The sequence below is a fragment of the Dendrobates tinctorius genome, unplaced genomic scaffold (genome assembly GCF_039654945.1).
Source record: "Dendrobates tinctorius isolate UK_male_01 unplaced genomic scaffold, ASM3965494v1 ptg000021l, whole genome shotgun sequence".
Taxonomy (NCBI): domain Eukaryota; kingdom Metazoa; phylum Chordata; class Amphibia; order Anura; family Dendrobatidae; genus Dendrobates; species Dendrobates tinctorius.
The window spans coordinates 27,078,897-27,150,985 of NW_027361689.1; the positions used below are offsets into that span (position 1 = coordinate 27,078,897).

Sequence of the window (72,089 nt, forward strand, 5' to 3'; positions counted from 1 at the left end):
GCCTTATTAGTAAATATGGAGGAGAAACCTCAGCAGCAATATCGATGAGGCAGGCTGCCAATCACTGTGCCGAGGAGTGATTACAGCATGCCCACTGTATAGTTAGTGATACGAGCAGGCTGCCAATCACTGTGCCGAGGAATGATTACAGCGTGCCCACTGTATAGTGAGTGATATGAGCAGGCTGCCAATCACTGTGCCGAGGAGTGATTACAGCATGCCCACTGTATAGTGAGTGATACGAGCAGGCTGCCAATCACTGTGCCGAGGAGTGATTACAGCATGCCCACTGTATAGTAAGTGGTGGGAGCAGGATGCCAATCACTGTGCCGAGGAGTGATTACAGCGTGCCCACTGTATAGTGAGTGATACGAGCAGGCTGCCAATCACTGTGCCGAGGAGTGATTACAGCGTGCCCACTGTATAGTGAGTGGTGTGAGGAGGCTGTCAATCAGTATGCCGAGGAGTGATTACAGCATGCCCACTGTATAGCTAGTGGTGCCTGTTACCGATCCCTGCACTAGCCCGAAGGAAGCAAATGGCTACAGGGAGAATACGTCTTCTTTTTCTCCCTGCAGCCACCCTTTTACTAAATGCTATTTAACTTGCAGATTGCACCTATCTTTGCAGGTAGATACCATTGTAAATGCCATCATGAAAAAAATGTCACTATGGGAATCTTGATCAGACACCACTGATCATCTAAGCCATGGGATGACAGAGCCTGCTCATGCATTAGCCCATCACTTAGCCTGGATTCGATGCACAAACTGTACAAGTAACACCGGCAAAAGCTGTGTGAATGCAGTGTCATGCTAGATAAAGTGAAGGGTCACCAGACCCCAACAGATCACACTACTGCAGAGGGAATACTATATATATATATATAAATATATATATATATATTATACCTATTATACTGTTTCTCCAGAGCACATTAAGACCTGACTAGTTTTCCTCATGGAAGGTCTCACTTAGTGCATCATGAAATTACTGCACACTGTGCCAATGGGCGAACTCAGCTCTGCTATATCTACAATCATCATCAATTACCCAATCACTTTAACACCTACTACTATGGGTTGCCTGTTACTATTTGTAGCATACGTGTGACCTGACCATAGCTGGAGGAGGTGGAAATGTTGGGGTGACAGCAGTGTCAGCGGCTTTTATCACAATGCTTCCTAGTCTAATCACAGTCATTAAGGCAGCATGAAGCATTTCCACCTAAGGATATTTGTAAAACTTCACCATGTAATTACATGGAAAGCTAGAAAAAAAAACTATCAATCCATAGCGACCTCAAAGAAATAGTGATTGATAGTGATAAGGGCATTTCCTCTGAGATAATAACTGGTTGCGGTAGCTACAACTCCTCCGGGATGAAGCTTACTTTCTACTAATGGTCAGTAATGATGTACAAACCAGTGACAACTGGAAAGCAAAGAACAACATAGATAGAAAGACGATGACGGCTCTGCACACGCGCGACATTCACAATGCACAACGCCAAGAAGAAAACTCCAGCCCTTCCCTGTATACGGAGCAGTGACACCTTGCTTTACTTTACTTTCTAATACCAATATGTTCTACTGAAGGGCAGCATGGTGGCTCAGTGGTTAGCAGAGCAACGCTGGAGTCCTGGGTTGAAATCCTACTAAGGACAACATCTGCAAGGAGTTTGTATGTTCTCCCCGTATTTGCGTGGGTTTCCTCTGTGTTATACGGTTTCCTCCCACATTCCAAAAACATATTGATAGGGAATTTAGATTGTGAGCCCCATCGGGGACAGCGATGATAATGTGTGCAAACTGTAAAGCGCTGCGGAATATGTTAGCGTTATATAAAAATAAAGATTATTATTATTATTAAAGAATATTACTGACACCAGCAATAGGATGTCACATAGCATCATCCCACAATTCTATCTGAAAGGGGTGGTTCAGGCCTACGACACTGATGACCTATCCTAAGGACGCAATACGTCATCAATATCAGATCATTGGGGATCCGACATAGGCATCACTACCGACTGGTTGCTAGCAGGTCCCACGACAAGTATGCAGTGCACAGAGCCGAAACGGCACCATGCACTTTATAGAGCACATACAAGGAATGCCGCAATTCCTATTGAAGTTGAATAGCAGCTGAGCTGCAGCACTCGAGATTGGCCACTGTAAAGTGTCCAGAGCTGTGCTGTTGCGTGTACTTTCGATGGCAGCCTGCTTAGCGCCTGATCGATGGGTTTCCCAGGTGTTGGATCTCCACTGATCGGATATAGCTGTTCTATTGTGAGAATAAGTCACCACTATTATAATCCTGGTGTTACACACCTGTCCCTAGTCTGGACTTTGCTCCACCTGCCCAGTATCGTTCAACTTTCCTGTGCTCCACATCAGGCTTCGCAGGTTGCCTGGTGTGCTTCCATGTGGTGTTCTGCCTGTGCCTATGTAAGGGTTTCTAGGTCACACACCGGGACCTTGGTGTTGAATCTGAGACTAGTATTTCAGTTTGTGTGCGCAGCCGTTTCGCTAATGCTTCTTCTATGACCACGCCCCCATAGAAGAAGCAGTAGCGAAACGGCGCTGTCGGGGTAGGAACATGTGGCAGCTGGCTCCTCTGCACTTTGCCACTTTATAGGTAATGTTTTCATCATTCACTTTACTTTTGTGATTTATTTAATCAGAAAACAGTCATTGCCTTCCTTTTTATTTTGGAGACATATATCACTCTCTTCTTGGTTATACTGCACTTGCACTTTTTATATATCTTATACACTTGCATATTATTCATAGCTTTTATGGCATTTTTTTGCTACTGATATACTTTGGTCATTTTGGTTGAACATATGTTTTGGACATTATTATTATTTTAAGTTTGCACTATGCACTTTCATTGTATACCTACCTTTAGTGTCCTGCCTTAGGTGTATTATATGTTATACTTTTGTCAAAACAGTGCTCAGTTTACCTAGTATTTAAATTAATTGCTCCCGTGTTCCACTGTTGTTCCTGTTGCTTGATCATGCAAAAATTTTAATATAATTCATGTGTTTACACCTCAATAAAGATTTTTTTAATCTTTATACATTTTGAATTTTTCGTCTAAATTTCTCAATAATTTTTTGAGGACGTGTATATGATCTTATGAATAGACGACTTTTCTATATAAATAAATCCTATGAGACTGTGCTAAAATATATATATATATATGAAAAGATCAGCGCTCATTAGTTCAAGGTTAGAGGTTTATTGTATCTACACAGGAGACCTATTATATGATTTTATTCAGAAAAAAAACCCATAGTAGAGTACATCAATACATTAATAGCCGCATGAATGGGGGCCATGAAATCTAAACTCAGATCTCACTAGAACTTAATAACCCATCAAAAATAGTTATTCACATACAATTTCAATATTCAAATTGTAACACCAAAAATTGTGGAATCATGGAAATCACACGATGCTGCTGAGATGCAAATGATGAAAAAGTGGAAACAAATATTTCAAAATCTCTCGATTTATTCAGCATGGTGTATGTCCGCAGAAATCCAGATACTTACAGTCTTGGCTGCTATCAATAAGGCTAATGGTTGTCGGAGGAATGTTTGGCTCCGCTGAATGCACTTGGGGAAAATCATCATGATCCACTGCTGGCAGCTCCTTTGTAATCACGGACCCATGATATCCCAAGTCCTGAAACGCTGCAGGCCACGGTAGCACAATTAGGCCACACAGGTTGCTTACAGTAGAAGTAACATGCGGCCTCGGGTTGTAGAATTGAAATACTGCTCCTGGGTCACTTTGGAGAAATAACCTTCTAGTTTTTCCGTGTAATGACTTAGGTACAGATAGCACTGTCTCCCTGTCTTTCTGTGTAAAGATCTAGTCAGTGAGCTACACCTCCCTGTAATAAAACAGGTACAGATAGTACTGCCTTCCTTTCTCTCAATGTGATGATATAGGGAAAGATAGGGCCGCCTGCCTGTCTCTCCATATAATGATGGCACAGATAGCACTGTCTCTTTGTCTCGCTAAGTAATGATGAAGGCACGAATAGCACTATCTCCTTGGCTATCTATGTAATGCTGTAGATACAGACAGTACTGCCGTCCATGTCTCTACATGTAAGGAATTGATGAATGCACAGATAGTAAGGCCTCTGTCTTTACATGTAATGATGCAGGTACAGATAGTACTGCTTCCCTGTTTCTTCATGTAATGATGCAGGGGTACAGATAGTACTGCCTCTCCATGGAATGATCTAAGCACTAACTGTCAGATAAACATGTAAACATACTTATAGCCAGCATTACTAATTTCCAGTCTTAAAAATAAAGAAATGCTTTGTATAGCGAGGCATCAGTGCTAAACTAGACCCCAGCAGATCAGAACGTGATGACATTTTCTAACCACCAAGTCCCAGTGGATTTCGTTCTGTATATAGGTGCAATTGTCTGTGAATTTTACTCTTTACCTCGTAATAAAAAAAATGTGTAAAATACGCTGCTGTAAATCAATGCCCCCTTCACATATATGACTTAATACTTTGCTATCGATTTTAGTGCCTGATTCTGCAACAAATACGTGATGTGTGAACCCGGCTGATCATACACATTGCAAAGCTGTTTGCCAAACTATATGGTTCGGACGGCTTTTATCTCATTTGTGTGGGTTGTTTTGGGGCTCCCTGTCTGCCTGCTATTCTATCCCTTCATAGATGCGAAACTCCAGCATCATGGTGTAAGAAGATGAGCCGAGACAGAGTCAGCTGTTTCCGGTGCACTTTGGGGCCGGAACTATCGGGACTGTCACCACTTTTGCCAGGGGATGGTTCTTCTGGGAGGGGAGGACCTTTTTTCCACTGGACAGCAGGGTGCGTGGGGGAGATAAAAGGGTCTGAGCGCGGGAACGAGGGGAATTTGGCGGGAAGGCGACAGGAGAACAAGGAGAAGGTTGACTCCCTTCCCACTGCTCCGAATGCTAACTCCACATCTTCTGTCCCCCAGCGCTCTAACTGGCAAACTGACTGTGTCCGTACTGAGTTGTCTTCGGACCCTTCCTTGCTGGATGGCTCCATCTCGCTCTCAGGGAGAGACAACCTGACTTGCTCTGTTCCTATCGACCACTTCAGAGGTTCGCACGCGGCTGCGACCTGCGAGCGTGCATGCGGTTCGTGCTCGGCACCATTCCAGAGGAATCCACAAAAGAGACTGTATCTACGTTCCAGCGCACACAAGCCAAGCGGGACCGGATACATTGGCACGGTCGGGAGATGGTGCATTTTGTTCCTCCGTAACAGAGCCAGAGACATTGTCCACGATTTACGACGCAGGCGGGAGATATTCCAGCCTTTTCCCAACAAGAACTGCAAGCGATAAGTTATCTTTTTCATACACCTTTTTCTCAAGTATTGTGTTTGTGTTCAAAACCTGTTCTTGTCGTTTCTGATCTCGTATTCCTTGTATGATAATAACCTGTTCAAGTAAATCCTGTTAACCCCTTCTCTGCCTCCGGTCCTTCACTGCATTCAACGAATATTACTTCCAGTAGCCCTTACAATGGCAGGAATCCGCTCAGTACATTTTTTTTATGGAGGGTGGGGAGTTCACTAGGTGTTTGCTGCTTTTTCATGCAAATTTTCAGCTGGGTTTTACAGTACCAGCAAAACCTATGCAATTTCAGAAATCTCATGCACATTGGGTTTTTTTGTCAGCAGTATTTTGTGCTTTGCTTTATTTTTTTGGCACAATGGAGTACGTCACTTCTTTCAGCGTTTTTCACCCACTGACTTGAGTAGGTGGTGAAAAAAGGCTAAAAAAAAGCACCAAAAGCGCAGGTATCAGGTTTTGCTGCATTTTTTTTGTGCCAAAGCCTGATTCTATGGAATAGGACATTTTTCTTAACAATATATTTTATCAGCATGAACAAGAGACAAGTCTAGCATGCCAAAACTCCCGCAAAAAAAGCTGCAAAAAACTCAAGAAAAAACAAGGAAAACATGTCACTGAAAAAACGCCTAGTGTTTACTTACCCATAATGCGGCTGAAAATCAAAACTGGAATATAATGGTGCATTCACACATGTACTAAGCAGGAAAACTGCAGCATTAAATACTTTGCACTGGTTAACTTGCACTTCGGACTTTCTCTTCAGCATGTGGCCGAAATTTCTCATCTCAATTCACAAAGCTGGTGCTATATATAAGGCACCGAGGATTTTCTGCATGCAAATCTGACGCCAAAAATCCATTACATATTCGTCCTGTGGGAAAGTACTCTAAAACACATCGCAAACAATGCATTAACAGCAATGTAAAAAAAAATGCTAAATACACCACTCACACCAAAAAAATAATACAGAAATATTTTTAGCAGAAAATTTGGGGCTGAATGAGAATATTTTATATACAAAAAATGAAAAAAAAATACATGCTGCAGAAAATAATACTGTGTACAGTACATATTGGGTTTACTATTTCCATTTCAACTCCCATCAAATATTTGCTCTCGGCCTTTTTTTACCACTTTAAAAAAAAATGCTGTGTGTAGGCACCCAAAAGACGATTGATTAATCTTGATGTCATTGTCATGTCTGTGATTTTCCGTGGGCTGATCGATGCATGCAGAATCGCATGTTCAATTTTGATCCGAGTGTTAGATCAAAATTGTCAATGCAAGTCTAAGGGTAAGTGAAAAAAATTGTGGAACACTCAAAATGTTAGATAGGAGAAAACTGATGATACTCGGACCAAACGATGAAAATCATTGATGAAACTGGGTCCATTTTTCTCGTACATGAAAAAAAACTGACATGAGAATGAGGCCTAAGGCTAAGTTCCCACGATGAGTTTTTGATGTTGCAGATTTTTCACAGCATTTCAGAATCTGTTAGGTCATGTTCACATTTTTGCTGCATTTTTTTTCTGCAGACAAAACCTGCTAAAAGCGCAGCGTTTACTGCGCTTTTTGCTGCGCATTTTCTGCATTTTTGCTGCGTTTTTATTGCCTCCTGTGCATGCTGATAAAGTTTAGCCCCCCCCCCCCCCGAAAAAATCATGATGCAACCTCCTTAAGGCTTTTGCACCAAAAATGCAGCAAAAATTAATCCCTCCGTTCTTTTGCTGCGATTCTGCACTTACCTATTGTTTCCTATGTTTGAAAAAATGCTGCAAATACGCAGAAAAACACTGAAAGAAGTGACATGCTGCAGTTTTCAAAAACGAAGCAGTTTTCCAAATCAGTCAGGAAAATAAAAGCAATGTGTCTGCCAGGGCCGGCATTAGCGGCAGGCAGATCCCCCAGGAGCCCCTGCTAATAGCGGCACACCACACGGCCGCTATGGGGCCCGTGAGTCAGGGGGCCTGCCTGGTGCCACTGCCGACCCCAAAACCCCCGCCGCCCACCCCGTTCAACTGTATCGGCATCACAGACGCTGATACAGTTGAAAGCAATGATGGAGGAGAGAGTGTCAGATGAGTCGCTTTCTCTCCCACCATTCCCCTCTGCCTCTGACGCTGCAGGTGCGCCATGACGTCACTTTGTCGAGTACCCGCTGTGTGCCAGGCAGTGCGGAGCAGAGCCTGGAGCAGCGCGGGAAACAACAAGGAGAGGTGAGTATTGTTTTTTTTTAAATTTATTAGTGAATGAGTACTGAACTGTGGGGCTGGATTATATTCTAAGAAGGGGAGGGTGGGGGACTACATTATATCCTATGAGAGGGCTGCATTATATTCTATGAGGGAGCTACATTATATTCTATAGGGGGCTGCATTATACTATATGAGGGGGGCTACATTATATTCCATGGGGGATGCATTTTGCTCTGTGAGAAGGCTACATTATATTCAATGAGGGGTCTACATTAAATTCTGTGGGGGGCTGCATTATATTCTATGGGGGATACATTATATTCTAAGGGGGGCTGCGTTATATTCTATGGGGTGGCTGCATTATGCTATATTGGGTGACTCCATTTTACTCTATGAGGGGGCTACATTATATTCTGTGGGGTGGCTGCATTATACTATATGGGGCTGCATTATACTCTAGCGGACTATGGGCAGTGCATTATACTATATGTAATACATGGAACCTGCGTTATACAGTATCAAGGACTATGAGGAATACATTATACTACGTGAAGAAACTTGGGGTGCATTATACTATGGGAAGTGAATTGTACAACAAGGAGGTCTATCGGGCGTGCAATATGCATTAACAGTGGACTGAGGAGTGTATTTCAATATATAGAATCATAGAATCGTAGAGTTGGAAGGGACCTCCTGGGCCATCTGGTCTAACCCCCTGCTCAAAAGCAGGATTCGCTAAATCATCCCAGACAGATGTCTGTCCAGCCTCTGTTTGAAGACTTCTATTGAAGGAGAACTCAGCCTGTTCCAATCATTGATCCCTCTGTCAAAAAGTTTTTTCTAATATCTAATCAGTGTCTCATCCCATTCAGTTTCATCCCATTGCTTCTAGTCTTTCCTTGTGCAAATGAGAATAAAGATGATCCTTCTACAATGTGACAGCCCTTGAGATATTTGTAGACAGCTATTAAGTCTCCTCTCAGTCTTCTCTTCTGCAAGCTAAACATTCCCAAATCCTGTAACCTTTCCTCATAAGACAGGGTTTGCAGACTGGTCACCATTCTGGTCGCTCTTTTCTGAACTTGCTCCAGTTTGTTGATGTCTTTTTTAAAAAATGTGGTGCCCAAAACTGGACACAGTATTCCAGATGAGGTCTGACCAAAGAGGAGTAGAGGGCAATAAAGACTTCACGTGATCTAGACTGTATGCTTCTGTTAATACATCCTAGAATTGCATTTGCCTTTTTTGCTGCTGCATCACACTGTTGACTCATATTCAGTCTGTGATCTATTAGTATACCCAAGTCTTTTTCACATGTGCTGTTGCTTAGCCCTATATCTCCCATTCTGTATATGCTTTTTTCATTTTTATTGCCTAGATATAGTACTTTGCATTTTTCCCTGTTAAAAACCATTCTGTTAGTTGCTGCCCACTGCTCCAGTTTATTTATATCTTTTTGAATCCTCTCTCTCTCTTCTCTAGTATTAGCTATCCCTCCTAGCTTTGTGTCATCAGCAAATTTAATCAGTTTACCCTCAATTCCTTCATCTAAATCGTTGATAAAGATGTTGAACAATACAGGGCCCAGGACAAAGCCCTGTGGTACCCCACTTGAGACATTCTTCCAACTGGATGTGCAGCCATTTACGACCACTCTTTGGGTCCGATCACCAAGCCAGTTATGAATCCACCTAACAGTTGCCTTGTCCATTCCATACTTAGCCATTTTTTCAATAAGGTTTGTGTGAGATACTTTGTCAAATGCTTTGCTGAAGTCAAGATATACTATATCTACAGCATTTCCCTGATCCACCCAATCAGTGATTCTGTCATAGAAGGAAATTAAGTTAGTCTGACATGACTTCTTAGTTACAAACCCATGCTGACTCTGTTTAATCACTTCATTCTTATCCAGGTACTTACATACATGTTGTTTAATAATTTGTTCAAAGATCTTTCCTGGTATGGAAGTCAGACTCACTGGCCTATAGTTGCCTGGGTCCACCTTCTTCCCCTTTTTAAAGATAGGAACAACATTTGCTCTTCTCCAGTCTTCTGGGACTTCTCCGGTTCTCCAAGAATTTTCAAAGATTATGGAGAGGGGTTCAAAAATTTCTTCTGCTATCTCCTTCAGTACTCTGGGGTGTAATTCATCTGGACCTGGAGACTTGAATTCATTTAGGTTAGCTAAGTGTTTCCTCACTATATTTGTTTATAGATATCCTGGATTCTTCTATTCCCTTAATAGGATAGTGAAGAACAGTTGATGTTACATTTCCTTTCTGAGAGAACACAGATGCAAAATAGGAATTTAAAAGTTCGGATTTCTCAACATCCTGTCTTACCATTTCATTATTTTCGTCCTGTAAAAATCCTATAGGATCTTTGACTTTTCTTTTATTTTTGGCATATCCTCAAAATCCTTTATTATTGCTTTTGACATCTCTTGCAAGCCTCAATTCATTGTCAGCTTTAGTAATCTGATTCATGCCCTGCAGGTTCTGCAGACAGCATTATATTCTTCTTTAGATATGCCTCCCTCTTTCCATTTTGTAGACATTTTCTTCCTTTTTAGCATGTGCTTAAGTTCTGTGTTCATCCATCCTGGTTTCCTTAAAGGCTTTCTATTCTTCCCTCTTTTCGGAATTGTTAACAATTGTGCTGTGAGAATTTCATTTTTCAAGATTTCCCATCCTTCCTGGACATTTTTGTCCTTAAGGATATCCAGCCATTGGATTCCTCCAATTCTCTTTCTGAATCCCTTAAGATCTGCCTTTCTGAAATCTAACCTTGACGTCTGAGTCTTCACAGGTCTTCCTCCTCTAGTTATCCAAAATTCTAAAATAGCATGGTCGCTACCTCCTAGGGTCCCAGCCACTTTTACCTCCTCAACCATTTCCTCCCTGTTTATAAGGATTAGATCCAAGATAGCAGTTCCCCATGTTTTCTCCCCTACCTTTTGGAAGATAAAGTTGTCAGCAAGAGAGGATTAGAATTTCCTTGACCTGTAAGTTTTTCCTGAGCGAGATTCCCAACAAATGTCAGGATAGTTGAAATCTCCCATGACAACTATGGAGGACTATGAGGAGTTTATCATACTATATGGAGGACTATGGGGCACATTATATTATATGGAGGACTATGCAGTGTGCATTATACAATATGGAGGACTGTGGTGCACATTATACTATATGGAGGACTATGGGATGTGCATTATGCTATGTGGTGGACTATGGGGTATATTACACTAAACAAGCAAAATGCTGCCTATTCATCGAGTGATTGGATTCTTTATGCCGGAACAAAAATCATTGTTCTCAGCGCACATCGCCCCCGTGAAAACTGCAGATAGGCTGCTGATAACATGATACTGCATGGGGACAGATTGATCTATAGTGATTGTTCTATCTCCATCATTGTTCCTCAGCCGGTGTAAAAAGGCCGGGAAACAAGTGTCAAATGACTTCAATATTGTCGATCACACTCGTTTAGCGGCCTGAACTCAGCGTATGTAACTACAACTGAAATGTTTCTGTGTGATGTGCAATAAGTCAGCATTTGGGACCCCATTTTAACATTTTTCCCAGGGCTCCACTTTGCCTTAAACCGGCTCTGGTGTCTGCATGATATTTCTGAAATCTCATAGACTTTGCTGGTACTGTAAAACGCAGCTTAAAATCTTACTGATACAGTCATGTGCAGAATACATGCATTCATTACCTCCAGATTTTCAGGATCTAATTCAAGTCTATGGGAAAAATCTGCGCATAAAACTCTGCGAACCCACAAGAGAAACCCACAATTTCTATAAACCCCATCCACTCTGCTGGGAACTGTAAGATGCTGAGTTTTCTGAGCAGCTAAAATACACAGCGTGAAAAACTCATTGCGGAAATGTAACCTAAGGCTTTGTTCAGACATCGGTAAGCAAAAAAACTGTATGAGTGTCACCTGTGTCTTTCATCCGCGTTTAACCAGTATTTCCTCCGTAGTCAGTCTTGATGGTTGGGTATTCAAGATTCCTGTTGGCTTGTGTTCTCTGTGATATGGGAACCTAAAATGGTTGCCCTAAAAAATGCCTACCCCCTTTTATTGTATTCCCCTTAACCCCTCCCATAACCCCCCATACTACCCCTCAGCCCTATCAGATATCCACATTCAAATTCCTTAACCCTTACTAGCCTGTCCCTCTTAACAAGTATCCTACCCTATAGTCCCTCTCAACCCCGTCATGCTGTCCTACCTTTTATGGCCTGTGGCCCCCCGGTACGGCCTCACTTGATGGTTGGGTATTCGAGATTCCTGTTGGGTTTACCCCCCTTTTTCCCAAAACTACCCTCAGCCCGTACTTCCCCCCCATCTAAATACCATAGTCCGCCACAAAATGACAACACCGTATTTGGATAAATTGGCCACAGCAGCCATTTATTAAAATATTTAACATAACAATTTCTTTAATCATTATTCAAAAAGGGGGGCGGTGCTCAAGGCACCAAATTGTAACCACCTCAGGTTAAAGTCCCATAATAATAAACTTGGCCTCCAGGTCAAGTCCTGCCTCTAGCCGCTAGGCACCAGCTCAAAATCACTAAGAGACTCGCCCGGCCACTATCAGTCATGAATTCCCAGTGATCCAATATTTCCACGTAATCCACCCAAGGGGGAGTCCAGTACTTTAGAGATCCCCCCCTCCAAGCCGCCAATTACCATCACCACCAACCTCGAGGACCACCTCCCCCATGCCACCCACACAAATGTTCTGAACCCTCAAACATTTGTGTCCCGCCACACCGTCAAGCCTTTTTCGATGCCTTCTTGTACCGCCAAACACCACAAGTCCAAACCGATCACGTTCAGATGAACACCATCCTTTCTCCAAAAATTTCCTTCTCCGGATTCTAAATCGATGTGACGCACCACAATTGCCCCATTCCTCACCATAAAACTGGCCACTGCCCTATTTAATTTGATCCTGGTTTTATTAACACCGCGTGTTGACTTTGCCCCAAACCACACTTTCCTAGGAACAATGTCCGGCCAAATTACAAGCAGTTTGGGAAACATGGCCCAAAGCCTCAACATATCAAATTTAATGTCATTAATTAAATCCCTGCACGGTTGTTTTCCCAGATCGTTCCCTCCAAAATGTATCACTAATAAGTCAGGCGTCCGGTCAAGACGGGCAAATTTGTGAAATTCCGGTAACAATTGACGCCACACCATTCCCCCTTTACCAATCCACCTCAGGATTGCCAAAGTCCTCGGCACGCCCAGCTGCCTCCCTTCAGGAAGAACATCTGCCCTCAACGCAGCCCAAAAGACAAAGGAGTGACTCATAATCCACGTAAGCAGCTGTCCCGACTCTGAAACAAAAATTGAAATATCACAACCAAACAAGCTTAATCCATGTAAACAAGCTCACAAATCATATCATAGATGGGCGAATATATGAGCAAAATCTGACTGACTTCCAACACCCAATCCTCTTAACCATGTCATCCTCTAGCCCTCTCCTAGCAGCTTCAGTAGCTGCCCCGATCCGAAACGAATGTCCACTATAATCCTTCGCTGGAATACCCCCTCGTTCCAGACAGTGCCTAAATATCGCTATAAATTGGAAACACCGAGCCATCCTCGTGCACTAACAACGGTTCTATTCCTAACTGCCTTCCCCGTAAAAATTGCAACATACAGCGCAAGAGGAACAGGGGGGAACTATGCACTTCAAAAAGCACCACCTTACAACCCTTTCCTTCCACATCTGTTTTAGAAGATCTCAGAAATATCTCCAGCCTATCGCCATATACGTCGACGTCCTGTCTAAGCAAACCCCCTGCACAGGATCTGGAAGAACTGACCAGCTCACCCAACCGAAAAGCCCCAAAAAAGGTTAGTGAAAAAGCCACTTTAAACAGGACTACCTCGCTCTGAGAATAGCAAACATCTACCAATTGCTAGCCCAGTACCAATAGCACCTCGTAAGACACAGGACGTCTCCCATCAGACACCTTCCACCCTTTACGCCAACCTTTTAACCAGGGCTGTGGAGTCGGAGTCGGAGTCGTGGAGTCGGAGTCGGAGTTAGTTTTGGTTGGAGTCGGAAGAAATGTACCGACTCCAGCTTTAAAAAAAATGTATTAATATTTCATAATTGAACTTTCATATGAATTTTATAAATGTTACTCAAATATATATGTTCTATCAAACTATGAACAACAGTGATAAGCAGTTCTGCTGGAGATAGAGACATTTCTTACTTCTTGTGTGTCACTGTTCTCCACTGCCCTTATCTAATCTTATACTTGGTTAACCTCATGCTGCCCCAACCCCCCTACTTACAATGTATGAAACTGAAAGTGAAAATGTGTTGCAAATTCTTAGTAGTAAAGCTCCTCCTCTAGACTAGATCATACTAGGTGTGCGCCTTCCAAGCATCTCACAGCTGCCTGCTACTCAGAAGAGGAAGACTGTAAGAAGTATTATCCTTTCAACAAACTTTGCATCAGTTAACTGTGAGTACATGAGGAATAATAACAGTATTACTGACCACTATATCAGTTGTACGACCTGGCAATAATTTTGTACAATTGTTTTTAGGAAAAACAATTGTTATTTGGATTGTGAATGCAGAATTAAAAACCTGAGAATGTCAAAGAAGCATCACATTAAATCAGCTGTATTTGAACATTTCACCATCACTCAAGATAGAAAACATTATGTCTGTCAGGGTATGACAAATGATCCAGATGAAAACAAATGCTGTGAAGCCAAGATGAGTGCATATTCAGGCAAGGATAAAAATGCTCCTACCAGAGCTTCTAATCTAAAGAGACATTTACAGCGCTTTCATCCAGAAGTACTGAAAGCAGTGGATGAGAAAGACTGCATTCAAACCAATGAACCAGTGCCCAGCTCTTCCAGCCAAACAAAGGAGCAGAGAACTTTGCAGCCATCAGTTGCAAGATATTTTGTCAGTGACAAACTTACTGTGACAATGACAGTAGATACATTTAAAAAACAGATCATAGAGCTTGTTGTAAAGGATAGTGTGCCTATTTCATTATTTTCACGAACAGCTTTTATGTGTCTGAATGGGGAAATGACCCGCAAGCTTGGTGTTTCTCTGGAGAGAGAGAGTATTAGAAAATTAGTAATCGAAGAAGCTTTTAAACAAAATGAAGAACTTAAAAAAACTCTCAAGGGACGCTTTCTGTTTCTTAAAATGGATGCCTGCACACGTCACAGAGTGAACTATTTTGCCATCAATGTCCGATTTGTTTGTGACAAAAATGAAATAGTTACCAAGACATTGGCAGTAAAAGACACCAAAGCTCATCACACCAGTGAGTTTCTCCAGGTCTTGGTGGAAAAGGTTCTGCAAGACTATGAACTTAAAAAAGAGCAAGTTCTTTCTGTCGTAACTGACAATGCTTCAAATATGATAAGTACTATTAAGCTAATGAATGAGAGTAATGATGGTGACCAGCAGCTAGAAGAACATTCTGGGTCCACAGACACAGAAATGTTTGAAATAGAGGAACACAGTATTGTAACTGAGGAGCAAACTGAAGTTGCTTCAGATGAACAGCAACATGATAGTTTAGATGATCTTGTTGAAACTGTGTCAATATGTTCTTTCATTCATCACATGCGCTGTGTTGTGCATACGCTACAGCTTGCTATAAGAGACAGTCTGCAAGAAGGACATGCTGCTGCACTGATTGGCAAGGTGAGAAAATTGGCTACTGTTGCCAGAACCCCTAAAGTTGACTCAATTTTGAAGAGAAGTGCTGGAAAAGGGGCAATTATTGATCAAGCCACATGATGGGGCAGTACTTACTTAATGATTCAGCGCTTGGTTGAACTGAAAACCTTTCTTGTAGACATGGCTAACCCTCAACTGACGCTAAATGAAAGTCAGTGGAATCAGGTGACTGAGCTGGAAAAATTGCTAGAGCACCCATTTACAGTGACTAAAAAATTACAAGCAGAGGACTTAACTCCAGGTATTTTCTTAAAGGAGTGGAAGAACCTGATGTTTCGCCTGTCCCAAAGAGGAGGGTTAATTGCAAGTGGCATTGCTACATCAATGAAACGGAGAGAGGAGCAAAATAACATTCTTTTGGCAGCTGTTTATGTAGACCCAATGCATCAGATTCTTCTAGATGATCAACAGCTAAGTAAAGGAAAAGAAGCTCTGTTTGAAATAGCAGTAAGGATGAAAGGGTTGCAGAACAGTCAGGAGGTACAAGAAGAATTTGGTCGTCCTGCCACATCTTCACCCTCATCATCAACTGATGAAGAATTTAATTTCGAAAAATATTTGGATCACAAGGACCGTGCAAAGCGTTCCCGCATAGAAGAGTCATCCCCATCAAGGAACACAGCCAGTATATTTCAGCAGAATTTTTCATGTGCACTAAAAGAAATTGAGAAATTTGACCGTTCATCAAAAATAACAGTGCAACAAGCGATTCCTCTGTATCCTGACATTGTCAGAGATGTTGCCCGAGTGGTTACTGCTTTGCCACCAACACAAGTTAGTGTAGAGAGGTTGTTCTTTGCTCTCAAAATAATTAGATCAGATTTGAGGGCATCCATGAAGGAGGATCTGACAGAGACAATACTTTTTCTGAGGACAAATTTATAGATTTCTTCTTATTAACTGCATAAAAGTGTTTATTGCATATTTACTTACAGTTTAGAAAAGTTTATAAAAGTTATTTGCTATATTCTAATTGTATTCTAATAAATGTAGTTTTTGCTCTAAGTGGTCTGATTACTTATATGATGGTGAGAAACTGAATAAGCACGATGTTTAATATTTTACAACAGTAAATTTGTTGTTATGAATTGGCCATTTATGAAGGAGTCAGAGCCGGAGTCGGAGCCTGATAAAATCCAGGAGTCGGAGTCGGAGTCGCAACTGTGGCTTACCGACTCCACAGCCCTGCTTTTAACCTTTTACCACCTGAAGTACCAAAAAGGACTTCGTCAAGTCCCGTAATCCACGGAACTTAAAGCCAAAGGCCAACCCTGACATGAAATTATTTAATTTTGGCACAGACCAACCCGATGATTCCCAATTGTGTCCTAATAACAACAGCAATTTGCTCTCATCTTCTAAGTCCACCCCTAGTCGAGACTTCCACTCCTCCCATATACCCCAAGACCTCGAATAGTGAGCCCACGTTCCAGCTGCCAAAGATCTGGATAACAAATCTCTTACTGCCCCAACAGAAGGTTCCATAATTCCTCTGGACACGCCAGCCCTGTGGATTCCGCCAGAGGCGCCAACTCCCAAACTCGGTCCCACTGCGAACAAGAAAGAGCTTCAAGAATGGGGTAAATCTCTTTAGGCCTAACCTCTGCCATTTCCCATAAATTGAAACTCAGGCCCACCCATACTATATGCTGAAGAACTCTCAACAAAACTTGATCAGGTGACGACAGCGAATTTATGGCTCTCATCGCCCCTAATGACTCACAACCAAAGCAAATCTTCCTATTCTCAACACTCCGTCCCCACAACGATAGCGCCACAGTGATTGGGAAAACGTCACACAGAACCTGATTGGCCGACCAACCATTTTCAACCTAACTCGCTGGCCATTGCTCCACCAACAACATGCCTTGAAAAACAAACTGAAACCCCTCTCTCCCGCTGTACCAACAAAAATGCCCAAAGATTCCGCAGACACCACTGATGCAATCCAGATCAACTTCCCATTGTACGACTCCAGGAAAAGTGACCAAACTTTTAAATCGTCCTTCAACTACTTCTTCAGCCTGATAAAGTGTGAAGGAACCGTAACACCCATTGCAGCTAGAGACAACCTCCTGCAAAACGGTCTACCCATCGGCATAATCCGACAAGCAAAGTTTAATTTGCCTAATAGAGATTGAACATCTCTCAAAGATACTTTCTTCAGACCGCAAACCTGACTCACTACAGCTCTCTTGTCCAGCAATTTATCCTCCGGAATTCTGCATTCCATTGCGACCGTGTCAGTTTCAATACCAAGAAAACTCAGTGATGTAACAGGGCCTACCGTTTCTCAGACGCCAAAGGTACCCCGAATTTTTGGCCACACCCTCTATTGTATGGAGTAAAACAGAACAATCAGGAGACCACGCAGAACCAACGAACAGAAAATTATCTAAGTAGTGAATACACAAATTAAGTCCAGGCACATCCTTGACCGTCCACTCCAGAAACGTGCTGAACGTTTCAAAATAAGCACATGACAACGAACACCCCATCAGCAAACAACGATCAACATAAAAACCCCCATTACAAAAACACCCCAACAAATGAATGCTGTCTGGATTAACCGGTAACAGGCGGAACGCCGCCTCAATGTCTGTCTTTGCTAACAGCGCCCCCTGACCACACTCCCTAACCAAAACCATAGCCGCATCAAAAGACGTGCACAAGACCGAACACAACTGGGGATCAATCCCATCTTTAACTGACAAACCTTTTGGAAATGAGAGGTGATGTATCAGCCTGAATTTATTTGGCTCTTTTTTCGGTACTACACCCAAAGGTGAAACCCTGAGATTATCCATAGGGGCCGATAAAAATGGTCCAGCTATTCTGCCTAAAGCCACCTATTTATTCAATTTTTCGTTGACCACATCTGGAAACTGTTTAGCTGATTTCAAATTTTTGTTTGACAATCTAACCTCGACATCTACAAAAGAAATCCTGAAACCATCCTTAAAACCGTCCCGTAAAAGATGAGCTGCTTCCCTATCCGGGTACCTATTTAGAAATCGCTCCATCTCTGCTAGCCGAATTGGCGTCACCCCTTTTTTCAGTTCCGTCTGCACCTTTCTGTTTCCCTGCTCTATAACATTTTGAGGACCCTTGATTGCCACTACAGGAGGCATATTCATGTTTGAATTTGCATTTTGCCCCAAATTTACATTGAATGAAAAACACAGTCCCTTTTGTAATGCCACCAAGTGCCTTGACTGTCCCGAGTACCCGATGCCCCCGGAAAAAAGCTGGGATCCCTGCCCTGATCTGCCCGGAGCCGTTACTCTCATCCACAAAGCAATATCTTTATGATCCCAGCAAATGCTAGGTCTAACAGCTTTCCGTTGACGAAATTGCTCATCATACCTAAGCCATCCCTGACCCCCATAAACTCTATATGCTTCACCAATTGCATCCATGTAGCAAAAAAGGGATCAACAATGCTCTGGTGACTTCCTGCCAATAACACTTGCTAATATAGCAAATGCTTGCAACCGATTAGAGAACGTGTGGGGGAGCAATTGATACCGTCACCTATCCTCATCTTCCGTTCTAGACTCACCTCTCCGTACCCTATCCAAATTAAAGCGATCCAGCGGGAGCAGTGAAAAAATTTCAACATACTCCCCTTTCCATATCCTATCTCTCACATCCTGCTTTAAATGTGCACACAGAGGCCCCTCAAAACAGACGTACACTTCGCCTTTTGCGGCATCATTCAACTTTGCAGCCTCATCCCTGTCTTTTTCTCCCATGTCCTCCAAAGACCCTTGTCCAACTGCCTCACCCGTCAACACCGAGTCCCCCAAATTCGTTGTGCTCCCAGCCGCTGCGCTCGGTACCACACCTGCTGGACCCGCTGCCAAAAATCTCCTATCCCTAGCATTCCCTAACCATGCTGACAATGGCGACATATCGCCTTGACTATTCCCAGCTTCCCACAACCGAACAAACTCCTTCAAACTCTGCAACACGCCTCCCATGCCGACAACTCCCCTCTCACATTAACATTAGGAGCTAGTGACGTTTGAAAGTAAGGTATAGTGGTTCTCTCACCTGGCTGCCCGGGTGCTGTGTTCCCCGCAGCAGTCGATCCTGATGTTGTCGGTCTGTGCCTGGGTCACTGATGCTTTGCCGGCTTGAATCTCTTGCTTCTCCAAACAGTTGGCCGGAATTGACCGCTGCGTTGCTTTCATGTGCGCTACTCCTTGATGCTGAGTTTTGCCCTTCTGGCCTTGCAGAAGGTGCTGGCCAGCGACCCGAATCCAATGGTTCACTCTCCCCCCGCCCCTCCGTGCCCTCCCTATCCCCGAGGAAGCGGGTGTACCGCGAAACGTGCGTTGATGACTCTCTGGACTGTGGCTTGCCAGTGGATGACATGATGGGTATGTTATAACTTTATCTCATTACTAGTGTATCGGGCAAATGTGCAATTATGTGATTAAGCCGCTTACCTTCTATCACTCCTATTATGTAGGAGTATTAATATCTCCACATGAATTTACTATTTGGAGTCTTAGAGAGTGCTATTACTATGTCATAGTTTTGCTATCTTTATAATTGAATGATATTTAGGCAATTTGTCCTCATGTGCCATTGGCCCCACTGTTCAGGGTTCTTTTTTGTACCCGGATACTGATTACATTGTTTCTCTTCATCGGATTTTACTAGTGCCTTTACATGTCCTGCTCCCTTTAGTGTCTTTTTGTATTTAATAAGGTTGTTATTTTTTCTGTAGCTTTGGACTCTGTTTCTATTTTCTTTTTCAAGTCTCTTGTGAGTCGTTCCTACTCCATTTACTATTGGGGCATCATTGTGCACTTGCACATTATGAATTAAAATGTTTCTTGGGAGTTTCTCTCTGAGGCTGGGGTCACACTAACCTGCGTAAAATACGGTCAGTATTTTACATGCGTAATACGGATGACAGACCCCTAAACAGTGCTCCGTATGTCATCCGTAATCAAGGTGTGGTCGCGTATTTTGCGCATGTCAGCATCCGTATGTAATCCGTATGGCATCCGTATGGTGAGATTTTCTCGCAGGCTTGCAAAATGGACATATAATGGAGCCCTATGACAGTTTTAATAAAGAAATGAAAGAATAGATATACACACATAGAATGCATATATATATATATATATATATATGTATTCTATGTGTGTATATCTATTCTTTCATTTCTTTATTAAAACAGTCAGTGTGAGTTTACTGTATAGCGCACTGAATTGCCGGCTTTGCTAAAAGACACCTGGTGCGTATTTCTCGCAGGTCACATGTGTGCTCCGTGTGTAATCCGTATTTTTTGCGCACCCATAGACTTGCATTGGCGTACTACGGGAGTAGTACGCTGACAATCGCAGCATGCTGCGAGTGGCACGGAGCGTAGAATACGGAGGAGAAATATACGGCTGGTGCGAGGGACCCCATAGAGAATCATTTGTCCGTGTCTAATGCGTGCTTTTTGCGCCTCTCACGCACCCGTATTCCTCGCCAGTGTGACTCCGGCCTTATGAAAAAAAACCTGAAGTTTCTCGTTCCCATTTCAATGTTAATCACGGACGAGGCACTAATGCTGTCTGTGTGTAGCCCCTGGCCATTCTGACGGACCCATTGACCTACATGGGTAACTTTAATCAGCGGTTCAGATCAAAGATGGAAATTGCCGTGATTTTTCTTTTTACGGATGCAGTCCGTACAACGACATGGACATGTGAACAGCTCCATAGATTATAACGAAAAAACACAATGCGAAAACGGAAGTCTAGATGAGGCGTTAGGGTGTGTAAATACCAAGCTGTTTTGGTGCCATTATTAGAACAGAAACTCTCCCAAATCCTCCACACAATCTCAAAGCTTGTAGTTTCCGCTTCAAAAACTCAGCAAAAAGACTGAGGCTATGTGTACACGCTGCGGATTCATCTGCAGATTTTTCCGTGCGGATCCGCAGGTAAAACCCGCAGGTAAATTGACCTCCGGATTGGCCAGCAGTTTTCCTCTGCGGTTTGACACCTGGACAATGGAATAGGTGGCAAACCGCAGCGGAATCCGCAGAAAGAATTGACATGTCATTTATTTCTGCGGATTCCAAACCGCAGCTTTTCCGCAGTGAAAAAAACCGCAGCATGTGCACAGCAGATTGTAAATCCCATAGACTTACATTGTACTGTACACTGTCTGCAGAACTGCTGCGGATCCGCAGCGTGTGCACATAGCCTAAGGGTATGTGAACACGTTGCAGATTCGTGTGCGGAATTTTCTGCGCAGAATCTGCTATTTTTGGCAGAATCCGCAAGTCAAAATCCACGTGGATTTCCTGTGGATTTCCTTCGGATGTCCTGTGGATTTGGCATGTGTTTTTACACCTGTGGATTCCTATAATCGAATGGGTGTAAAACGCTGTGGAATCCGCACAAAGAATTGACATGCTGCAGAAAATAAACCGCTGCGTTTCCGCACGGATTTTTCCACAGAATGTGCACAGCTGTTTTTATTTCCCATAGATTTACATTGTACTGTAAATCACTAGGAAATCTGCAGCCGATCAGCAGCAAATCCGCAAATTGTGCACATACCCTTAGGCTATGTTTACATGTTGCGTTTTTTTCAGTGTTTTTTTTTTTTACCCAAATTTTCTGCTGCGTTTTACAGTACAAGCAAAATCTATGAGATTTCAGAAATCTCATGCACACAGGTTTTTTTTTTGTCCTCTGTATTTTGTGCAATACCGTGGTTTTTGCCTAGTGCAGCATGTCACGTATTTTTTTTCTGCGTTTTTAACCCATTGGTGGCGCAAAAAAATGCTGAAAAAACTCTGCAAAAATGAAGGTATCAGGTTTTGCTGATTTTTTTCGGTGCCAAAACCTGATGAAGTAGAATCAGATTTTTGTTTTAAGCGCTAAACTTTATCGGCATGCACAAGAGACAAATGTACCTAGACAAAAACACCGCAAAAAACGCACGAAAAATGAGGCAAAAACGCAACAAAAACTAAGAAAAGTCTACTTTTTTTTTAGCTTCTTACTGCCAAGAGAGCAGGTTTTGCCTTAGGAAAAAAAAAAACAAAGCAAAAACGCAGTTTTCTTGCATAATAATCAGTCATCAGTGGGGTTTTTTAGCAGTTTGATCAGTTTTTACTGTCAGAATTTAGTCAGATTTTCATCAAAAAAACAGGTGAAAAAACAAAACAAAACACGAGGCCGTTTCTAAAGTTTCTCTTATCAGTCTGTGGAAAGCGGACAGCACACAGAGGGCAGATGATGATCACACATCCATTGTCTTGCATTGGCGCTGGTGAGCCAACACTTGGATCAATATCAGACAATTCTCCATGATTTTTGTGCTGACCGCCCGGTCCGAGGAAACAACTGGAGGAGTGAACAGCCCCATAGACCATCACAGACACGAGTGCTATCCGAGAACAACACCGAGCACTCGTTCCAGAAAATCGGACGGCCGAAAAAGCCTTTAGGCCAAGTTCCCACTTTGAACTTTCGGTGCGTTTTTTGTTTGCAGAGGAAAACACGCAGCGTGGATGGGATATATAGAAATTGTATGACCACTGCGCTTTTTGTTTTTACTCCGTGATCTGCTTCTCTTGCTGTAAATATGTGTTTTATTTGTGGATTTTACCCATATAGACTTGAATGAGACATTATTACATATTCCGCAGCGCTTTACAGTTTTAAAATGCGAGAAAACACATTAAGAAAAAAAACCACAATCACGGGTATGTGCGCACATTAAGCATTTTGTCCTTTTCTGCATCTCTAGACAGGAAAAATACTGCGTAAAATAAGTGCGTTTTATATGTGTTTTTACCTGCATTTTTTTGTACAGATTTTTCCCCAATCATTAGGCTAAGTTCACACGTTGCATTTTTTAGCTTTTTTTTTCAGGCTATGTGCACACGTATGCAGAAAATTCCTGACTGAAAACCGGACTCCTTCCCAGAAAATGCGCGGAAAAAAACGCGTTTTTTTTGTGCGATTTTTGCACGTTTTTTATGCGTTTTTTTTCCGGAGTGTCCCCAGTCTCATAGAAAAGTTAGAATTGCATATTTTCCCGCAAAATTAATGAGCAAGCTGCGTTTTTTACCGCAATGCGTTTTTTTCGCGGAAAAAAAACGCATCAATATGCACAAAAAGTGCAGAATTCATTAAAATGAATGGGATGCTTCTTGAAGCGTTTTTTAAGTGTTTTTGCCGGTAAAAACGCTTGCGTGTGCACACAGCCTTATGCTGATTTTTAGCTGCGTTTTTCAGTACCAGCAAAGTCTGAGATTTCAGAAATCTCATGCACACATCTTGGTTTTTTTGTCTTCAGTATTTAGTGCAAGACCTTGGTTTTTGCCAAATGCAGCATGTCACTTCTTTCAGGATTGCTGTGCAGATCCGCAAGAGATTACCGTACAATGTTTTCCTATGGAAGTAAAAAAACGCTGTGCACACATGCTGCGGAAAAATCCGCAGCATGTCAATTCTTTGTGCAGATTCCGCAGCGTTTTTACACTCATTCCATTATAGGAATCAGCAGGTGTACAAACGCAGGCCTAATACACACAAAAATCTGCAGGTAAAACGCGCTGATTTTTACCTGCGGATTCTGCCAAAATTAGCAGATTCTGCGCGGAAAATTCCAAACACGAATCCGCAACGTGTGTATATACCCTCAACATTTTTCACCCGCTGAAAGCGATGGGTGGTGCAAAAAATGATGCAAAAACAGGTGTTAGGTTTTGCTGCGTTTTTGGTGCCATAACCTGATGAAGTAGAATCAGATTTTTTTTTATGCACTAAACTTCATCAGCGTGCACAAGGGACAAATGTACCCTGACAAAAACAAAGCAAAAAATGCAGCAAAAAAACCCCATAAAAACTAAGCAAAATCTACTTTTTTGAGGCAAGATTCTTACTGCCTAGAGAGCAAGCAAAAAACGCAGCAAGAAAACGCAATGTGTGCACGTAGCCTTAGTATGAGTGAAATCTGCTGAAAGAATCAACATGATTTAAATCTGCAAGGAAAAAATAAGCAACATGTGCATGAGACTTCAGGAATCTCATTCACTGTGCTGGTATCAGGAAACCCTTCAGGTTTTATGACAACTCTGCGTAGAAAAAACAAAAATGCTGCAAAAATGAGACAAATCTGCAACGTGTGCACAGGTCCTAACGGGTGCAGAAAATCTGCACTATCCAAAACTCACCAAATACTCAATGTTGGAGCATAGCCGTAGGGCCTGGGCACACTACTCATTTTCAGAGAGAAGCGCTTACAAAAAGCTGCTAAAGAGTGAACATAACGGACCGCAAGAGCGCCCTCTTCCGCTCCCCATAGGCCGCTTCAGGCTTCGAAAGTCGCGACGTGTGAACACCTCCGTAGATTATAATGGATGCAAATTAGATCCGTGAAAAACGGACGTCTGAATGAGGCCTTAGGCCACGGTCAGTATTTGGTGAGATTTTTACCTCAGTAGTTGTGTGAGCCAAAACCAGGAGTGGGTGATAAATCCAGAAGTGGTGACGTGTCTCTATTATACTCTTCCTCTGATTGTTCCACTCCTGGTTTTGGCTTACAAATACTGAGGTAAAATACTGACCGTGTGACCTTGGCCTTAGGGTGTGCTCACATTGGGACTTTTAGCTGCCCAAAATTCTCCTCAAAAAATCCTCAAAATTGGAGTTTGTGCTTAGTTTCTGGTTAAAAAAAAAAGACAGAAAAAAAACACTAAGGGCTCATTCAGGTGGAGATTTTTCACCATCGCACATTGTTCAGGCGGCTCACTAGTGTATATATATATATCATTCCTCAACCACGTAAACACTAGTGCATGCTCTCATCATCTCCTGCCTCGACTACTGCAACCTCCTACTCTCTGGCCTCCCCTCTAGCACTCTGGCTCCGCTCCAGTCCATCCTACACTCTGCTGCCCGACTAAGCCACCTGTCTCCCCGCTATTCCCTATGCCAGGCCCTTCACTGGCTTCCTATTGCCCAGAGGATCCAATTCAAAACCCTAACCATGACATACAAAGCCATCCACACCCTGTCTCCTCCATACATCTGTGACATGGTCTCTAGGTACCTACCCGCACGCAACCTTCGATCATCTCAAGATCTCCTTCTCTACTCCCCTCTTATCTCTTCTTCCCACAACCGCATACAAGACTTCTCCCGTGCTTCCCCCATACTCTGGAACTCTCTACCACAACACATCAGACTCTCACCATCAATGGAAACCTTTAAGAACAGGCTGAAGACCCACCTGTTCCGACAAGCCAACAGCCTGCAGTGATCCTCGGTCTACTGAACCACCGCACGACCTGCTCTACCCTCTCCTACTGTATCCTCACCCATCCCTGTAGACTGTGAGCCCTCGCGGGCAGGGTCCTCTCTCCTTATGTACTTGTGTGTCCCTTGTCTTACACGTTTATTATACTTGTCTATATTTCCCCTTTTCACATGTAAAGCGCCATGGAATAAATGGCGCTATATAAATGCATAATAATAATATGTAAAAAGTATAATAAAAACAACCAGAGACTGAGGGTGTGTGCACACGCTGCGGATTTCACCCTGCGGATCCGCAGCAGTTCGGCAGACAGTGTACAGTACAATGCAAGTCAATGGGTTTTCTAAACCGCAGTGCCCACGGTGCGTTTTTTTCCAAGCAGATTTGCTGCGGTTTTAAAACTGCAGCATGTCAATTCTTTCTGCGGACTCCGCAGCGGTTTGCCAACTGTTCCACTGTCCAGGTGTCAAACTGCAAAGGAAACCCGCAGGTCACTAATGTATACCTGCGGATGTGCCGGAGAATTCCGCAGCGTGTGCACATAACCTGACGCCTCTTTAAAAAAAAAATACTCAGGAGCGGTTTCTGTTGGATTTATAGGAAGCCTATTCAAAGAGCATTTGAAGCGGATTTTGGAGCAGACTGTAGTGTGAACATAATTTAGATAGCGTCAGGAAAAATGTAGCTTTTTTTTCCACAGAAAACCGCTGAATGTGAGTGAAGCCAGCCTGGCGGCACGGTATGTTGTGGCGTCCACCCTGGCTGTGTGCAGTGCAGCCGCACGTCTCCTTGGCACCGGGTGTGAGCGCAGAGTCCACTAGGTGGCGCCCCCCGCACTGCACAGGACCTGTTTCCTCGGCGGTTGAGGGCAGCAGCAGACAGTGCGGCTCTCCAGGAACACGGAGGGCTCCTACCATCAGCCCACACGCACCCAGGAGGCTGGACGGACGCAAAACCCACCGGCTGCCAAGTAGGACGAGAACGGAGCCACTTGTTGCCTTATGTATTATCTGCATGGGAGCATTCGGCCACCCAGTACACAGAGCGGCAAATGCAGCGCTGGCGGTTGTAGTCCCACCACAGCCGGTGTATATAGGAACACAGATGCTTAGCAGCATGCACATGTCACTAGCGAGCGTGCATGGGTTAATTTGCAGGCGATGGGGCATCCATATACAACTAACGAGCGTGCATGGGTTAATTTGCAGGCGATGGAGCATCCATATACAACTAACGAGCGTGCATGGGTTAATTTGCAGGCGATGGAGCATCCATATACAACTAACGAGCGTGCATGGGTTAATTTGCAGGCGATGGAGCATCCATATACAACTAACGAGCGTGCATGGGTTAATTTGCAGGCGATGGAGCATCCATATACAAATAACGAGCGTGCATGGGTTAATTTGCAGGTGATGGAGCATCCATATACAAATAACGAGCGTGCATGGGTTAGTTTGCAGATAGCGGAACATGCATGTGCAAGCCCGAGCTCTGACTGTTGTATACCGGAGCAGCCTGTAGCGGTGCCGCACGCCATACGCAGCTGTGTGACTGTGCCGCTACCCTGGCTCCTGTGATTGTGGAGGAGACACTGATCTCCTGAGCCCCCTCCCCTGATGCCAGGCTGTGTGGCCAGCACCCTCCTCCTCCCATGTGGGTGATAGCAGCAGGCTCACATTACCAGCAGAGGGGGGAGGGAGAAGCATTTTGGCGCTAAATATTTAGCACCTCCCAAGTAGGAGGCTTCATGAATGAGGGGAGGGTGGCTTCGGGGTCCTTCTCCCTCCTTTCTCTCGGGTGTGTCATTATTTTTTTTTTTTGTAAAGTTAATAATATCCCACAGCTTGGAAGTGCATGTAGTGACAGAGGGCAGTGTGCAGGCGGAGGGTGCAGTGCGCACTCAGGTGAGGCTGGCTCTGGGGGCAGCGGCTCCTGCATGCTGCAGGGCTGATGGTGGATTTTGGGGGCACTGTCTGTGTGATGCATGCCAGGATTATTGGGGTAGTGCCCATTTTTTTGGTTGTAGAATTGAGCGGACCCTTTGCCGCACTGGTAAGTTGTGCCCAGATGCATTGCTGGAGGGTGGAAGCAGCAGTTGGGGTCTACCTATCCACGGCACACACAAAAGCCAAGTGTTTGCCCATCCATCCATTGAGGAGTGCGGTGGGAGTAGCTCTGGAGTGGCGCAGAGTCCTCCTGGCAGTCAGTCCAGCCCTCTCTCTGTGCATCTCTCGCCTGCATCTCTCTCCAGAAACACCCCCTGAGCTGCATGGACCATTGGCAGCGTCACCTTCTCATATGGCCACCGTGTGATTATCATTCTGACTGCGTTTTTTTCTCTTCTAGATAGTGGCCGGCTCTGGATCTGTGGATAACTCGTCTCTGGTGGCTCGTTTTTTGTTTTTTTTTGTATTGAGTGGTGCCTGCTGAGAAGATGCCCGGGGTGGTGAGCAAGAACCCGGACCTGGAGTTTGACTCCTTGCAGCCTTGTTTCTACCCGGACGAGGATGATTTTTATCTGTGTGGCCCGGACTGTGCCCCCCCAGGAGAAGACATCTGGAAGAAGTTTGAATTGCTCCCCACGCCTCCTCTGTCTCCAAGCCGAGCGGGGCTACAGAGTGACCCTCTGTCTCCCGGGCAAGGGCCCCTACTAGATTATGGTTTAACGGGCGAAGAGGACGCCTTAGACTGGGCGTCGGAGTTGTTGCTGTTGCCCCCTGAAGCCGACTTGCTGGGGGGATCCGGCTGGGGCACAGATCTGGGTTTGTCCCCCTGCAACCTCAAGTCCATCATTATCCAGGACTGTATGTGGAGTGGCTTTTCTGCCAGGGAAAAGCTTGAAAGGGCAGTCAACGAGAAGCTGGGAAAATCCGCGGAGAGCGTGGTAGAACCTGGAACCCAGAACCAAACTGTCGCCCCTTCTGCCAGCAGCGTACCTGGGCAAGGAGAGGAAATAAACAACCCGGCTTCCCACTGCGTGGACCCAGCGGTGGTTTTCCCATTTCCCATCAACAAGGGAGAAAGCTGTAGAATTGGGCAAGCTGCTCCTCCCAGCAGTGCCATATCGCCCACCGTGCCCTCCAACGCACCAGCCAGAATCTGCAGCCAGCCGAGCCGGACCAGTGCCAGCTCCGGTGACGACAGCCACAGCGAATCTGGTAAATACGTTCTTCATGTCCTCCCCTGGTCGGTGGGCGTCAGTATATGTCTTGTGTTACTAGATATTTGCTGCATTACGTGTGCCCGTTCCATGGAGGACCCCTTGGCGAAACCAATATAAAGGGGTACCCTTTGGCATCGGGGGACTATGAACATGCCCTGCGGCTATTGCTAGACATCTGACAGGGTGTGTACCCTCGTGTCTGTGAGCGTGCATGTAAGGTGACTTTCGGATGAGTTGTAAACTGAGCAGATCATGTTAACACTTGTTGTGATTCCCGGACTGACGCGTTTTGAGCCCCAGCCAATTGGGTCCAAATTAATGGTGGTTATTCATGAAATTCATTCGATGGGAGAAATGATTGAACCTTCATTCTCTATTTGTGTGGCCATTTCTTTTTTTCATTTCAGTCCATTGACTCTAATATTCCCATTATTAGATTTCATCCCGCGGGGTCACGATGGGCACATGTCCTTGCCAAATCAAATTTGCACCCTACACGGTTGTTGATGAGCATCGCATCAAATTTTTTTTTTTATTTATCCCAGCAAATTCGAGATGAAATAAGACATTGAGTTAGGGATCAAGGGCACGTTCTCCCCTTCGCCATCATCCACGGATGAGGAAACGAGGAGCGATGCCCGTTTTCGTAAAATATAAGCTCTGGAAACAGCTGACACGGGAACTTCAGCTCACTGTTGTGTTTTTTTTAATTTGACCTCACTCCTACAACCAACATTGAGTAAGCGCCAATCAGCGGTGGCCTATTGAGCGCCGAGGCCACCAGATGGCGATGTTTTAATTCTTGAAAGGGTTCATTGAATTAAGACTTTTTTTTTTTTTTTTTCAGGCAGCAGATTGGGGGGGGGGGGGGAGGGGGGGTTGTTGTATATCTGAAAGGTAATCCTATCATGTTAGTTACTAGTAACAGATGCTTGGCAACTTAAAAAGCAGCTTCTCGGGCAGAATTACAACACCAGTGAGCCACCGGGCCCCCCTTCAGTTGCAGCAATGGTCATTTATCCTATTGGTCCTCTAATTGTACCCAGTTACAGACCATGCAAAAACTGTGGACCCTTGCCGGTCCAATACTGCCTTGATAATGGTGAAATTTGAGGCTATAGCCAAGACTGATAGGACTATATTGAATAAACTTGTTCTTTTAAAAACATTTTTTTTTTTTTTTTTTTTTACATTTTCATCGAATTTGTGCTTAACTTTTTTATTAAATCAATTTCAGAACGCGTAAAACAAAACCATATCAATGGTTATCAATGGATCAAGCTCTAAATTCTGATTCTCAGTAGAGCCCCCTTATGGTCAGATTATTATAAAAAAAAAAAAAAAAAAAAGGGAAAAATATTTTCTTAAAGTCATAGTTTCATTATTAGTACAACTGTTTATATTATAATTTAGTCATTTTTCATTTTTTTTTTTTTTAAATATAATTTTAAATATGTAGATTTTTCATGTAAAACAATATTGAGTGGTCAGCAATGGGTCAGTGATTCTCAGTAGAGCCCCCTTATGGCCAGATTAGTATAAAAGAAAAATGGAAAAAAAATTTGAAAGTCTTCTTATTATTAAACTTTCCCATTATAGTTTTAGTAATTTTTAAAATATATTTTTAAAATGTGTAGATTTTTCATGTAAAACAACGTGAAAGGGTCATCAATGGATCACTTTCTAAATTCTGAGTCTCAGTAGAGCCCCCTTATGGCCAAATTATTTGAGAAAAATACTTTATTAATGTAATTTTTTTTTTAAAGTGGTTCCATTATTTTTTATTTATTTTTAAATGTCTAGATTTTTCATGACATGACAGTATTTCCCACTCTCCATTTTAAAAAAAAAAAAATATCTAAATTTTTAATTTTTTTAATTATTAATAATTTTGGATCACATAAAGCAAAACAACGTTGAAGAAGGCCCAGCAATAGATCAGCTTCTAACGTGTGATTCTCAGTGGAGCCCCCTTATGGCCAGATTAATATTTATATACAAAAAAAAAAAAAAATGGGAGGCTGGAGAGGGGGATGGAATTGTCCTTGAAAAAAATCTGCACATTGAAAGTAAAACAAAATGGATTAAAAAAAATTACTAAATTGAAACAGATTTACTAAAAACAATTAATAAATAAGTATTTTTCTCTTTCCATTATAATTCAGTATTTTTTTTTTTTTTTAAATGTGTAGATTTTTCATGGAAATTTTCCTTTGTTTAAAAAAGAAAAAAAAAAAAAAAAAAAATAGCACTGAATAATATAAACTGGTTAAACCCCTTTCTTATTTGTGCCTTGACAGCTCCGAGGAAGCACTTCCTCACAACAGCTGTCTTATTGGCTAGAAACCAAATCCCTGGCTTAAAGGGGCCTACAGATGACCAACAGCACATTATGTCTCGAAACAAACCCAGCGATTGTGTCTGGCTTTCCCTGTCACGGAGGCAGACAATTTGTTGAATCATTTTTTTTTTTTTTTTTTCTCCCTCCAAGTACAGCAAATCTCCAGTTTGCTCTTTTCAAGGAGCCTTTACTTAACTGTATGATTTGTTCCCTTGTGCTTAGTACGGCGCCAGCTGCTCCATGGAATTATGTATCTAACTTTCTGCCAAAATTTTGCCAAAAATTTGTGTAAATCTGTTGTAGATTTCTCAAGTGTGATTTTTGGTTAGTAGGCGTTCGGGTTGCCTTGATGATCTCCTTTGATGGAGATTTTATCATCTCAAGTTGTTTTCGTTACCCATGTTAACGGCTTTTTTTTTTTTTTGGTTTCTCAGATGACGAAGAAGAAGATGATGAAGACGAAGATGAAGAGGAAGAGATTGATGTTGTCACAGTGGAGAAAAGGCGTACATTGTCCAACAGGCCAGTTACTTGCCCGGCAGTACTGCGCTCGAAATCCGCCACCAACCTCGCCTCTGGAAAGAACCTTCCCACCGAACTTATCCTTAAGCGGTGCGCCCCGGTCCACCAACAACACAACTACGCAGCCCCGTCTCCTTACGTAGAGACAGAAGAGGTTGCCCCGCCTCAAAAGAAGCAGAAGAGCGAGGCTCCCCGCGCGGTAAAGAATGCGGTTCAGCCAAAGGCAAAAAGCTCCAGCCCTCGAAACTACGACTCAGAAGACAGCGAGAGGCGACGCAACCACAACATCCTAGAGCGCCAACGTCGCAACGACCTGAGATCCAGCTTTCTCACTTTAAGGGACCACGTGCCCGAACTGGTTAAAAACGACAAGGCCGCTAAAGTCGTCATCCTCAAAAAAGCCACTGAATACATTCATTCCCTTCAGGACGACGAACAAAGATTGTTACAGGAGAAAGAAAAACTTCAACTCCGACAGCAGCAGCTCCTCAAGAAAATCGAGAACGCGCGGACTTGCTAGGCTTTGTCCCTTTTTTTTTTTTTTTTTGTCTATCTCCTCTTTCTTAAAACTCACTGCCACTTTGCACAATTTTTTGATTCTTCAAAGCAAAACTAGAGGGAAAACAAAACGAGAAGTTTTTGTTGTGTTTTTTTTTTTTTTTTTTTTGTTGACAATACGAATGTTGGTTTCATTTCCGATTCAGTCCGCTCCGCAGTTGAAAATACAATTTTTGGGAATTTTCTTTTTTTATATCTACATGTTTTTTGTTTCGTCATCATTTCGAAGCAACTGGTTGACTTTTTATTTCTAAGTTGAGTAGACTGCCAAATGATTACTTGTTTTATTATCTGTTTTAATGTTTTGTTTTGTTTTTTTTCTTTTCTATGAACTCTGTAGGGTTTCTTATTGTTTTGAGCTGCTGATCACATTTATTTTATTTTTTTTATTTTTTTTGTAAGGTTCATTCAATTTTTTTGTGGTTTATGGTGCTTATTGTAACTGAAGTTACTGTTCTGGGGTTCGCACTTGTACCTCTGGAGGAATCTCTGTATATACCATTAATTCTTGCCTTTTTTATTTTCGTGCAACTTTCTGGGGCTATTCTGGGTAGCTCTCACTACCAACACTTAGACTGGAAGTTCAGACCCAAGTACTGTAACACCTCAATGTTTGAGGAGCATGTTTTGTATACAAATATATTGTTAATCTCTTGTTATGTACTGGACTAATTCTTACACTGCCTGTATACTTTAGTATGATTCTGATACATAACTAAATTTGATACTTATATTTTCGTATGAAAATGAGTTGTGAAAGTTTTGAGTAGATATTTACTTTATCACCTTTTTGAACGGAGAACTTTTGTAAAGAAAAGTATTATATATGCCTTTTTTCTTAGCCCGTTTTGTTGGTCCTTTTACCTGTTTTTTATTATTGTATTTGTTCATGTCTTGTTTGGCGCATAGAACCGGAACGTTTCAGAGTTCTGCGTATGTTTCTGTTTGTTTGTTTTTTTTTTACTCATTCTTTTTTTTTTTTTTTTTTCCCCAACCAATGTACATTTTTTTTATTTTTATTTTTTTTTAGTGCTTTTTTTCTTCTAGCACTTTGAAATACCTCATGTTTATGAAAATAAATAGCAAATGTTAATATCTGTGTTTATTGCTCAATTGGGTGACATGGGGGAGGGTGATGTCGGAGGATGGATTTTATTTTTTGTAAGTAATTTGTAACATATACGTAATTTTTTTTTATATGAAACTTATCACTAACCTATCAAGGGCAGATTTCTTTTTGGAAAAGTCTTTTGTCTTTCAATGAAGCAATGTCGCCATTGATTGTCACCCTGTTGGTCACATTTTACATAAACATACTAAAATTGTATAAAATATAACTTAAAAGTTTCTTTACTTTTATAACTTGTTCGGACGGTGGTGGTGGCCGTCGCCTCTGTCCATCGAGGACGGGGGTGGTGGCCGTCGCCTCTGTCGAATTCTTCGCATCACCTCCGATGGTGTTCCGCAATCATAATTCTGTACATTTAGTTACGATACTTTGCTTGGTATTCCAGCTTCATCCCATTGATTTGAGTCAAAAGTCGGACCACCATCAATCTCTCATTGCCTAACCTAAGTGGCTGTGTTGGGTATTGCAACTTTGTCTGATTCACTAAGGCTAGTTTCACACTAGCGTTTATTCGACGCAGCGCACGGCGCTGCTAAGCCCCGCCACTTGCCGGCTCCCTGCCCGCCCCATCCGGTCATCGCCGCCTACTATCGCACATGGACGCTTGTGATCTGCGCACCCTATCTTTAGCATAGGGTGCGCAGATCGTGCGCAGCGCACGCCAAAATCCTACTAGCGCACGGCCAGCGCACGATCTGTGCACCCTATGCTAAAGATAGGGTGCGCAGATCACAAGCGTCCATGTGCGATAGTAGGCGGGCAGGGGGTGGGGCTTAGTGGCTCCGTGCGCTGCGTCGAATAAACGCTAGTGTGAAACTAGCCCAAGTCGTTGATAGGTGGGGTGCTAAGAGACTTTTCACCGTTCCCCCACTGATATAATATTGCTAGTCAATCCTATATCCTTCCTAAATCCAATCCTATATCCTTTTTTATTTTTTTTACTTTCCTGTTTTATCCATTTTTCTCAAAGCGCACTTTCACATGGCTATATAAATTGACCTGTGAGCGGATTGCAATGCACAGTCTATCCGTAGGTCTCCTGACCTGAGTGACGCCTTCATATATTTCTATGAAGCTGTGACGCTCGAGTTGGGAGACCTGCGTCCAGTCCGTGCATTGCAGTCCAGTCTCGGACAGATTCTATATGGACGCCTGATGAGCCCTTAGCGCACATGCCCAATATAGTCGACGGGGCTATTGAAGTGTTTGGGTTTTTTTCCTGCCTGTTCTAATCTACAAAAAAAATTTTAAAAAGTCAAACTTCCAAAGAGCAAAACTACACATTCACGCCTATAGGTCCGTACAGGAGCTCGGACACCGAACAACTGCTGTCCGTCTTGCATCCAAGCGCAAATTATTTTTTTCCATCTTTTATTGTTTAAATGGGTAGAGGGGGTTCGGAAATCTTTTTGGCTTTGTATATGAAAAAAAATGTATGCCACGCCGATCATAACACCCAAAAAGATGAAAAACATGAAAGCACTCCTCTAAATCTGTTCATTTGTCATACAAAAAAAAAAAAAAAAACGGATGAAATTTTGCATGTGAATGTTAATTTTCCACCTGATGCTAGATTTCATTTTCAAGACTTGATGCTCATGTTAACATTGAAGACTTATCATATCTGTATGTATACATGATTTATCATGTGTGTGTGTGTGTATATATAATATCGTGTCTGTGTTAGCTACATACATGCAGTGCATATACTAATACAGTACTCTATGGTGATGGCTGTTTCATTATAGCTCAGCACCTGTCCAATGCCAGCAGATGAACAGTCCTGACTGACCATCCCTGTAGTTCATCCAATGGTCAAGGCGGCAGCAGCACTACATATTAAGATTTTAAATGGCACCATAGTCATACAGATGTGTTCACCCTTACCCTTTCTTGTCTAAGTTTTACAGTTTGTCATGATACCAATTCAATATTTTTCATCTGTAAAAAAAATGCATACTGTAAATGTGTATACCATCCATCATCTAACCATATAAGCCTTTTTAAAATTGGAAGCCTAAGGGTGACAGTTGGATCACTAATAGTGTCCATTGAATATACTAATATGTTCATCTCAGTATATGTCTGGTTTAAAGTGGACGTGTCTCTTGATCAAAAACAAATTGAGTTAAAAACATCGTAAAAATCCCTGAGCTCCTCTGATTCTGCCGCTCTTTTCCGTTTTGCTCTATGTTGATCCATTGTAGAAATACTCACATTTGTTGCTTTTGCACAACGGGCACAATATGTGAAATCTCTGCTTTGCAGTTCATCTTGGTGCTCCTTCAGAGTCTTCTCTGGGGGCGTGCACTTTCATCCCTTTGGACACACTGCCAATCACAGCTCGGCGGCGTCTTGAGACTGCTAGATCAGCTGTTGAGCTGTGATTAGCAGCATCTAGGAGGGCTGAAAGCGCACAATGTCAGAGAAGACTCTGAAGAAACGACCAGTTGGTCTACAAGCAGAGATTTCAAGTACTGCACTCCAAAAGCAACAAATGTGAAAATTTCTGCCGTGCAGCGACGCAGCACAAAATTGAAAAGAACCACAGAATCAGTGGCGCTCAGGGATTTAACTCCATTTTCTTTAGAAAAAGTGCCAGGTCCTCTTTAAAGACAAGATAAAAGGATATTCACACAGTTGAAAGTTATCATCCAGATTAACCAGTGGGACTCCCAAAGAGCCTGAAAATGAGACCTCTAAAGCCCAATCAATCTCTGCTCCATGTATTGTATAGGAGTCTGCCAAATAAAGCAGAGCTTGGCGCTCGGTTATTTCTGCCAGTCCCACAGACGATGGATGAGGGGAAGTTGAGATTGCGCACCTCTGCAGAGCCCTATTCTAGTAATCACTGGAAATCCCAATGGTCGGACCTCCAACATCAATTGATATGTATCGGGGATAGATGATAGACTTCCACCGGTCCATAAGCTATCTCCTAGGACCCACTACGATTGGCAGATAAGGGTATTTTTATCCCCGTTATAAAATGGAGAATCAGGCCTCCGCCCTTTGCCATTGTATTCCTTTAGTGGGGCACATGGGAGCCAATGTATTTCAGTTAAACATGAGATAAGCAATTTTCTTTTGATATGTATTTTCCTATTAAAATCTTCCAGTTACTAGAGTAAAGTAATTTTTTACTTTTTCTTTACCAATTTTCTTTTTTGGCATAGAGAAACTCATGGAGGAAAATTCCATACGTAGAATAGTCTGGCCTATCCGAAGTACGGTCTGTAACCCAAAGAAGGCTACAAAAATGGCAAAAACTAAAATGCTGTCTATGTATAGACTTTAAAGTGGACCCACCACTTGCCAGCAATATGTAATAGTTTTATCCGGTATAAATGCCGCTGTTCTCCTGAATCCGGCATTATTTTTCTTTTCTCTCAGTGCCACTCTATTCCTGAGATACGGCTCTCTCTCTTGTATATAAAATGTAGTTTTGTTAGCTAAGTAGGCGTTATCCTTAAGAAGACGCCCACAAGAGAGTTAAGGATAGAAGATGCCCACAAGAGAGTTAAGGATAGAAGATTCCCACTTGGTTACAACACTAGATCTATATACAGGGAAGAGGAGGTCATCTCTGGAATGGAGATGAGCAGGAAGAAAAGAAAAACTGCGCCTGGACTCAGGAGAACAGCGGCATTTACTGCTGAAATTTCTTTCTACAGTTCGATGAATTCTCAAGTGTAACCTACAGTAGTGATCTCAAATGGGTCAGGAGGACACTTTGGGCCTTCTCAGGGTTTAACGCAACCTTCACTGTCTGTTACTGTGTTTACACCCTTGGCCCTGAGCATGCTGCTACAGTGATAAATTGATTTCTCCCCCACATTATACTATGCGGCATTGACACCAGGCTGTAGGATCCCATCATATTGCACCACGTGGCACAGTGCTGCTCTGTCATTCACATTGCCACGTAGCTCCATCCTTGTTCAGATCTCCGGAATATTATAGAATCAATTCAGTGGCCAAGTGTTTTATACCTCTGTGTAATTTATTTAAGCAGTGTGCTCGAAAAAGGGATAATATAGCTTATGTATGTTATTATATGGTGACCCCTCCTAGTTCTCAAACCGGACAATAAGGGCCATGTACTGAAACAGTTTGGCTTCTCTAGCGCATCAGTGGGGCAAGTTATGGCATTAGTGGAGTTAGGGAATGCGTATAACAACTGCTTTAAAGAGAACCTGCCCCGTGTCAGAATTTTTTTTTTACTTGGTTTAAATGCCACTGTTCTCCTGATTCTGGAATTGTTTTTCTTTTCTTCCTGCGCTTCTCTGAACCTGAGATATGACCTCCTCTTTCTTTTATATAATCATAGTATTTTTAGTCAAGTGGGTGTGGCCTTCATCTCTTTTGCATATGAGTCTTGAGAACCATGCCTAGTTGGCTAACGACTAAATTTATATATAGGAAAGATAGGGCCATATCTCAGAAACGGAAAGGCGTAGGAACCAGGAAAAGACCACGCCAAGTTCAGTAGAACGGCGGCATTTACACCACGTAAAAAATATACATATTAAAGACAAATAGTAAAGTCCTCTTTTAAGTCTACGTATACGGCCTTTTTTTAATTTTTGGAACCTATTGTGAGAGATCCTCTTTATTGGTGGCCATATTTGTTGTCATCGTCCTTCGCAGATTTTTCTTTTAGACGACCAGTATATAGTATTACAGCAGTAGTTATTTTAATAAAACCTGCCAGCAAAAAAAATGAAAGCCACCTTACAGTACGTAGTAAAGTCTAGCTACAGAAATGCTCCATCGAGTTCTGGGAAGCAAGAAATTCAAGGTCTGTTAACGTTTACACAGGAGCTAAATGTCAGAGCTGTAGAGCATAATTATCAGTGCGCTTTTTATGTGCCTGAAATGCGATGAACATGAGCAGATCTGTTAGCAAACAATAAAAGGGGGGATCTCTATTATACTTATATTATATTATAAAACGATTAAGCACTACTTATTGCCTTGTAGTATGATATGTCAATATCCGCAAGGATCAGATGTCCTCAACCGGTCAGGCGTGAAGAGATTTCCTCTACATGTGAAGAAAACTAATAAACCGTTTGAAGTTCGGCTTCACTCAAGTGACTCAGATCAATCTTACAAAATCTGGAGAAATTTGTTTTATTTCGCTCTTAACCACATTGTCTGTCCCAGGAACTTTGTTCTGTGGATCGAATGTCACAGGGTTTTACAACACCGTTAAGCTATCTGGTTCCAAGTCGTGATAAAGGCCAATTTGGTGTAGGTTCCTTGTGAAATTTTTCTATTTACTTTCAAGTGAGACCTAACTCCAAATCGAGATTTAGGGCCAGAAACGTATAACTTTCCCACAATTTAAAAAAAAAACAAAAACAGTTTTGTCCCATTGAAACAAAAGCCCTAATACTAAAATAAAACTTTTTAAAAAGCTCCCATGAAATTTGGATAATCTCAGGCAATTTGGATTTGTAGGACCTTGACCTTCAGAGAGCACAATGTAAAGCTACAGAACATGTGCATGTCCACCACTGATGAGATTGTAAACTCTTATCATTGACCATCAGTAAAGACCAAGAAGTTGGACTCTATGGGCAATTTTGGCTGTGGACAAGGTTGTCATTTTTTAAACTCGTGAACCTGACAGGTTTTTCTAAGAGGAACAAGCTTCAAGACACGTTTCTCCTGAATCGTCTATTTTTTTGTGTTTTTTTTCCGGGTCGTTTTCTAAGCTCTGGCTTCGTTGTTCTAGACCATCATTTTTTTTTTTTAGTATTTTGCCATCATTTTTTGGTCGTCTTTTTTACTGGTCTTTTCCAGCTGTTTTATTTTCTCCCTTCAACAGTAAAGAAACCCCTAGTAATTTTTGAAGTGCTGAAAATGCTGAAAAAAACTACTTGAAGTCTTTTAAAACCTGAAGCGGATAAAAGACGCTCAATAGAAGTCATTTTCACATCAAAATCCATATGTTCATTCTTTTGAGCATTTTTTGAGCACCTTTTCAAGTGGATTTCAGGCAGAATCTGCCTTAAAAAGACATCATGTTCCTTAACCCTTACTGTGGATCTCATAAGACCCGTTGTGATAGTGTTGGATTAGGGTGTGTGCACACGCTGCGGATTCTGCTGCGGTTCCGCAGCGGATTTGTACAGTACCATTATTCCCTATGGGAATTGTAAACCGCTGTGCACATGCGGAATTTTCCGCGCTGATTTTCTGTGGTTTCTAAACCGCAGAAAGAATTGACATGTCAATTCTTTCTACAGATTCCGCAGCGGTTTACCATCTCCTCCATTGTGGAGATGGTAAAACCGCAGGATAATCCGCAGCATTGTGGAGATGGTAAAACCGCAGGATAATCTGCAGGTCTTTTGACCTGAGGATTTATCTGCGGATTTTGAAAATCCGCACGGATCAATCCGCAGCAGATTCCACAGCCTTAGGGTTCCACCCACAGGACTCCCAGGTTGGGTTCACATTGCATTTTACTCAATGTTCTGTGACTCCGTCATGGCTTACAGTCATGCTTTATCGGACATCATCTTCGACTGTAAACGTCTATTTGAGGCGGCTCCAAGACTTAGACGACTATGTCTTGGAGGTCGCCTCAACTATTTATTTTATTTATTTTACTCATTAATATAGCTCTATTAATTCCACAGTGTTTTACAGATCTTATTGGCACAGTCCCTGATGGGGCTCACAATCTAAATTCCCTATCAGTATGTCTTTGGAATATGAGAGGAAACTGGAGAACCCAGAGGAAACCCACGCAAACATGGGGAGAACATACAAACTCCTTGCAGATGTTGTTTTTGGTGGGATTAGAACCCAGGACCACAGCACTCCAAGGCTGTAGTGCTAACCACTGAGCCAGCGTGCTGCTCAACTAGACAAGTCGAGAATGATGTCCAACAGAGCACACAATGACTCCGAATTCCTTTTTCCAGGGATTCAGGCATAAGTTCCAACAAAGCCATTGATTTTTGATAGGGTAAAATGTGAATATGGCCTTAGAGATCGAAAAGTCACAAACTGACCAAATCCTCCCGCTATAGATTCCGTTAGATCCAGAAGAAGACATCCTTGTCAATAGGGTCAATCACTTTTTTCTTTAGTCAAAAAAATGCTCTTCTCTTTGTTCGGCTAATTGGTGATTGCCTAAAAGGGGTTGTTTATGACTAACATCGATAATCTATCCATAGGATGGATAGGTTGTCAATGTCAGATTGGCGGGGATCTACATCCATCGCTCTCACTGATCAGGTTTTAACTGCTCTGGTGACATTCGGATGTAAACAACATTGTTTACTGGCTACTGCCAAGTTTTCCACCGTATCTTCCATTCATTTCAGTAAGAGGCAGGTTCAGTACTAGGGAATGACCAGTCTAATCTGGCTCCACGCATTGTTTACATCCGGATGAAGCTCAAGCAAATAGCTACTCATGGATTTTCAATGTGATGGATATCTGATATTGGTCATCAAAATGTTAGTCCCAGACAATCCCTTTAGGGCTTGGCCGATAAAGTGATTTTTCTGAAAACCCCTTTAAAGAGGACTTTTCACAGGATTTTTTGTAGCTAGGCCACATTCACACGTTCAGTGTTTGGTCATCATTTTACTCAGTATTTGTAAACCAAAACCAGGAGTGGAACAATCAGAGGAAAAGCATAATAGAAACACCACTTACCATTTTTGTTCTTTTTCACCGACTTCGGGTTTTGGCCTACAAATGCTGATGTAAGATACTGACCAAATACTGAGCGTGTGAACATGGCCTTAGACTGAGTATGTTCCCCTATTGCTCCTGCTCCACTTCTGTGCCCCTCCATTATACACTGCGTGCAGAATTATTAGGCAAGTTGTATTTGAGAGGATTCTTTTTATTATTGAACAACAACTATGTTCTCAATCAACCCAAAAGACTCATAAATATTTTTGCAAGTTGGAGTGGGTTTTTTTTTAGATTTGGCTATCTTAGGAGGATATCTGTTTTTTCAGGTAACTATTACTGTGCAGAATTATTAGGCAACTTAAAAAAAACAAATATATACCCATCTCACTTGTGTATTTTTACCAGGTAAACCAATGTAACAACACAAAATTTAGAAATAAACATTTCTGACATTCAAAAACAAAAAAAATCAGTGACCAATATAGCCACCTTTCTTTACGATGACACTCAAAAGCCTTCCATCCATAGATTCTGTCATTTGTTTGATCTATTTACGATCAACATTGCATGCAGCAGCCACCACAGCCTCCCAGACACTGTTCCGAGAGGTGTACTGTTTTCCCTCCCTGTAGATCTCACATTTTATGAGGGACCACAGGTTCTCTATGGGGTTCAGATCAGGTGAATAAGGGGGCCATGTCATCATTTTTTCTTCTTTTAGACCTTTACTGGCCAGCCACGCTATGGAGTATTTGGATGCATGTGATGGAGCATTGTCTTGCATGAAAATCATGTTTTTCTTGAGCGATACCGACTTCTTCCTATACCACTGCTTGAAGAAGGTGTCTTCCAGAAACTGGCAGTAGGTCTGGGAGTTGAGCTTCACTCCATCCTCAACCCAAAAAGGTCCCACAAGTTCATCTTTGATGATACCAGCCCATACCAGAACCCCACCTCCACCTTGCTGGCGTCTGAGTCGGAGTGGAGCTCTCTGCCCTTTACTGATCCAGCCTCGGGCCCATCCATCTGGCCCATTAAGAGTCACTCTCATTTCATCAGTCCATAAAACCTTAGAAAATTCAGTCCTAAGATATTTCTTGGCCCAGTCTTGACGTTTTTTCTTATGTTTCTTGTTGAAAGGTGGTCATTTTTCAGCCTTCCTTACCTTGGCCATGTCCCTGAGTATGGCACACCTTGTGCTTTTTGATACTCCAGAAATGTTGCAGCTCTGAAATATGGCAAAACTGGTGGCGAATGGCATCTTGGCAGCTTCACGTTTGATTTTCCTCCATTCATGGGCAGTTATTTTGAGCCTTTTTTTATCAACACGCTTCTTGCGACCCTGTTGGCTATTTGCCATGAAACGCTTGATTGTTCGGTGATCACGCTTCAAAAGTTTGGCAATTTCAAGACTGCTGCATCCCTCTGCAAGACATCTCACAATTTTTGACTTTTCAGAGTCCGTCAAATCTTTCTTCTGACCCATTTTGCCAAAGGAAAGGAAGTTGCCTAATAATTATGCACACCTTATATAGGGTGTTGATGTCATTAGACCACACCCATCCTCATTGCAGAGATGCAAATCACCTGATTTACATAATTGGCAGTTGGCTTTCAAGCCTATACAGCTTGCAGTAGGACAACATGTGTAAAAAGGATGATGTGATCAAAATACTTTGCCTAATAATTCTGCACACATTGTAAAGTTATGACCCCAGGTAATAAAGGTGCAAATTTTCCTTTCAGCCACCCAATCAAATTCAACAACATTTCTTGGAGAATCGTTCACTCGACAGAAATCTAGTGTCTATGGCAGGACTTAAGGGTATGTGAACATGGTGCATTTTTCTGGCAGATTCCGCCTGGAACCTGCTTGAAAACGCATTAAAAACCGTAAAAAGTAATTAAAATGTGCAGCAATGTAAAAACGACTTACCTTGCACGTGTTCTGTCTATTATCACTTTTAACTACTTCAGGCTTTGAAAGCCGTGAAACAGCTAAAAAAAAAGAGAACCGTCTATTTTTCTTTTTTATGTATAAAATTAGAAGAAAAAATAAGACAAAGCCTCTACAAAACGGCCAAAAAACACACCAAAGAAGGTGCTTCAGAAACGATACAGCCGGCATTGTCCTGCAGCGTCTTCCTATAGCAAAAACTCAGCGTTTTCTTTGTTTTTTTTTTGTAAGATCCAGAAAGTGACATCAGATAATTTTCTGTGTCAGCTAGACAAGAAAATGCGGAATGCTGTGTCATGGCAGATAGCGGAAATGCTTAAAGGAGACATTCCACAAAACATTGATCAAAGGCCCAGGAATGGAAGAAATATTTTTAATTACATCTGTTTGTATCCGGCAGTGATTGTATGGCCGTTACTGGACTAGCTTGTGTAGTGAACCATTTATGTAGCATAACTTTACATGCATTTGGTGGGCAGACAAAGTCACGCCCTATCCTGCTCATGCTCTGCCTACTTTGCCAAAGCTGGCTGGGACTGGGGTGAAAATGGCTAAAGATGCAAACATTTAGCGCAACTTTTCATTGTGTTTTAAGCCATAAATCAGTCCCTAAGGGGAGAATCACACGGTAGTATGACTCCAACAAGGATCGCAACGCAGTGCTTGGACTGATATTCGGCTCTCCCGACCCGAGCATGACAGCTGCATAGAAATACATGCTATCATGCACCTCTCGGGAGAGCCGACAGCAAGTCCGGGCATTATGTTGCGATAATACCACCGTGTGACTTTCCCCAAATACTGCAAATTGGCTCCATATGTTTTGATGCATCGCAGGTAGTTGCAGGAGTTCTGTAAGGCTAGGGCTACATGGTGACTTGACCACGACAGCCATCGCGCTTCCAAAATTTGTACTTTGTGGATCCATGGAATTGCAACACCTACACTACCTGGATCACGATAAGAAAGATTTTTGTGCGACTTGCATGTCCCAGTAGCGTAGGTAATGCAATGAGACCCCATTCACTTGTGTAGCGCTGAGATGTTGTCAGCAAACTTGGGTCACTTGACGGTAGTCACAGCCAACACCACTGGGTAGCCACAGCCCAAAATGGACAAGACTAGGTCATGTATTAGTTCATCTGGAAAGTCGTTCATTTGAACTGGCTGAAGATCTGTTCCACTCATCTAAATGGGGTCGATTTGTCTGCACCCATATGGATTTCGAGCAAGTTCAAATCAGATTGGTAGGACAGTATTTCTGCAGCAAAATGTGCTGTGTGAATACACCCTGAGTCAGTGTGTCACCTGTCTGACAGAATACCGCACAGAATAGGAAGGATTGTATTTTATTTGAAACTTGTAAAAGCTCATCTTCATATTTAACCTGTGCTGAGAGGAATAGAATACTTTTTGCTGATGGATATTTACATTTTTGGTATTTTTCAATATGAAATAAAGACAACTCTTACGATCTGTACACGGAGACATTTACTCTCATGTGACCTTGAATACAAAAAGACAGAAACAAATTGTGATCATTCATTAACATGCATTAATTATAGTAACAGAGTTAGCAAGGCCGAAAAAAGACATTTGTCCATCCAGTTCAGCCTATATTCCCAGCTCTACGTCCTTCTAAAGAACCCAATAACTGTAAGATACAATATTGTTACTCTCCAGGAAGACATCCAGGCCTCTCTTGAACCCTTCAATTGAGTTCACCATCACCACCTCCTCAGTTAAGGAATTCCAGATTCTCACTGCCCTAACAGTAAAGAATCCTCTTCTATGTTGGTGGAAAAACCTTCTCTCCTCCAGACGCAGAGAATGCCCTCTTGTGACCACCACATCCCTTGGTATAAACACCAATTAGAGCTCTGTGTTCATGGAGATTTGCATGAGGTTGGGCGATGGAGCAAGGGCAGTGCCATGAAGAGTTACTCATGCACTATACGGAGAAAAGAACCATTTAATCGCTTATTTTTATTTTTTTTATACAGTCTATTGTCCCCAGTCTATAACATCCGGAGCCCCACAATGCCATCCGCCTATCCTAATATATGGGGCAAAATGGCTGGTGGTAAAGTGCTCTGTGATACCAGCGGAGCCACTAGTATAACAAGTCTATTTATGACATTCTTCCCTCCTAAATCTTCCCCTTTACCTGTGAGTGATATTGTCGAGAAAATAGAAGGAACCTGGAGCAACTCAGCCACCGAGTAACTGAGTAAAGTTACAGAGTGCTGAGGAGCAGAAGGCAGAAAGGTCACCAACGCTCTGTTGACTCCATAACTGCGGAATCCAGACCTCCTCTAGTATTAACATCAGCACAAACACTGCACCCCTGCCAGAGGCTTCATGGCCGAGCAGCTACATGCAGCTGTACATTACCAAGCGCAATGAACAGTGTAAGATGGAAAGGTGTAAAGCCACCATCACTGGACTCTGGAGCAGAGGAAAGCTCTCATTAATCAAGATTGGCTTTGTTCACACTGGTATTGATTAAGGGATGTGTTGACGTCATGATTCATTAAGAGTTGCACGCCATTTAATGAATTAGACACATCTGGAAAGTGACTTGCATCTCCATGTGCCTCGCCACAAATCTTACTCCAGTCGAACAGGAGTAAGATTTCTGGAGTAAGGTACATCATAAGTACGTCATGAATTAGACAAGCTGTAGAATCACTCCTCCACTCATGGGAGCAACTGGCTTGAACACAGTAAAAGTCACAACATTTTTGCGCAACTGTTTTCACAGTGATCAACACCAGAATTCTCGTGTTAATTGCTTTTAATGAATTGGGAATAAAAACGTGTTTTGTGGAGTGATGGATCACACTTCTCTACATGGCGTCTGATGGACGAGTATGGGTTTGGTGATTGCAGGGAGAACATTGGAGGAGAATAATGCTATGGGCTTGTTATCAGGAGTCGGCCTCGGACCGTTAGTTCCAAGGAAGGGAAATCTTAATGTTTCAGCACAAGACATTGTGGACGATTGAAGCTTCTAACTTCCAATGGACAGCACCATGGACTATAATGTGTACATCTTCTACGTATATGTGAAAAATAAGCCTTTATATGTGGTCACAGCTTGTATCACTATCCAGGGCTGAATTCACTGTTTCGCTCATTGCTATTAGATATAGTCAGCAAGATTGATTTGCTTTCTTAGCTCAATGCTTCACAAGTGATCTATCTCAAGTGTTTATTTCTGTTAATGCTGGTGATTATGGCTTACAGCCAATGAAAACCCAAAAGTCATTAACTCAGTAAATTAGAATTCACAAAAAACACCTGCAAAGGCTTCCTAAGAGTTTAGAAAGGTCCCTTAGTCTGTTTCAGTAGGCTCCACAATCATGGGGAAGACTGCTGACTTGACAGATGTCCAGAAGGCAGTCACTGACCCACTCCACAAGGATGGTAAGCCACAAAAGGTCATTGCTAAAGGAGTTGGCTGTTCACAGAGTGCTGTATCCAAGCATATTAATGGAAAGTTGAGTGGAAGGAAAAAGTGTCGTAGAAAAAGGTGCACAAGCAACCGGGATAACCGCAGTCTTGAAAAGATTGTTAAGAAAAGGCCATTCAAAAATTTGGAAAAAAGGAAAAGTACTGCTGATGAAGGCAGATTTACCGCCGAAAAGCTTTGTGAGGAGATAATGACAAAGCAAAGAAGTTTCTTTTCTATCTAAAACAAGTGTCTGTTTTGGTCTGATTGCCCTACTCAGCCGTACTTTTCCTTTTTTGCATTTTACACCCTTTTTGGTGAGCGGCTTGGTGCATCACGGACTCAGCAGACTATCAATCATCCTGCAGGACCTGAAAGACAGAGGACCTGCTGTGACATCAGCATCATGTGATGGTCCATGTGACCGGCTAACCTCCAAACCCAGAACCTGGGATAGCGAATGGTGCACGATAAGCACCACAGGCTCTGCAAACGTGGTTATGCTGGTAGCATAACCACGGCAGGTTAGTGTACTTTGTTCTTAACCTCCTCTACTTGACCACGGGGTATTACACCAGGAGCGCCCCCTCCTCTTTCCTATTTTGTTTCTATTCAAAAATTTGGAGAAATTCACAAGGAGTGGACTGCTGCTGGAGTCATTGCTTCAAGAACCACCACACAGATACGTATCCAGGACATGGGCTACAAGTGTCACATTCCTTGTGTCAAGCCACTCATGACCAATAGACAACGCCAGAAGCGTCTTACCTGGGCCAAGGAGAAAAAGAACTGACTGTTGCTCAGTGGTCCAAGGTGTTGTTTTCAGATTAAAGTAAATTTTGCATTTAATTTGGAAATCAAGGTCCCAGAGTCTGGAGGAAGAGTGGAGAGGCCTCAATCCAAGCTGCTGGAGGTCTAGTGTGAAGTTTCCACAATCAGTGGTGGTTTGGGGAGCCATGTTATCTGCTGGTGTAGGTTCCCTGTGTTTTATCAAGACCAAAGTGAGCTCAGACGTCTACCAGGAAATTTTAGAGCACTTCATGCTTCCCTCTGCCAACAAGCTTTTTGGAGATGGAAATTTCATTCTCCAGCAGGACTTGGCCCCTGTCCACACTGCCAAAAGTACCAATACCTGGTTTACAAACACCAGTATCACTGTGCTTGATTGACCAGCAAACTCGCCTGACCTTAACCTCATAGAGAATCTATAGGGTATTGTTAACAGGAAGATGAGAGACACCAGACCCAACAATGCAGACGAGCTGAAGGCTGCTATCAAAGCAACCTGGGCTTCCATAACCCCTCAGCAGTGCCACAGGCTGATCGCCTCCATGCCACGCCGCATTGATGCAGTAACTGATGCAAAAGGAGCTACGACCAAGTGTTGAGTGCATTTACTGAACATACATTTCAGTAGGCCAACATTTCGGATTTTAAAATCATTTTTCAAGCTGGTGTTATAAAGTATTCTAATTTACTGAGATAATGACTTGGGTTTTCATTGGCTGTAAGCCATAATCATCAATATTAACAGAAATAAACACTTGAAATAGATCATTCTGTAATGACTCTATATAATATATGAGATTCACTTTTTATATTTAAGAACTGAAATTAATTCACAGTACCAGTAAAACTGATGATGGTCAAGTTAATTTCATGCACACGCTGCATTTTTTGGTGCAAAATTCGCTCCAAAAATTTGCGTTTTTTTTAAATTCACAGGACGTCAATTTCCATTGCCGAAAACCTTTTTTTATTTAAAAAGGATTTTACCCAAAGATAATCAAGTTAAACCGACGATCTGAATCAAATTTTTGGTGCATTTCTGCAACAGAAAAACAGCGCAAAAAAAGGAATGAAAGGGTGCAGATTTTAGATGCAGATTTCGGTTTAGAAAGCCGTACCAAATACGCAATGTGTGAGCCTTAGTCGTCAATGTTGGATCGGTGAGACCGGCCGAATTTGTGTTCCCCCACAAGCCCTGCAGCCGTAGTTCTGTACAGTCGGCTCAAATGAATGAATACGATTAGATGGTAAAAATAACACCCAGCATTGTTCTTTTTTTGTATTAATGGAAGTAACGCTATGGGGTCGAGGTTCGAAACAGAACATGTCAACAACATGTGGCAAATATACTGAGTATTAGAAACAATGCCGCATGTAGAGCTGTATTGTCCCTGCCAGAAAGGAGGTGCCCTCTGCCCCAGCTGGAACAAGAAATGCTAACTTGGCAACTAGACTTTGCCGCTTGTACGCTGCTGACATTTAAGACCTCTTTGTTGTAGTGTCGCAGTAACGTAACACCTTCACCTCACCTATTCATACTGATTGTATACTGGTACAGTATGGGGAGCCGCTGGGGCCGCGGAACAAAGTTTTACAGGGTAAGCGAATATCCAATGTGCCCCATGTGCACAAAAGTCAAGTGTCAGCAAGCGTTTCACATGTATGATGACTGGAGTAGTAGTATATGATATGGGTTCTATAGATGAGCAGGAGTATGGACAGATTCCTACAGACTTGGATATACAGGGTGGCCCATTTGTATGGATACACCTAAATAAAATGGGAATGGTTGGTGACCCAGATCGGCGCCCTGAATGGGCAAAACAAAAATTGAAACATGACCCTCAGTTTACACAGAACATTATGTTCAGAGATGAGGCAAACTTTTTTGGGTGGGCCACTTATATGGATACACCTAAATAAAAAGGGAATGGTGACAGTTTTCTTGCATAGGGTGTCTTGCATTGAAATCTGCTGCAATGACCCGGGTACTGCGTTCCCCAGACATCAACACAATTTCTATCCGCTCCTCACGTGTTAACCTCAGCCACATGTCAATGGCTGTAAACAAAGAGAAACTGGTAAATAACTCATGAAAGAATAAAGATACGTTAAAACCAAGCACACCATTGTTTTTCTTGTGAAATTCTCAATAAGTTTGATGTGTCACATGACCCTCTTCCCATCAGAAAAAATAAAGTTGGATCCAAAATGGACGACTTCAAAATTGCCGCCATGGTCACCACCCATCTTGAAAAGTGTCACCCCTCCCATATACTAATGTGACACAAACAGGAAGTTGATATCACCAACCATTCCCATTTTATTTAGGTGTATCCATATAAATGGCCCACCCTGTAGATAAAAATATTGATGCATCTGCTGTACACTTTTTTGAAAAATTGGAAAATTTTGGAAGTTTTGCAAAAAACGAATAAATAAACTACATCCAGCTCAAGGAAAGTTTGAGAACTTTTGTAACAGTCAGGAAGTGATTTGCAACTTTTTCTGCAGTGATGCATTGAAATTATGGCACGATCGAGATTGGCGGCAGGGTGGTTTTGTTGTATAACCCTAAGCTTACAGGGGTTTTCTGTACATATAGACATTGATGGTTAATTTTCGGATCCTCACTAGAGGTGGGCAAAAAGATTTGGACTGTTCTGGCCCGGTGTCCAATTTGATCCTTCTTGACAGCTGGACCGAGGCAGCGTTCACTTCTGTGCAGGCATCCCGGGCATCCCTGCCGCTTACCAAGCATAGTGACTAGGTGCCTGGTAAGCAGCAGAGGCGTCCTGGATGTCACACAGAGGATTGTCCTACTTTCGAGATTCCATCGGGGGCTTAGACCACATTTTTCTGCCTGCCTGACAGACTCCTAGAAAAAGAAGAGATTTCCCAAACTCCTGGAAGAGTTTGTAAAAACAAGCGCTTCCAGGTTTTTTGGAGCATGCCTGCATCAAGCACATAATCAATCAAAGCTTTGTAAAAAGGGACATAAAGATGGAAAAAGCCACATTATACTTACCACTGATAAGAATAATGCTTGTCCCAGGTCCAATGGATGAAAGCCTGAATTTACTGCAACATTTGTTATCATAAGAGCCACTATACTGAATAATAAATTACAACATGTTGTGTTAGACAGTTCCATAGTATCACTGCTCTTGCAGTAAAGAATCCATATTATCACTGCTCTTACAGTAAAGAATCCATAGTATCACTGCTCTTACAGTAAAGAATCCATATTATCACTGCTCTTACAGTAAAGAATCCATAGTATCACTGCTCTTACAGTAAAGAATCAATAGTTTCACTTCTCTTACAGTAAAGAATCCATAGTATCACTGCTCTTACAGTAAAGAATCCATAGTGTCACTGCTCTTACAGTAAAGACTCCATAGTATCACTGTTCTTACAGTAAAGAATCCATAGTTTCACTGCTCTTACAGTAAAGAATCCATAGTTTCACTTCTCTTACAGTAAAGAATCCATAATCTCACTGCTCTTATAGTAAAGAATCCATAGTATCACTGCTCTTACAGTAAAGAATTCATAGCATCACTGCTCTTACAGTAAATAATCCATAGTATCACTGCTCTTTCAGTAAAGACTCCATAGTGTCACTGTTGTTACAGTAAAGAATCCATAGTATCACTGCTCTTACAGTAAATAATCCATAGTTTCACTTTTCTTACGGTACAGAATCCATAGTATCACTGCTCTTACAGTAAAGAATCCATAATCTCACTGCTCTTATAGTAAAGAATCCATAGAGTATCACTGCTCTTACAGTAAATAATCCATAGTATCACTGCTCTTACAGTAAAGACTCCATAGTATCACTGTTCTTACAGTAAAGAATCCATAGTATCATTGCTCTTACAGTAAATAATCCATAGTATCACTGTTCTTACAGTAAATAATCCATAGTATCACTGCTCTTACAGTAAATAATCCATAGTTTCACTTTTCTTACGGTACAGAATCCATAGTATCACTGCTCTTACAGTAAAGAATCCATAATCTCACTGCTCTTATAGTAAAGAATCCATAGAGTATCACTGCTCTTACAGTAAATAATCCATAGTATCACTGCTCTTACAGTAAAGACTCCATAGTATCACTGTTCTTACAGTAAAGAATCCATAGTATCATTGCTCTTACAGTAAATAATCCATAGTATCACTGTTCTTACAGTAAATAATCCATAGTATCACTGCTCTTACAGTAAATAATCCATAGTATCACTGCTCTTACAGTAAAGACTCCATAGTATCACTGTTCTTACAGTAAAGAATCCATAGTATCATTGCTCTTACAGTAAATAATCCATAGTATCACTGTTCTTACAGTAAATAATCCATAGTATCACTGCTCTTACAGTAAATAATCCATTGTCGCACTGCTAGTACAGTGAATAATCACTATCTGTGATGATAATTAACCCTTCATTCCTCTAGATGTAGATGATGCCCTCTTGTCACCAGGGAGGCCTCTGTGTATTAAGATCATTATACAGATCTCTGTACTGTCCCCCCTTATATTTGTACATTGTAATAAGATCGCCCCCAGAGTTGAGTTGAGCGAAACGGGTCGAAAAATTTCAAAAGTCGCCGATGAGGATGAGGTCGGCCACGAGGTCGGCGACTTACGCGCCAAAGTCGCGTTTCAAAAGTTTGTTTTGCGCTCTTTTTCAGCCAATCAGGATCCACGGACACTGTGGGCAACGTGATGACATAGGCAGGGGTCACCACCATCTTTCAGAAGGGCATGCAAGTGATTGGCTTGCTTTGGTAGGCGTCACAGGGGTTATAAAAGGGCGTGCACGCCGACCGCCATCTTACTTCTGCCGATCTTAGCATAGGGAGAGGTTGCTGCTGCTGATTCTGTAGGGAGAGCGTTAGGCAGGGAAGAAGAAAAAAAAACTGCTTCTGCTGCTAGCGATTTTGCCTGTACAACACACCAGTCACTGTGTGTGCAGTGCAAGGGGAGGCTATATTGTGGTGGATCAGCGGTGTTGGTTGTTAGGCTGCCTTCTAAGGCTTCCTGACAGCTGCATTGCTGTTTACCCACTGCTCTGCAAACTGCTTTTTTAAAAGCAATCCCAATTTTTTTTTTGTCCTGCTGAGGTACTGAGCGTGCATTTTTTCACACCATACAGCGGTGTACGCTCCTCACACAGTACCGTGTAACGGCTGTTATCACAGCCACAGTGAATCTATCTGTGTGTCACTCTGTGAGAATAAGTCGAGGACATGTTCCGTTCTTACAGACCTGCACCTACTAGTTTTGTCTAGCTTTCAAACATTTAAATATATTTGCTGTTTGATCACATTCAAAACTATAGAGAGACAGCGTGTGTCAGTCCGTATACTTAAAAAACACGGAGCTTGACAATTTTACGTACACCGGACAGCCGTGTACGTGCACGCTCCTCTCAGTACCGTGTAACGGCTGTTATCACGGCCACAGTGAAGCTATCTGTGTGTCACTCTGTGAGAATAAGTCGAGGACATGTTCCGTTCTTACAGACCTGCACCTACTAGTTTTGTCTAGCTTTCAAACAGTTAAATATATTTGCTGTTTGATCACATTCAAAACTATAAAGAGACAGCGTGTGTCAGTCTGTATACTTAAAAAACACGGAGCTTGACAATTTTACGTACACCGGACAGCCGTGTATGTGCACGCTCCTCTCAGTACCGTGTAACGGCTGTTATCACGGCCACAGTGAAGCTATCTGTGTGTCACTGTGGAAGGATAAGTGGAGGACTTGTTCCGTTCTTACAGACCTACACTCTAGGGAGATTCCTATTCTGCCCAATTCTACATACACCTTGTAGTTTGTGATACACTAGCCAATTTCTGCCTGTGACATAGCGCTCTGATATTCAGTGGGCCTCACACAATCCAAAAGTGTCCAGTGTCCACTAGTGTGTGCAGAAATTCAAAATCTCCCTTATCCTGTAGTCACTTTTTTCACACCTGTGCCATCGAGCCTGTGACATAGCGCTCTGATATTCAGTGGGCCTCACACAATCCAAAAGTGTCCAGTGTCCACTAGTGTGTGCAGAAATTCAAAATCTCCCTTATTCTGTAGTCACTTTTTTCACACCTGTGCCATCGAGCCTGTGACATAGCGCTCTGATATTCAGTGGGCCTCACACAATCCAAAAGTGTCCAGTGTCCACTAGTGTGTGCAGAAATTCAAAATCTCCCTTATCCTGTAGTCACTTTTTTCACACCGGTGCCATCGAGCCTGTGACATAGCGCTCTGATATTCAGTGGGCCTCACACAATCCATAAGTGTCCAGTGTCCACTAGTGTGTGCAGAAATTCAAAATCTCCCCTGTCCTATAGACACCTTGTACCTTGTTTTACATTACTATATAGTTTGTTGGATTTTGTCTACATTTCTACAAAAAATGAGGAAGGCTGGTGGAAGAGGCCGTGGAATTGGGCGGGGGTTGGCAGCTGGTAATGATGGTGTTGGTGGTGGATCTGATGGTAGTGGCAAGAGCAAAATAGGACCGAATGCAGGAGGTGTTGAGCCTGCGTCATCGTCTGGCTATATAAGGCTTCGAAGGCTTAGTTTTCTAGGAGTTGGCAAACCGCTTTTAAAGCCAGAGCATCAGGAAAAAGTTTTGTCTTACATTGCTGACTCAGCCTCTAGCTCTATCGCCTCCTCTTCTGAAGTTGTAAAAAGTAAAAGCACTGAGTCGTCATTGGAGGCTCATGTTCATGAACCACACCCTTCCTTGTGTCCTTCACCCCAACCAAGATTGAAGGATGACGCAGGCCATACTACTGATTACTCCATGGAGCTGTTTTCACATACCATGCCTGGATTATCAAGTGAAATGGTGAATTACCCAGGCCAAGATGAATCTGACATGGAGTGCACTGATGCACAGCCGCTGATAGATGATTCTGCTGGTACATTCACTCAGAGCACTACATTGTCCTCCCAGTGTACAGAGCCAGATTCTGACCCTGATGAGACTCAGGTGCCCCTTCCCGCACACTATACCACCATACATGGTGACACAGGGGAAGGTGCACATGACATTGAAGAGGAGGTGATGGATGACCCAGTTGTTGACCCAGATTGGCATCCATTGGGGGAAGAGGGTGCTGCTTCCAATAGCTCAGATGAGGAGCATCCACAGCAGACATCGACATCGCAACAGCTGTTATCTGTCAGGCCCGGAGCACTCCAAAGACAGGTTCCAAAAATCAAAAGAGTTGCTGGACAGCTTGTTCAGAGGGTCAAAAGATCACAGCGTGCTAGGCCGCAAAATGTCTGCCAAAGTAGGAAGAGTGTAGTGTGGCACTTTTTTGAACAAAATCCTCATGATCAGGCCAAGGTTATCTGTAAGAAGTGCGCAAAGACCTTTAGCCGAGGGAAAAATCTGAAAAATTTGAATACCAGTTGCATGCTTAGACATTTAACCACCATGCACTTGCAAGTGTGGACACAACACTAGAGTTGAGCGACTTTTGTTTTTTTAGGGTCGAGTTTCATTTCGTGAAACCCGACTTTTCCAAAAGTCGGGTCGAGCAAGATCGGCCGATTATAGGGAAAAGTCGGGGTCGTCCCGAAACACGAAACCCAATGTAAGTCAATGGGGAATAAAAGTCGGCAGTGAGAGGAGGACAGGAAACACACCTACAGTGCTCATTTGAATGCCAAAAGCATCAATTCTTCTTACTTAAGCTGGTCAACCTTAATTAACTTCATAATACAAGTTACGCACTGAAAAATGGGGGTTATTTGGCTAAAGTTGTGGGGGGGTAGGGCTGGCTCCAGGTTTTCATGTGCCCTGGGCGAAAGAGCACCCCTTTAACACATACCACAACTCATCATGCTCCGATACGGCAGAGAAATAGCGGTATAGTACAATGAAAAATACTTCACTTTTTACATCTCATGACGAGGCCCATCTATTTCTCCATACAGAATCATTGGTCCCATATAATGTTTGAAACAGTATATGATGAGCTCCACATAATGCTACAGTATATGTTGGTCCCCATGGATGAAGCTCCACTGTCTTATGGGCCCAAATAATGCTCCAAACATAATGGGCCCCATTTCTAATGCTCTAGTGTATAATGGGCCTTGTAAATGCTGCTCCAGTGTCTGATGTCCACCTTTGGAATGTTCCAGTGTATGGTGGGCCCCGTCTATCATTCTCCAGAGTATAGTGCTCCCCAAAAATTGCTGTCCCAACATTGAAAGCAATTAAATAAGTCTCCTCGCTAGGGAATCCCTGTACTAGTCCGGACTCCTCGTCGTCCCCATCTTCCATCTCATTGCACAGTATTTCAACCTTGCAAGTGCTGTGATCCTGAGCAAGCAGGGGGGGCCCACTCGTTGGCGACGGCACTGGCACAGGGCCCCTGATAGTACGGTGGTGTGTCTGATGGCGGGTGGGCTGAACCTGCACTTTCATCTGCAGCTTCCTCTTTGTCACCGTGTAAGATGGAACTGTATATGGGAAGGGTAACCTGAGTTTCATCAGGGTCAGATTCAGGCCGTGTAGCGTGCGAGGGGAATGTAGTGGTCTGGGTCAATGTACCAGCAGATTCATCGAGCAGTGGCTGGGCATCAGTGCACTTGTGTCGCCCCTAGGAGTACCGTCGCCACAGTGGCATTACCTTCCTCCTAGGGAGTGTGATGTCATGCTTGGGAGCAACGAAGGATCTCTCTAGCAGGTTAACTGATTGGGCGGCGTTATTCCCACGAGTCATGACCCTCCAAACAGCGTTCATGAAGGCAAAGTGTTTGTTTTACGTGGGCAGTATGGTTGCAAAGCTGAACCTTAAAGGAATGTCCAGAAGGGCACCACCAGGAGTGGAGCCTATGGCGTAATTTGACTCAACACGGGCAACCTCAACCATGCCAGCTATAGAACAGATGCACACATTGCAAGCTTAATTCCGTTAACGAACGAGACTCCGTCATGCCCCGCGGTCCGAGTCCGGCTTACTAGAGGGACACGTGAGGCTCTGGCACATGAGATTGGCCAATAACTGGTGTGTCATGCCCTTACATGTCCATGGCTGCATGTGCGCTACACTGAAAAGGCCAGCGTTTGTCGCTTACAGGTGCAGATAACCCGCTGAACAACGTTAGTGATGGGGATCACTGATTACAATTATTACCCGCGAACGATGATTTCCCAGTAAGTGCAGGTCAACCGCAGTTCCGGAATTAGGCCTAACCGTCATTCCTGAAAAAATGAAAAACTTACGTGTGCAAACCACAGGTGCTGTAGCTTGCTTAACAGCTCGCCAGCCGTTCTAACGCCCAGTATGGATCACACGTGATTGCACAAAGGTGAGAAAGGGTACCGTATCCCCGGATAACATGTATGGATAGCGTACACATTCAAAATATATGTCTATACATCAGGAGGCAGGCTCAGACGGTGTTAGGCCCAGTATGGATTGCACGTGATTGCACAAAGGTGAGAAAGGGTACCGTATCCCCGGATAACATGTATGGATAGCGTACACATTCAAAATATATGTCTATATATCAGGAGGCAGGCTCAGATGGTGTTAGGCCCAGTATGGCTTGCACGTGATTGCACAAAGGTGAGAAAGGGTACCGTATCCCCGGATAACATGTATGGATAGCGTACACATTCAAAAGATATGTCTATACATCAGGAGGCAGGCTCAGACGGTGTTAGGCCCAGTATGGCTTGCACGTGATTGCACAAAGGTGAGAAAGGGTACCGTATCCCCGGATAACATGTATGGATAGCGTACACATTCAAAATATATGTCTATACATCAGGAGGCAGGCTCAGACGGTGTTAGGCCCAGTATGGCTTGCACGTGATTGCACAAAGGTGAGAAAGGGTACCGTATCCCCGGATAACATGTATGGATAGCGTACACATTCAAAATATATGTCTATACATCAGGAGGCAGGCTCAGACGGTGTCAGGCCCAGTATGGATTGCACGTGATTGCACAAAGGTGAGAAAGGGTACCGTATCCCCGGATAACTTGTATGGATAGCGTACACATTCAAAAGATATGTCTATACATCAGGAGGCAGGCTCAGACGGTGTCAGGCCCAGTATGGATTGCACGTGATTGCACAAAGGTGAGAAAAGGTACCGTATCCCAGGATAACATGTATGGATAGCGTACACATTCAAAATATATGTCTATACATCAGGAGGCAGGCTCAGACGGTGTTAGGCCCAGTATGGCTTGCACGTGATTGCACAAAGGTGAGAAAGGGTACCGTATCCCTGGATAACATGTATGGATAGAGTACACATTCAAAAGATATGTCTATACATCAGGAGGCAGGCTCAGACGGTGTTAGGCCCAGTATGGATTGCACGTGATTGCACAAAGGTGAGAAAGGGTACCGTATCCCCGGATAACATGTATGGATAGCGTACACATTCAAAAGATATGTCTATACATCAGGAGGCAGGCTCAGACGGTGTTAGGCCCAGTATGGCTTGCACGTGATTGCACAAAGGTGAGAAAGGGTACCGTATCCCCGGATAACATGTATGGATAGCGTACACATTCAAAAGAATTGTCTATACATCAGGAGGCAGGCTCAGACAGTGTTAGGCCCAGTATGGCTTGCACGTGATTGCACAAAGGTGAGAAAGGGTACCGTATCCCCGGATAACATGTATGGATAGAGTACACATTCAAAAGATATGTCTATACATCAGGAGGCAGGCTCAGACGGTGTTAGGCCCAGTATGGATTGCACGTGATTGCACAAAGATGAGAAAGGGTACTGTATCCCCGGATAACATGTATGGATAGCGTACACATTCAAAAGATATGTCTATACATCAGGAGGCAGGCTCAGACGGTGTTAGGCCCAGTATGGCTTGCACGTGATTGCACAAAGGTGAGAAAGGGTACCGTATCCCCGGATAACATGTATGGATAGCGTACACATTCAAAAGATATGTCTATACATCAGGAGGCAGGCTCAGACGGTGTTAGGCCCAGTATGGCTTGCACGTGATTGCACAAAGGTGAGAAAGGGTACCGTATCCCCGGATAACATGTATGGATAGCGTACACATTCAAAAGATATGTCTATACATCAGGAGGCAGGCTCAGATGGTGTCAGGCACAGTATGGATTTGACGGCCCAGACTACACAGCGGAGGAGCAGGGAGAGGTAAAGATTGCAAATGCTGGGGCCCTGCCCAAGCAAGGGGGGCCCACTCGTGGGCGTCGGTACTGGCACTGGGCCCCTCATAGTACGGCGGTGTGTCTGACGGCGGGTGTGCACCACCACCGTCAGAGACACTTGATTGCACTATGAGGGACCCTGTGCCAGTGCCCGCACCCAAGAGTCGGCCTACCCACCTGTCCAGGGCAACGGCACTCGCACGGTGTCGTGCGCTAGGTGGTGACCCCGGCCATGGGGGGGGTGGCAGCACAGTTAGGGAGTTTTAGAAAGTGGCATATGTTGATGTTGGACATTCAGCTGATGCAAAAGGCGAAATAGGTCAAGTCCCAGGAAGAGGTGGACCAAAGCAAGCCATTTTTCTGTCACCCTATGTGTCATCAGGGGAAGGTGGGACAAAATCCTTGGAAACCCATGCATGGTTCATTTTAATGAAGGTTAGATCATCCACATTTTGGGTTGACAGACGGGTCCTTTTTTCTGTCAGGATTGATCCAGCTGCACTGAAGACTCTTTCCGATAGCACACTTGCAGCTGGGCAAGCGAGCTCCTGTAAGGCATATTGTGCCAATTCAGGCCAGGTGTCCAGTTTAGCGGCCCAATAGTCAAAGGGGAATGACCTGTGTGGGAGAACATCGATATGGGAGGAAAAGTAGTTTGTAACCATAGTTGACAACTGCTGTCTCCTGTCACTTTCCATCGATGCAGTATCACTAGTTGTGTGAGCGGTACTTGAAAAATCAGTCCACAACATTGTCATGAAACCCCTGTCTCCAACGCCACTTCTGCTGTGTGCACCACGAACACCTCTGCCAAGCTGCCCCCGGCCCGTACGGCTCGTGTGAGAACCATCACCGCTGCTGTGTGCTGGGAATGCCTCAAGCAACCGATTTACCAGAGTTGCTTGCTTATTAGCCAATATTAGGTCAAGGTTCTCCTGTGGCATGATGTTTTGTAATTTGCCTTTATAGCGTGGATCCAGGATGCTGGCCAACCAGTAGTCATCATCGTTCATCATTTTGGCAATGCGGGGGTCCCATTTTAGGATCCGCAAGGCATAATCTGACATGTGGGCAAATGTTCCCGGTGTCAATGATGCACTGCGAGTGCTGGTTGGAGGAGCACTTTCTGGCAAATCCACATCCCTCCAGTCACGCACAAACCCTGTACCAGACCTTGCCACACCAACATTTTCACTTGCCCCACGAGATGCATCCTCCTCCCCTAAGTAATCATCCCCATCATCATCCTCCTCCTCCTCTTCTTCCTCCAACTCGTCGAGGAGAGGTCCCTGAGCAGACAATGGCTGAATGTCATCAAGGATTCCCTCCTCCTCTTCCTCCTCATCAACATTGGCTGCAGACGCCTGCTCCTTAAGGTGCGTCAAAGTTTGCATGAGCAGACGCATAAGTGGGATGCTCATGCTTAGGATGGCGTCGTCTGCGCTTACCAGCCGTGTGCATTCCTCAAAACACTGAAGGACTTTACAGAGGTCTTTCAGCTTCGACCACTGCACACTTGTCAACTCCATGTCTGCTCTCAAAGTGCCTGGCCGTGTATCCTCCCACAAATGCATTATGGCCTGCCTCTGCTCGCACAGCCGCTCCACCATGTGCAGGGTGGAGTTCCACCTTGTTGCAATGTCGATAATGAGGCGGTGGTTGGGAAGGTTGAGCAATCGCTGCAGCTTCTGCATACGAACGGAGTGTACAGGCGACCGGCGGATGTGCGCGCACAGTCTTCGCACCTTCTGGAGCAGGGCTGTTAACTCCGGATAATTTTTGAGGAAGCACTGCACCACCAGGTTGAAGGTGTGAGCCAAGCAAGGTATGTGGCTGAGTTTTGAAAGGGCTATGGCTGCCACAAAATTACGGCCGTTATCACTAACTACCTTGCCTGCCTCAAGATGTACACTGCCCAGCCATGACTCAGTTTGTCGCTTCAAGTACTCGGCCAGCACCTCGGCGGTGTGTCTGTCGCCCAAACACATCATCTGCAACACAGCCTGCTGATGCTTTCCACTAGCTGCTCGACAGGGGGACACATCGTGTGCAACAGTGGCAGCTGCAGATGGAGTGCTCGTACGACTGCTCTCTGTGGACGAGCTTTCGCTTCTGGAGGAGGAGGAGGAGGAGGAGGGACGAACGCCTACAGCCAACTGTTTCCTATACCGTGGGCTAGGCAGCACTGTCCCACCACCGCTGTCCCCTGTGGACCCTGCATCCACCACATTAACGCAGTGCGCAGTGATGGACACGTAACGGCCCTGGCCATGCCGACTGGACCATGCATCAGTTGTGAGGTGCACCTTTCCACTCACTGACTGCTTGAGTGCATGGACAATGCGGTCTTTCACATGATGGTGGAGGGCTGGGATGGCTTTGCGAGAGAAGAAGTGGCGACTGGGTAGGTCATAGCGTGGTACTGCATAGGCCATGAGTTCGCGGAAAGCTGCGCTTTCCACCAACCGATAGGGCATCATCTCAAACGAGATTAGTTTGGCAATGTGGGCGTTCAAACCCAGTGTACGCGGATGAGAGACTGAGTACTTTCTTGACCTACTCATAGTGTCTGGGAGGGTGAGCTGGACTTGAGAGCTGCATATGGTGGAAGTAGCGGTGGACAGGGCGGACTGAGAGAGGGTTGATGATGGTGATGGAGTTGGTGTTCTTTCTGATGGCCTAGATTCAGTATTTCGTTGATATAACAGTGGGATTCCCTGACTGCTGTGGCCTTGCAACGACACCTCAACATTTGCTGCTGTGCTAACCGGTGGGCTTACAGTGGGGGAAACAATGTAGCGTTGCTGACTACCTTCTTTGTGATCAGTTGCACATGTGGCACTTGAGGTTTGGTGTTGTGTCCACGCTTGCAAGTGCATGCTGGTTAAATGTCTAAGCATGCAACTGGTATTCAAATTTTTCAGATTTTTCCCTCGGCTAAAGGTCTTTGCGCACTTCTTACAGATAACCTTGGCCTGATCATGAGGATTTTGTTCAAAAAAGTGCCACACTGCACTCTTCCTACTTTGGCAGACATTTTGCGGCCTAGCACGCTGTGATCTTTTGACTCTCTGGACAAGCTGTCCAGCAACTCTTTTGATTTTTGGAACCTGTCTTTGGAGTGCTCCGGGCCTGCCAGATAACAGCTGTTGCACTGTCGATGTCTGCTGTGGATGCTCCTCATCTGAGCTATTGGAAGCAGCACCCTCTTCCCCCAATGGATGCCAATCTGGGTCAACAACTGGGTCATCCATCACCTCCTCTTCAATGTCATGTGCACCTTCCTCTGTGTCACCGTGTATGGTGGTATAGTGTGCGGGAAGGGGCACCTGAGTCTCATCAGGGTCAGAATCTGGCTCTGTACACTGCGAGGACAATGTAGTGCTCTGAGTGAATGTACCAGCAGAATCATCTATCAGCGGCTGTGCATCAGTGCACTCCATGTCAGATTCATCTTGGCCTGGGTAATTCACCATTTCACTTGATAATCCAGGCATGGTATGTGAAAACAGCTCCATGGAGTAATCAGTAGTATGGCCTGCGTCATCCTTCAATCTTGGTTGGGGTGAAGGACACAAGGAAAGGTGTGGTTCATGAACATGAGCCTCCAATGATGACTCAGTGCTTTTACTTTTTACAACTTTGGAAGAGGAGGCGATAGAGCTAGAGGCTGAGTCAGCAATGTAAGACAAAACTTTTTCCTGATGCTATGGCGTTAAAATTGGTTTGCCAACTCCTAGAAAACTAAGCCTTCGAAGCCTTATGGAGCCAGACGATGACGCAGGCTCAACACCTCCTGTATTCGGTCCTATTTTGCTTTTGCCACTACCATCAGATCCACCACCAACACCATCATTACCAGCTGCCAACCCCCGCCCAATTCCACGGCCTCTTCCACCAGCCTTCCTCATTTTTGGTAGAAATGTAGACAAAATCCAACAAACTATATAGTAATGTAAAACAAGGTACAAGGTGTCTATAGGACAGGGGAGATTTAGATTTTCTGCACACACTAGTGGACACTGGACACTTTTGGATTTTGTGAGGCCCACTGAATATCAGAGCACTATGTCACAGGCTCGATGGCACAGGTGTGAAAAAAGTGACTACAGGATAAGGGAGATTTTGAATTTCTGCAGATACTTGTGGACACTGGACACTTGGATTGTGTGAGGCCCACTGAATATCAGAGCGCTATGTCACAGGCTCGATGCAACAGGTGTGAAAAAAGTGACTTCAGGATAAGGGAGATTTTGAATTTCTGCAGACACTTGTGGACACTGGACACTTGGATTGTGTGAGGCCCACTGAATATCAGAGTGCTATGTCACAGGCTCGATGCAACAGGTGTGAAAAAAGTGACTACAGGATAAGGGAGATTTTGAATTTCTGCAGACACTTGTGGACACTGGACACTTGGATTGTGTGAGGCCCACTGAATATCAGAGCGCTATGTCACAGGCTCAATGGCACAGGTGTGAAAAAAGTGACTACAGGATAAGGGAGATTTTGAATTTCTGCAGACACTTGTGGACACTGGATACTTGGATTGTGTGAGGCCCACTGAATATCAGAGCGCTATGTCACAGGCTCGATGGCACAGGTGTGAAAAAAGTGACTAGAGGATAAGGGAGATTTTGAATTTCTGCAGACACTTGTGGACACTGGACACTTGGATTGTGTGAGGCCTACTGAATATCAGAGCGCTATGTCACAGGCTCGATGCAACAGGTGTGAAAAAAGTGACTACAGGATAAGGGAGATTTTGAATTTCTGCAGACACTTGTGGACACTGGACACTTATGGATTGTGTGAGGCCCACTGAATATCAGAGCGCTATGTCACAGGCAGAAATTGGCTAGTGTATCACAAACTACAAGATGTATGTAGAATTGGGCAGAATAGGTATCTCCCTAATGTGTAGGTCTGTAAGAACGGAACAAGTCCTCCACTTATCCTTCCACAGTGACACACAGATAGCTTCAATGTGGCTGTGATAACAGCCGTTACACGGTACTGTGTGAGGAGGGTACACCGCTGTATGGTGTGAATAAATGCACGCTCAGTACCTCAGCAGGACAAAAAAAAAATTGTCATCACGTTGCCCACAGTGTCCGTGGATCCTGATTGGTTGAAAAAGAGCGCAAAACAAACTTTTGAAACGCGACTTTGGCGCGTAAGTCGCCGACCTCATCCTAGGGTCGGTTTTCGTTTCATGAAACCCGACTTTGCCAAAAGTCGGCGACTTTTGAAATTTTTCGACCCGTTTCGCTCAACTCTACACAACACCAAACCTCAAGTGCCACATGTGCAACTGATCACAAAGAAGGTAGTCAGCAACGCTACATTGTTTCCCCCACTGTAAGCCCACCGGTTAGCACAGCAGCAAATGTTGAGGTGTCGTTGCAAGGCCACAGCAGTCAGGGAATCCCACTGTTATATCAACGAAATACTGAATCTAGGCCATCAGAAAGAACACCAACTCCATCACCATCATCAACCCTCTCTCAGTCCATCCTGTCCACCGCTACTTCCACCATATGCAGCTCACAAGTCCAGCTCACCCTCCCAGACAATATGAGTAGGTCAAGAAAGTACTCAGTCTCTCATCCGCGTACACTGGGTTTGAACGCCCACATTGCCAAACTAATCTCGTTTGAGATGATGCCCTATCGGTTGGTGGAAAGCGCAGCTTTCCGCGAACTCATGGCCTATGCAGTACCACGCTATGACCTACCCAGTCGCCACTTCTACTCTCGCAAAGCCATCCCAGCCCTCCACCATCATGTGAAAGACCGCATTGTCCATGCACTCAAGCAGTCAGTGAGTGGAAAGGTGCACCTCACAACTGATGCATGGTCCAGTCGGCATGGCCAGGGCCGTTACGTGTCCATCACTGCGCACTGCGTTAATGTGGTGGATGCAGGGTCCACAGGGGACAGCGGTGGTGGGACAGTGCTGCCTAGCCCACGGTATAGGAAACAGTTGGCTGTAGGCGTTCGTCCCTCCTCCTCCTCCTCCAGAAGCGAAAGCTCGTCCACAGAGCGCAGTCGTAAGAGCACTCCATCTGCAGCTGCCACTGTTGCACACGAGGTGTCCCCCTATCGAGCAGCTAGTGGAAAGCGTCAGCAGGCTGTGTTGCAGATGATGTGTTTGGGCGACAGACACACCGCCGAGGTGCTGGCCGAGTACTTGAAGCGACAAACTGAGTCATGGCTGGGCAGTGTACATCTTGAGGCAGGCAAGGTAGTTAGTGATAACGGCCGTAATTTTGTGGCAGCCATAGCCCTTTCAAAACTCAGCCACATACCTTGCTTGGCTCACACCTTGAACCTGGTGGTGCAGTACTTCCTCAAAAATTATCCGGAGTTAACAGCCCTGCTCCCGAAGGTGCGAAGACTGTGCACGCACATCCGCCGGTCGCCTGTACACTCCGTTCGTATGCAGAAGCTGCAGCGATTGCTCCACCTTCCCAACCACCGCCTCATTAACGACATTGCAACAAAGTGGAACTCCACCCTGCACATGGTGGAGCGGCTGTGCGAGCAGAGGCAGGCCATAATGCATTTGTGGGGGGATACACGGCCAGGCACTTTGAGAGCAGACATGGAGTTGACAGGTGTGCAGTGGTCGAAGCTGAAAGACCTCTGTAAAGTCCTTCAGTGTTTTGAGGAATGCACACGGCTGGTAAGCGCAGACGACGCCATCCTAAGCATGAGCATCCCACTTATGCGTCTGCTCATGCAAACTTTGACGCACCTTAAGGAGCAGGCGTTTGCAGCCAATGTTGACGAGGAGGGAATCCTTGATGACATTCAGCCATTGTCTGCTCAGGGACCTCTCCTGGACGAGGTGGAGGAGGAGGATGATGATGGGGATGATTACTTAGGGAAGGAGGATGCATCTCGTGGGGCAAGTGAAAATGCTGGCGTGGCAAGGTCTGGTACAGGGTTTGTGCGTGACTGGAGGGATGTGGATTTGCCAGAAAGTGCTCCTCCAACCAGCACTCGCAGTGCATCATTGACACCGGGAACATTGGCCCACATGTCAGATTATGCCTTGCAGATCCTAAAAAGGGACCCCCGCATTGTCAAAATGATGAACGATGACGACTACTGGTTGGCCAGCATCCTGGATCCACGCTATAAAGGCAAATTACAAAACATCATGCCACAGGAGAACCTTGACCTAATATTGGCTAATAAACAAGCAGCTCTGGTAAATCGGTTGCTTGAGGCATTCCCAGCACACAGCAGCGGTGATGGTTCTCACACGAGCCGTACGGGCCGGGGGCAGCTTGGCAGAGGTGTTCATGGTGCACACAGCAGAAGTGGCGTTGGAGACAGGGGTTTCATGACAATGTTGTGGACTGATTTTTCAAGTACCGCTCACACAACGGGTAATACTGCACCGATGGAAAGTGACAGGAGACAGCAGTTGTCAACTATGGTTACAAACTACTTTTCCTCCCATATCGATGTTCTCCCACACAGGTCATTCCCCTTTGACTATTGGGCCGCTAAACTGGACACCTGGCCTGAATTGGCACAATATGCCTTACAGGAGCTCGCTTGCCCAGCTGCAAGTGTGCTATCGGAAAGAGTCTTCAGTGCAGCTGGATCAATCCTGACAGAAAAAAGGACCCGTCTGTCAACCCAAAATGTGGATGATCTAACCTTCATTAAAATGAACCATGCATGGGTTTCCAAGGATTTTGTCCCACCTTCCCCTGATGACACATAGGGTGACAGAAAAATGGCTTGCTTTGGTCCACCTCTTCCTGGGACTTGACCTATTTCGCATTTTGCATCAGCTGAATGTCCAACATCAACATATGCCACTTTCTAAAACTCCCTAACTGTGCTGCCCCCCCCCATGGCCGGGGTCACCACCTAGCGCACGACACCGTGCGAGTGCCGTTGCCCTGGACAGGTGGGTAGGCCGACTCTTGGGCGCGGGCACTGGCACAGGGTCCCTCATAGTGCAATCAAGTGTCTCTGACGGTGGTGGTGCACACCCGCCATCAGACACTCCGCCGAACTATGAGGGGCCCAGTGCCAGTACCGACGCCCACGAGTGGGCCCCCCTTGCTTGGTCAGGGCCCCAGCATTTGCAATCTTTACCTCTCCCTGCTCCTCCGCTGTGTAGTCTGGGCCGTCAAATCCATACTGGGCCTAACACCGTCTGAGCCTGCCTCATGCTGTATAGACATATATTTTGAATGTGTACGCTATCCATACATGTTATCCAGGGATACGGTACCCTTTCTAACCTTTGTGCAATCACGTGCAATCCATACTGGGCCTAACACCGTCTGAGCCTGCCTCCTGATGTATAGACACATATTTTGAATGTGTACTCTATCCATATATGTTATCCGGGGATACGGTACCCTTTCTCACCTTTGTGCAATCACGTGCAATCCATACTGGGCCTAACACCGTCTGAGCCTGCCTCCTGATGTATAGACATATATTTTGAATGTGTACGCTATCTATACATGTTATTCGGGGATACGGTACCCTTTCTCACCTTTGTGCAATCACGTGTAATCCATACTGGGCGTGAGAATGGCTGGCGAGCTGTTAAGCAAGCTACAGCACCTGTGGTTTGCACACGTAAGTTTTTCATTTTTTCTGGAATGATGGTTTGGCCTAATTCCGGATCTGCAGTTGACCTGCACTTACTGGGAAATCATCGTTCGCGGGTAATAATTGTAATCAGTGATCCCCATCACTAACGTTGTTCAGCGGGTTATCTGCACATGTAAGCGACAAACGCTGGCCTTTTCAGTGTAGCGCACATGCAGCCACGGACATGTAAGGGCATGACACACCAGTTATTGGCCAATCTCATGTGCCAGAGCCTCACGTGTCCCTCTAGTAAGCCGGACTCGGACCGCGGGGCATGACGGAGTCTCGTTCGTTAACGGAATTAAGCTTGCAATGTGTGCATCTTTTCTGTAGCTGGCATTGTTGAGGTTTCCCAGGTGGAGTCGAATTTAACCGAAGGCTCCACTCCTGGTGGTGCCCTTCTGGACATTCCTTTAAGGTTCAGCTTTGCAACCATAGTGCTCACGTAAAACAAACACTTTGCCTTCATGAACGCTGTTTGGAGGGTCATGACTCGTGGGAATAACGCCGCCCAATCAGTTAACCTGCTAGAGAGATCCTTCGTTGCTCCCAAGCATGACATCACACTCCCTAGGAGGAAGGTAATGCCACTGTGGTGACCGTACTCCTGGGGGCGACACAAGTGCACTGATGCCCAGCCACTGCTCTATGAATCTGCTGGTACATTGACCCAGACCACTACATTCCCCTCGCACGCTACACGGCCTGAATCTGACCCTGATGAAACTCAGGTTACCCTTCCCATATACAGTTCCATCTTACACGGTGACAAAGAGGAAGCTGCAGATGAAAGAGCAGGTTCGGCCCACCCGCCATTAGACACACCACCGTACTATCAGGGGCCCTGTGCCAGTGCCGTCGCCAGCGAGTGGGCCCCCCCTGCTTGCTCAGGATCACAGCACTTGCAAGGTTGAAATACTGTGCAGTGAGATGGAAGATGGGGACGACGAGGAGTCCAGACTAGTACAGGGATTCCCTAGCGAGGAGACTTATTTAATTGTTTTCAATGTTGGGACAGCAATTTTTGGGGAGCACTATACTCTGGAGAATGATAGATGGGGCCCACCATACACTGGAACATTCCAAAGGTGGACATCAGACACTGGAGCAGCATTTACAAGGCCCATTATACACTAGAGCATTAGAAATGGGGCCCATTATGTTTGGAGCATTATTTGGGCCCATAAGACAGTGGAGCTTCATCCATGGGGACCAACATATACTGTAGCATTATGTGGAGCTCATCATATACTGTTTCAAACATTATATGGGACCAATGATTCTGTATGGAGAAATAGATGGGCCTCGTCATGAGATGTAAAAAGTGAAGTATTTTTTCATTGTACTATACCGCTATTTCTCTGCCGTATCGGAGCATGATGAGTTGTGGTATGTGTTAAAGGGGCGCTCTTTCGCCCAGGGCACATGAAAACCTGGAGCCAGCCCTACCCCCCCACCACTTTAGCCAAATAACCCCCATTTTTCAGTGCGTAACTTGTATTATGAATTTAATTAAGGTTGACAAGCTTAAGTAAGAAGAATTGATGCTTTTGGCATTCAAATGGGCACTGATGGTGTGTTTCCTGTCCTCCTCTCACTGCCGACTTTTATTCCCCATTGACTTACATTGGGTTTCGTGTTTCGGGACGACCCCGACTTTTCCCTATAATCGGCCGATCTTGCTCGACCCGACTTTTGGAAAAGTCGGGTTTCACGAAACGAAACTCGACCCTAAAAAACCAAAAGTCGCTCAACTCTACCCCCAAGTCATTGTTTTTCCAAACTGAATAACCCCAAGTTTAAAGAGGATATCCGGGAGTTTAGATGAAAAGGCATGTAGTCGTTAACAGAGACAACTACCTGCCTGTTGTACCAGCACTGGTCATTGACCGCTCCTGCCAGAGATTCAGCTGCTGCCTGTTCACAGTGCGGCAATTTCTCTTCCTGCTGACTAGACGGGTCTACTGGTGTCCTGCTGATGGACAAGTGATGCCTAACGCCTCAGGATGTAACCTGGGGGAATACACATTATGTACAGTCTCGCTTTGTATAATATTTACTGACGCAGCCTATGAACAGCAGAGGCGCTGTTTCTGAAAAGAAAAATAAATCCCTTCATTTAGAGTACGATTTTCTCAGCCTTCAGGAAGAATTTATCCCGGAGTGACTCCGCTCGCGGAGACATTTGCATTCCCGACGCCTTCACGACTCCTGATTCGGAATAAGCGACAATATCGAATTCATTGAAGGTGATTACCTGGAGATGTGATGGTAATTTCACTTTCATCTGTCCCGGGATCAGCCGAGAAAACTGTCATGTCTAGCCATACAATATTTCCCCGTCTTTCCTCGCCTCTTCAGCGGTGTACGGAGCGGTGAGCATTCGGTGACTTTGTTGTAATCCGCCAGCCAAGCGTGGATGAAAACCCCGTGATTAATAGGAAGAACTGTCACCGGGCAAATCCGTGTTTTCACTAAAGAAATTAATATTTAGATCACAGAAAGCTCATTTTCTGGCTGTCTCGGTGTCGGGATTTGACTTTGCACAAACACGCATTTGACATTTTTCATTAAAAGGAAACTTCCATTTTTAAAACTTACACACTCCTGCCAAAGTAAGGCGGCGTTCAGATCGCTTTAACGCAGCCGCTTTTTTTTGGATTGCAATAGTTGACCTCCTGTCTTCTACTAATCCGGACTGAGATCACCAAAAAAAGCAGGTGCAGAAAACATGAATGCTGGCAGATTTCAGCTCAGCAGCCAGCAGAATTGTGAATACAGCTCTGGGATAAAATAAAAACTGCATTTTTTGAGCAATTTAATGTATGCATGGTAATATTTTTTAGAATTTATCTATTTTCTCTCTTTAGGCAGATTGTGTCTAAAGGAATATAAAGTGCAATGATGGATATATTCTTTGATATATTTTTTTACATATATTTTGCATTTGAGTTCCTTTAAAAATTTGACACCGTTTTCCTCCTGTAACCTCTGTGTTACCTTGCCTTTTGCTGACTGTAGAATGAGTTAACTGAGAATCCGGCAGTGAGCTCCTTCTAGACAGAGGGTTTGTAAAACTTTTCCATCTGATTTATGACCACATGAACGTTAAGCTTTTCTTTAACGTAGCAACCATCCAATTGTCTCCCCCCACACCTGACCTCGAGGGTTGCCATGCAACGCATAAGCAATCAAGCGATCACAACATCATGTACCCCAAAGTATCTATGAGACAATGTAAAAAACAAAACAAAAAAAAACATAAAAAAATGTTATTTTTTAATTATTTTTTTATAGTTTTCACTATTTAAGTTTTGGAAAAAAAGGGGGATGATTTAAAAAAAGAAAAAAATTAAGTTTAAATCACCTTTTTTCCCAAAAATTAGATTGTGAAATCTATAAAAATAATAATAAAAATAATAATAAGAAGAAGAATAAATAAACAAATAATAAGAGGAGAAATCAGAGATTCGTTAAAAACCCTAAAAACCCAAGCCGTTATACATCTCTGTTGTCTAAAAACATTATGGCCAATTTTTTTTTTTTTCTTACTGGTAAAATAAAAACAGATAAAAAAACCTACCTAAATTTTGTATCACCATAACTATAGCGACCTGTAGATAAAAAGTGATTAGGTAAAAAGAAAGCCCAAAAGCAACTCAGCAGATGCGTTTGGAAAACTTGTTTGCCCCTAGGGTATGTTCACACTTGGCGTTTTTATACTGCATTTTTTAAAATGCATTTTTAAAAGCAAAATAAAAGCTTATTTTTTTACAGTACCAACAAAAGCAGATTTTCAGAATGTACACGCTTTTATTTTTTTTAAAACTGCAAAATTTCAATTCTTTCAGCGTTTTTCACCATAGAAAGCAATGAAAAAGTGCAAAAACGCTGTAAAAAAAAAACATTGGTGCATTTTTGCTGCTTTTTTGGTGAATGAAAATACAGGAGTTTTATTAACCTCTTTCTGACATATGACGTACTATCCCATCCATGTGCCCTGGACGGGATAGTACGTCATACGCGATCACCTGTGCTCACGGGGGGCTGATCGTGGAGCGGCTGATCATGGCCGGGTGTCAGCTAATTCTCACAGCTGATACCCGGCGCTAAGTGCCAGGAACGGTCATGGACCACTCCCGGCACTTTAGCCCCCAGAATACTGCGATCTAACATAACAGCAGCGTTCCGGAGCCGGCATAGGGGATGACAACCCCACTGCCTTTGGATAGGAGACCCCTCAGCATGACACGGGGTCCTGATCGATCCCATGGTAACCCAATGTCGTCATAACGACATCCGGGTTACCAGAGCTCAGAGACTTCCTGTCATGTGTAGTGAGGTTAGTGAGAAATTACATGCAGCGCTGACAGCTTATATGGCATGCAGATCTGCATGCTATAGAAGCGATCAGCCTGCACAAAATGAGTGTCACATAGTGGGATAAAGTGTAAAACATAGAATGAAATAAAAAAATTAAAATAATTGTAAAAATATAACAAAGTAATAAAAAATAATAAAAAATCAATATTTATTCTATCATTAAATGAATATTTAAGTAAAAAAAATCTAAACAATATAAGTACACGTATTTCGTATCACCGCATCCGTAACGCCCCGACCTATAAAACTGTCCCACTTTTAGCGAACACCATTAAAAAACGGCATCAAAATGCTTTATCATACCGCCGAACAAAAAGTGCAATAACACGCGATCAAAAAGACGGATATAAATAATCGTGGCACCGCTGAAAACGTCATCTTGTCCCGCGGAAATTACCGCGAGAGTTCCGGAATTCTATTCCGCTGGAAAATCGCATTTTAAATTCCCGCGATTTTCCTGCGGAAAAACTAGCATTTTGCAAGCGTATTTAGCTTGCAAAATGCTAGCGTTTTCCAAGCGATCTGTAGCATCGCTTGGAGAACTGATTGACAGGTTGGTCACACTCGTCAAACATAGTGTTTGACAAGTGTGACCAACTTTTTACTACTGAGGCCGCCAATGCAGCAAACGCATTTGCCTCA

At 43.8% G+C, this 72,089-nt stretch overlaps 1 protein-coding gene across 5 annotated transcripts; it reads left to right on the forward strand.

The window, feature by feature from the left end:
* The first annotated feature begins 26,480 nt into the window (after nt 1-26,480).
* MYCN (MYCN proto-oncogene, bHLH transcription factor) lies at nt 26,481-38,649 on the forward strand. 5 transcript variants are annotated; one of them, XM_073568254.1, is made up of 3 exons: nt 26,481-26,618; nt 27,998-28,809; nt 31,590-38,649. In XM_073568254.1, the coding sequence occupies exons 2-3, from the start codon at nt 28,086-28,088 to the stop codon at nt 32,195-32,197; spliced, it is 1,332 nt and encodes a 443-aa protein (XP_073424355.1). In that variant the 5' UTR covers nt 26,481-26,618; nt 27,998-28,085; the 3' UTR covers nt 32,198-38,649. The 5 variants fall into 5 exon arrangements, with proteins under 5 accessions (XP_073424355.1, XP_073424357.1, XP_073424354.1 ...); XM_073568256.1 differs by lacking the exon at nt 26,481-26,618 and adding an exon at nt 26,786-27,304; XM_073568253.1 differs by lacking the exon at nt 26,481-26,618 and adding an exon at nt 27,350-27,555.
* Nucleotides 38,650-72,089: the final 33,440 nt, after the last annotated feature.

Coding starts and splice junctions, on each gene's coding strand:
- MYCN (XM_073568254.1), top strand. CDS start 28,086: ATGCCCGGGGTGGTGAGCAAGAACCCGGACCTGGAGTTTGACTCCTTG. Junction 28,810..31,589: donor CGACAGCCACAGCGAATCTG/GTAAATACGTTC, acceptor TTGGTTTCTCAG/ATGACGAAGAAGAAGATGAT.